Source organism: Neltuma alba, unplaced genomic scaffold, assembly GCF_004799145.2.
Source record: "Neltuma alba isolate B1F8T4 unplaced genomic scaffold, ASM479914v2 tig00010268_pilon, whole genome shotgun sequence".
NCBI classification, from domain to species: Eukaryota; Viridiplantae; Streptophyta; class Magnoliopsida; order Fabales; family Fabaceae; genus Neltuma; species Neltuma alba.
The window spans coordinates 116,138-188,009 of record NW_021635193.1 but is presented as its reverse complement, the minus strand read 5'-3'; the positions used below and the strand labels follow the sequence as shown (position 1 = coordinate 188,009).

At 33.8% G+C, this 71,872-nt stretch overlaps 5 protein-coding genes across 7 annotated transcripts; 3 read left to right on the top strand and 2 right to left on the bottom strand.

Annotated features, from left to right (window-relative positions):
- Positions 1-4,991: 4,991 nt before the first annotated feature.
- On the bottom strand, positions 4,992-10,156 carry LOC114755407 (cytochrome P450 CYP736A12-like). The gene is made up of 2 exons (XM_028944281.1): positions 9,470-10,156; positions 4,992-5,845 (listed from the first exon to the last, which is right to left on the bottom strand). The coding sequence occupies exons 1-2, from the start codon at positions 10,154-10,156 to the stop codon at positions 5,006-5,008; spliced, it is 1,527 nt and encodes a 508-aa protein (XP_028800114.1). The 3' UTR covers positions 4,992-5,005.
- Positions 10,157-21,763: 11,607 nt separating this feature from the next.
- On the top strand, positions 21,764-23,848 carry LOC114755401 (probable 3-beta-hydroxysteroid-Delta(8),Delta(7)-isomerase). Its single transcript, XM_028944273.1, has 3 exons — positions 21,764-22,053; positions 22,981-23,296; positions 23,405-23,848. Exons 1-3 carry the CDS (start codon positions 21,798-21,800, stop codon positions 23,670-23,672), a joined length of 840 nt encoding a protein of 279 aa, XP_028800106.1. The 5' UTR covers positions 21,764-21,797; the 3' UTR covers positions 23,673-23,848.
- Positions 23,849-26,976: 3,128 nt separating this feature from the next.
- Positions 26,977-45,778, top strand: LOC114755399 (DENN domain and WD repeat-containing protein SCD1). Its single transcript, XM_028944271.1, has 31 exons — positions 26,977-27,497; positions 27,705-27,798; positions 29,375-29,576; positions 29,788-29,929; positions 30,015-30,115; positions 31,216-31,279; positions 31,482-31,595; positions 32,671-32,891; positions 34,310-34,364; positions 34,458-34,541; positions 34,641-34,836; positions 34,929-35,058; positions 35,644-35,686; positions 35,785-35,829; positions 36,462-36,537; positions 36,643-36,716; positions 36,813-36,863; positions 37,584-37,741; positions 38,285-38,332; positions 39,092-39,149; positions 39,274-39,357; positions 41,507-41,753; positions 42,289-42,485; positions 42,581-42,645; positions 42,763-42,886; positions 43,019-43,200; positions 43,528-43,599; positions 43,701-43,861; positions 44,012-44,053; positions 44,998-45,205; positions 45,656-45,778. The coding sequence occupies exons 1-31, from the start codon at positions 27,324-27,326 to the stop codon at positions 45,657-45,659; spliced, it is 3,516 nt and encodes a 1,171-aa protein (XP_028800104.1). The 5' UTR covers positions 26,977-27,323; the 3' UTR covers positions 45,660-45,778.
- Positions 45,779-46,176: 398 nt separating this feature from the next.
- On the bottom strand, positions 46,177-47,466 carry LOC114755402 (uncharacterized). Of its 3 annotated transcripts, none has more exons than XM_028944275.1 (2): positions 47,393-47,466; positions 46,177-46,600 (listed from the first exon to the last, which is right to left on the bottom strand). In XM_028944275.1, exon 2 carries the CDS (start codon positions 46,588-46,590, stop codon positions 46,312-46,314), a length of 279 nt encoding a protein of 92 aa, XP_028800108.1. In that variant the 5' UTR covers positions 46,591-46,600; positions 47,393-47,466; the 3' UTR covers positions 46,177-46,311. The 3 variants fall into 3 exon arrangements, with proteins under 3 accessions (XP_028800108.1, XP_028800109.1, XP_028800110.1); XM_028944276.1 differs by lacking the exon at positions 47,393-47,466 and adding an exon at positions 47,219-47,265; XM_028944277.1 differs by lacking the exon at positions 47,393-47,466 and adding an exon at positions 47,224-47,242.
- Positions 47,467-48,384: 918 nt separating this feature from the next.
- Positions 48,385-63,582, top strand: LOC114755400 (protein CASP). Its single transcript, XM_028944272.1, has 19 exons — positions 48,385-48,646; positions 50,051-50,161; positions 50,400-50,578; positions 51,489-51,638; positions 52,480-52,568; positions 52,760-52,869; positions 53,047-53,141; positions 54,248-54,303; positions 54,942-55,107; positions 59,451-59,543; positions 59,670-59,798; positions 60,100-60,219; positions 60,348-60,428; positions 61,501-61,608; positions 61,719-61,862; positions 61,975-62,076; positions 62,486-62,565; positions 63,154-63,246; positions 63,326-63,582. The coding sequence occupies exons 1-19, from the start codon at positions 48,559-48,561 to the stop codon at positions 63,384-63,386; spliced, it is 2,055 nt and encodes a 684-aa protein (XP_028800105.1). The 5' UTR covers positions 48,385-48,558; the 3' UTR covers positions 63,387-63,582.
- Positions 63,583-71,872: the final 8,290 nt, after the last annotated feature.

Genomic DNA, 71,872 nt, shown 5'->3' with positions numbered 1-71,872 from the left:
AAGGATTTGCGCTCTTCAACTGCTCCCATGATTAGCTTTTGAGATACCCTTTTATTTTTATTACTAACTTTAAATAACTAATTCACAGACAAGGAACAATTAAATTATGTTATTTGAGTAACATGAATACTAAGTGAAAGAGAATATATCAACGGGAGTTGGGTTTAGTCAAAAGAGTTAGTCTCTCATAAATCATAATATAACAAATTAAGATTAGAATATTAATTAAAAAAGATACCCATATTTAATACTGAATAGTAATAAAAGAGGATACATATACTTTGGAAAGAGAGAGAGAATATGCCTCCAGCATATGTCACGTGTCTCACGTTAAGAAGATTACGATAGAAAGTTGGGAAATTTTTTATTAAGGATAGTAATTGAGAATTTATTTCAAACAATCCTCAAAACATTCTTAAATATCACGATAAGATCAAAAAACCAAACTGAAATTAAAATTAAAAATAAATTACAATAATACCCCTTATTTTTATTTTTAAAATAAAGAAATATCAATGGCCGCAAGAATTCCAGCCATTAGCACTCAAGTGGCTGCAAACGGAGGTTAGAGTTCCGATGGCCGCTACTGTAGCTACAATGGCTAGAAGATTTTATTTTTTTAAAAAAAAAAAAAGGTAACTAAGGGAAGGTTTAAACTCATAACCCTTTTACTCACAAAAAATGATGTGACTACCAAGCCAACTAAACCATTTAGTTATATGATACAAATAATATATATATATATATATAACAAAACAAATACAAATGTTCAAGTGTAAATGAACAAGTAAAATTTGACAATTTACAAGTAAAATTCATCAATTTATAACAAAAATTTGGTGATTTACAAATAACATAATGAAATTTACAACCCTAAATGCAAGTGTTTAAGTGTAAATGAGCTAGTAAAATTTGAAATTTATAATAAAATTTCATGAATTTATAATCCAAATTTGGCGATTCACAAAAACCAAAAGAGAATTCACAACCCAAAATGTAAATGTTTGAGTGCGAATGAACAAGTGAAATTTAGCGATTTACAACAATAATTAAGATATTGACAACCCAAATTCAACGATTCATAAGAAACATGAATACTTATATTTGAAGTTGTGAATTCTCTTATTATTTTTGTAATGTTTATATTTCTTAAGAATTACTAAATTTATGTTGTAAATAGCTGAATTTTACTTATTCATTTACACTTAAACACTTATATTTTGGGTTGTGAATTTTCTTGTATTTCTTGTGAATAAACGAATTTGGGTTGTAAATCCATAAACTTTTGTTGTAAACCTTCAAATTTCATTTGCTCATTTACACTTAAACACTTGTATTTGGGATTATGAATTCCATTATGTTATTTGTAAATTACCAAAATTTAGTTGTAAATTACTGAATTTCACTTGTTTACTTACACTTGGACACTTGTGTTTATTTTGTTATATATATTTTTATTTGTATCATATGACTAAATGGTTTGATTCGTTTGGTGGTCACATCACTTTTGGTATGCCAAGAGGTCATAAGTTCAAACCTTCTCTTAGTCATATTATTTTTTTAAAAAAAAAATCTTCCAACCACCTAAGCTACAGTAGTGGCCACTGGAGCTCCAACCTTCTGCGGCGGCTAGAGCCGGTAATATGGGTTGAACCCGCGGGTCCAACCCGCCAACCCGTCAAAAATGGCGGGTTAGGGTTGGCCAAAAGCCAACCCGCCACTACCTTGAAAAACATAACCCGCACCGCCATAACCCTAACCCGCGGTGGGTTGGCCCGTCAACCCGCGGGCCAACCCGCGGGTTAACCCACCTATTTTTTTATATAAAAAAAATAGATAACAAAGGCAAAAGTAAAGCAAATTTTTACTTCAAACTTTATTGTCATTAGAAATAATTAGATAAAGAAGATTATTCAGTATTGCTCATTGGTTTCATTGAAAAAAAATGTGTGAACTTGTATATTATCATGTTGGAAAATTGGACAATCATATACTATTTGTATTTTATTGTGTTGTAATTTTTATTTGGATGCTTATAATATTTTATATCATTTCTAGTATTTTTATTTTGTATTATATATAACTGCTAACATTTAAAAAAATAAGAAAAATTAAAAAAAAAAAAGACAAGAAAAAAAATAAAAATTCTGGCGGGTTGGTGGGTTGGCCCGCCAACCCACCTTGGCGGGTTAGGGTTGGCAAAATGCCAACCCGCCAGAAAACGGGCCTTTTGAGCCCGCACCGCATAACCCACAACCCGCCGTGGGTTGGCCCGTTTTACCAGCTCTAGCGGCGGCCACCTGATCGCCGGTGGGCGGAACTCTGATGACCATTAATATTTTTTTAAAAAATAAAATAAGAGTATTATTGTAATTTTACTCTTAATTTTAATTTCAATTTGGTCTTTTGGTCCTATAGTGACATTTCAGAATATTTTGAAAGCTATTTGAAATAAATTCTTAACTGCTTCCTTAATGGAAATTTTTCCTAAAAATTTTATAAGGCTTTGTGCTCTTGAGCAACTCCAATGATTAGCTTTTGAGATATTGTTTTCCACTTTTCCTAAAGGTTTAGTACTCGTTATAATAGTGTTTTTACCGAGAGCTTGCCCAACTGTAGAATTCTGATTGGAAGGGCCACCCCACAGGAAGCCAAGTGGAGAGATAGCGTGAGCCGCCAAAGATGCAAAGCATTAGCTGTGTCCTTCTTCCAAAGACTTGTACATATCATAGAATATTTAAAAGTAAAAAAGAATGAAATGTTTGATGGGGAAAAACAGAAAAAAATTTAGGCAACAAAATCTCATCAACAATTAAATACAAAAAAATTCCTTAAAATATCAAATTAATATAGAGTTTCAAGAAATCTCATTACAAGAGATTCTATTTGTTTAATTACTGACATGCCTTTATTTATTTATTTTTAAGTATAGATTGACAATTAAAAGAGTTCTTGTCAACAATTTAAGGCGTAACGATTAACAATTATCACTATTACTTGTTGCGATAGTTGTTAATCATTACGCTTTAAATTGTTAACGACTGCTCTTTTAATTATCAATGCATATTTTTTTTTTAAAAAAGGGACAGTTTAGTAGTTAAATAAATGAATTTTTGAGACTTCAGATTAATTTGATGATTTTAAGGGATTTTTTGTGTTTAATTTTTTTAAGTGTGATCTTATTACAATTTTTTCAAAAATTTATAAGAACGTTACACTTCCACGACCGCAATAAAATGACAGGAAAATGAATTTTAGTTATTGAGTAGCGTTTAGATTAAGGAGAAGAGATACAACCCTCCTACTGTGCCTGTTTGGTTGGGCTTTTCAGGGGGTTAAAAGTATCTTAAATTGGACAAAAGTCCAATTAGAAATTTAAATGTTGTTTGGTTGGACGAATGAAAAATTACAATAAGCTATAAGTTAAAATTAACAGCTTATGAACTCATTTGAAACAGTTCATAAGTAGTTTTTTAATAGTAATTTACAGAATACGAAACAAGTATGTGAAAAGAATTTTATCTCGACTTATGTGAAATGTGTTTATAGGAGATTTCCACTGCTTTACCAAACAGAGTCATTATCATCGTATAAATCATGTTGTCTATTACTTTCATATCCACCTCTACAATGTCCACGGCTTCATGCGCCATTGTGTTCTCTCCGGTGACTTCATCGTGTCTCCCACTTCTTCCTCTTTCCCCGAACTAGGGTGTTTGGATTATAACAAAAACATCTTCAAAAAAAATATTTTATGTAAATTGAGGTAAAATCTTTTTATATATTTATTTTGTATATTTTAAAATTATTTTTAAAACCTTAATTTCGTTTTCACCCATTAAACATATCCACCTTGGATGCGATCCGAAGATGGAGCCCACACACTATTCTAGGAAAATGGATCCGACGCTTGTCTGTTGTATTTTTAGGTTTTTGGGGCCTGGTTGTCTCTTGTGCCATTCACATGTGAAGGCTAATTTCCGGTGATAGGGAGGGATGGTGGGGCCGGAGGGGGTATTTAAAAGCTAAATAATTAATTTACAAAAATTTAAAAAAAAATCTAAATTTGTTGCCTATTAAAAATATTTGTACTTTTAAGTATGGATCCCTTCACTTTTAAATCTTGACTTGCTCCCTGATTAATGTTAAACGAACATGATTAATCGATTGTTTGCTTTGGAATGAAATACACTTGGTCCAAAGCGTATAGATATTGATAAATTGATATCAATATATTCACATCGGAGTAGTCATCAAATCAAATTGGAAAGCAGCAAAACGATCTGATCCATATTTCCAGAGAAATAAAATATTCTCTCTCGCTCGACCGAGCAGGGTGATTGGAATTAATTAAAACAGGGACAGCTATCATCACCATGAGGGGAACCAGCGGAAGCTTGAAAGTAAAATCTCAGCCTCCAATCGTTTTGAGAAGATAAACGGGAAAGAAGAGAGCAAATAAATAATGTGTAAGAGATCGATGGAAAAAAAAATTAATATGGAAAGCAATGTTAATTCAGTAAATTCTTTTGTATAAATTTGAAAATATTAAGAATTATTCGGAGGGAGCAGTAAAAGTACATAGAATTATATAATGTCATCTAGCGTAATCCCTGAGTTTTATAATGTCATCATTCGTGGTTTTCACACTCTTCAGAAACTTTTATTTTTAGTATGTAAACAGTACACATGCATATTGGCGTTTTACTGAAGTTTTCTTTTCGTCGATGTTTCAACAGGGGAAGAAAAGAGAGAGATATTAAATGTATATATAATTATATATATGCTATATTGAAATATTGGAATAGGCGAGACGTCTCATAATACATCCACACTCAAGCGTCTAACTAATAATCAAGATTGATCCAGTAGAAAGAGCTAATCTCTCAAACTAATATTTGAATTCTCACTAGGAGAAGTACTAATATTTAGTGCTCCATAGTATTTCACATAAAATTATCTCTAATACTTAAACATATAAATTATGCGTATTTTCCAGATTGGTTTATTCTTCAAATGCTTCACTAGACAGGCGACAACTTGGAATTGCTAGTAGGTGGTTGGCTCTTGTTATTGAGAGTCCAAACTCCTCACTCATGTCCACATTTGTAGGACTCATACCAGAAGGAAGCTCCCAATTAAAACAATGCGCCAATTGAGCTATAACCAGTTTCACTGTCCTGAGACCCAACTGAATCCCTGGACAACCTCTTCGACCAGAACCAAATGGTATCAACTCATAATCTTGCCCTTGAAGCTCTATGCCACTGTTCATAAACCTTTCTGGGTAAAATGTTTCAGCATTATTTGACCACACGTTGGAATCTCTTCCTATGGCCCATGCATTTATAAGAACCCTTGATTTTTTCTCAATGTGATATCCACCAATTATGATATCATCCCTTGATTCTCGAGGAAGTAATAGCGGTCCTGCAGGGTACAGCCTGAAAGTCTCCTTCACCACCAAATCCAAGTAATTAAATTTCAGTAAGTCTATTTCCTCAACCTTTCTGCTCATTCCAACTATACTTTTTATCTCATCTTGAAGATTTTTCATCACTCTTGGATGTTTGAAGAGTTCTGAGAAGACCCATTCAATTGCAGTCGCAGATGTTTCAAGTGCTGCAACAATCATTTCAACCACAACTGCCTTGATGTTTGTTCGATTAATGATTTTTTGGTCGCTTTGGGAATCCGATATGGGCTGGTTCAATTGGGAGAGCAAGATGTCTATGAAGTCTTGGTTTTCATGCACATTAGCAGTTTCTTCCTCGTGCTCCTTTATTATCTTCTCCAGCAAATCATCAAGTGCTTTGCTTGTTTTCTTTGACCTTCGTTTTAATCCCTAGCCAAATCAGGAGTCAAATAATTAGACAAGGAAAAAGGAAAAAGACAGAAAAATGACATATTAACTTCTTAATACCCAAAACATCTACTCAATTTAAGAAATCCAATTTTGGTCTCAAGAGACCAAATTGGAATTATCATGTTAAATGAAAAGACCAAATTGTCCTTCATTTTATTTATTGTTTTTAAAATACCAAAGCCCCTACTGACCGGCCGGTCGTCGAAGCTCTGACGGTGGTAGTCACCGAAGCTCCAGTGATGACAGTCACCAAAGCTCCAGTGGCCAACTGACAATTGGTCACTGGAACTTTGTCGGTCAGAAATAATTTTTTTGAAAATTTTTGCAACTTCAGTATAACAATTAACAACTTTTGTAACACTATTAACAATTTCAGTACAGCAGTTAATAAGAAGTTTTCTAGGAAATTTAACAAGCTCCGGCGGTTGGAAACAATTTTTTTGAAAATTTTTACAATTTCAGTATAACAGTTAACAACTTTTGTAACACTAGTAACGGCTTTAGTATATCAGTTAACAACAGGTTTTTTAGAAAATTCAACAATTGGTGGCCAGAGCTCCGACAACGAAAAACAATTTTTTTTGAAAATTTTTACAACTTCAATATAATGGTTAACAACTTTTGTAACATTATTAACAACTTCAGTATAGCGGTTAAAAACAAGTTTTTGAGTTTGTTAATGGTATTACTAAAGTTGTAAAAATGTTACTTTTTGAATTTGCTGAAAAACCTGTTGTTAACTGCTATATCGAAGTTGTTAATAGAGTTACAAAAGTTGTTAACCGTTATACTGAAGTTGTAAAAATTTTTTAAAAAAATAGTTGTTAAAGTTATAAAAATGCCTCTCTTTTTTTGAATTTTTAAGAAAACCTGTTGTTAAATGCTATACTGAAATTGTTAATAGAATTACGGAACTTGTTAACAACATTACTGAAGTTGTAAAAATGCTACTTTTTGAATTTTTTCGGCAAACTTGTTGTTAACTGTTATACTGAAGTTGTTAATAACATTACAAAAGTTGTTAACCGTTATACTGAAGTTGTAAAAATTTTCAAAAAAAAAAAGAGTTGTTAAAGTTGTAAAAATGTCATTTTTTTAATTTTTAAAAAAACATATTGTTAAATGATATACAGAAATTATTAATAGAGTTACGCAATTTGTTAACTGTGTTATTGAAGTTGTAAAAATGCTACTTTTTAAATTTCTTGAAAAACCTGTTGTTAATGGTGTTACAAAAGTTGTTAACTGTTATACTAATATTGCAAAAATTTTCAAAAAAATTGTTTCCGGTTGCAGAGCTCCGGCAACCAATTGTTGAATTTTCCGAAAAACCTATTGTTAACTGCTATACTAAAGTTGTTAATAGTTTCACAAAAGTTGTTAACTATTATACTGAAGTTGTAAAAATTTTCAAAAAAAAATTATTTCCGGTCGTCGAAGCTTGTTGAATTTCCTAGAAAACCTGTTGTTAACTGCTATATTGAAGTTGTTAACTGTTATACTGAAATTGTAAAAATTTTCAAAAAAAATTGTTTTCTGCCGCCGGAGCTCCGGCGACCAATTGTTGAATTTTCCAAAAACCTGTTGTTAACTGATATACTGAAGTTGTTAATAGAGTTACAAAAGTTGTTAACCGTTATACTGAAGTTGTAAAAATTTTCAAGAAAATTGTTTCCGGCTACCAGAGCTTGTTGAGTTTCTCAGAAAACCTATTGTTAACTGCTATACTGAAGTTGTTAATAGCGTTACAAAAGTTATTAATCGTTATACTGAAATGGTAAAAAATTTTAAAAAAATTATTTCCTATCGACAGAGCTCCAATGACCAATTGTCGGCCGGTCACCGGAGCTCTAGTGACCAACCAGCCAGTGAGGACTTTGGTATTTTAAAAACAATAAATAAAATGAAGGGCAATTTGGTCTTTTCATTTAACATGATAATCTTAATTTGGTCTCTTGAGACCAAAATAGGATTTTTTTTTAAATTGAGCTGATATTTTGAGCATTATGAAATTAATATGTCATTTTTCTATCTTTTTTTCAAGAAAAACCCACCATGAATTCTATTGTTAATTAACAATGGTAATGGCTCTCTAATGTCTCTTGTAATGCTCAACTGTTCAAATGTTCTTTTTCTTGTTTCTATTTATCATTACATCCTACATAAAAGTAGTGATATTTTGATATCTTACGGATATAAAAAGGTGTAGTTTTAAATTTTTTACTATTTTTCACATAAAAATACTTTAAAATATCAATAATTTTAAATGGTGTACTTTAAAATTGCTTTTCTATGAACAAACGTAGAAAAATTTAAAACTACATCATTTTATATCAAAATATCACTAATCATCAACAACAAAAAATTGGAAAAATTGCAATGACGTCCCACCCAATAGAATTAAGTACAAAAAAATCTATTGAAATCATCAAATTATTTTGAAATCTCAAGAGACTTCATTGCAAAAGATTTTATTTGTTTAATTACTAACTTCCCCTTATTTTTTTAAGTATGTATTGACAACTGAAAGGGTAGTCGTTAATAACTTAAGATGTAACAATTAAAAACTAGCACAACAGATAATAACAACACATTTTCTCAGCGCATCACAAAAATATAATACATGAGTGTTGTTCATAGCTACTGCAATAATTGTTAATTGTTACACCTTAAATTATTAATAATTGCACTTTAATGAATACTTTAAAAAATAATAATAAGGATAATTTGGTAATTAAACAAACAGATCAGAATTTCTTACAATGAGATCCTTTGATATTTCAGAATAATTTGATGATTTTACGGGATTTTTTATATTTAATTCTCTTATGTTAGACTTTATTACAATTTTTCCAAAAAAATTTAGGGCCCGTTTGGAATCATGATAATCAACACGACCAAGTACGTTTTACGTATGCTAACATAAAATTTCTCCAATTGTAAATCGTGAGTGTAAAACTGTTTTAAATCATTTCAAACGAGTTTTCGATTAGACATTAAGAGTGTGTTTGGATGAAACCAAACCGTGGTTTGGAAAAGTGATTCTGGAAAATAGATTCTGGGAAGAATAGATTCTGGAAAGAATAAATTTTATGAAAAAGTGATTTTGAGAAGTGAGAGTGTTTGGATAGTTGTTATCAAAAGCACTTTTTATATATACAAATTACTAAAAAAAAGAAATAAGTTAATATGATAATTACAGAAAAAATAGGTTTTATGATATATTTTAATTTAAAGGAATAAAATTATTAATAATATATTTTTATTAACATAATTATTAATACATACGATAATATAATTAATAAATAATTAATATGTATATATATTTATAAAATATAAAATTAAATATGTTTATAAAAAAATATGTTTATAAAAAAAATAACAAGATACATATCCTATAAACTCTAACACTCTCCCTTTTTTCTCCAAAAACAAAAATTTTTTTCTTTTTTCAAAACCATGGTTTTGGTTTTTGAAGGAGGTGTTTGGATAGCATTTTGTGCAAATCATGGTTTGCAAGTGTATCCAAACGGTGCCTAAAAAAAACGTTAGACACCACGGCATTAGAACCCTAAATAATATGTATTTAGTTTTGTTTAATACCTGGATATCAAAAGCTCCTAGCCAAGGGACAAAATCTGCAAGATTAAATGTCCCGCCCAGGCACATGATCTCTTGAGCAAGTGCTTTCAAATCATACTGGTCATCTGTGTTGCGCCCCAGAACCATCATGTACGTTACATCTTCTATAAGTTTCTTCACCGCCTCGCTCAGGTTAACAACTTCACGCGCCGCCGCGGCCTTCCTTAACGACGTAACTACTAATCCCAACTCCTTCCTCCGTAAAGGACTGAACGACTGAACCTTTGACGAGCTAAGAAGTTGCAGAATACACAGCTTCCTCATGTGGCGCCAGTACGGGCCATACTCACTCGTCACCATACCGGCGGTGCCGTAGAAGATGAACTCGGAAAACTGACTCTTAGGTCGGCTCGCGAATGTTAAGTCGTGGGTCTTTAGGAACAGCTCGGCTGCTTCAGGTGAGGAGACTACAACCACCGGGACTTGCCCCAGCCGCAACGACATGATCGGACCATATCGCTTGGCTAATGATTGAAGGGTCCGGTGAGGAAGTGAACCCAACATGTGGAGGTTTCCGATGACCGGCAGAGCCAGCGGACCTGGTGGTCGTTTCTGATCGTTCTTTTTTTGTTTCAGATCGGAGAAGACTTTGTGCAGAAGGAACATAAAACTGATAAAAGATAATATGAGCAATAACATGGTGGGCATTTCTATGGCCGCATAGAACATGTTGTTGATGATATTTTTCTCTTCGATCACGAGGTATATAATAATGAGCTAACAGTGGAATTTGACGAGGACCTACTCTCTGAGCTAATAGTGGAAACCACCCAGATTGATTTTAAATTTTCCAAATTTAATTTAATTTTTAAAAAGATTTTAAATAATTTTTTATTTTAATTGGTACTGAATTTAATATAAAAATAATATTATAATTAAAAAATTTTAAAAATAAACTTACCATAGAAAATTTTAAATTAAAAATTTTAAATATAAACTACTCATGCTGAATGATTTCGGTTGCATGGCACGGCTACAAGCACACTATAATCATGCAACGAAGCCCAGGCACATTTTGATTCGCTTGGCATTTAAAAAATAATTAATTAATGCTGGTGATGAGCAGTGCTGAGTGCTCTGAACCGGTACTTCTCATGTACTTTTCAAGGGGGGGACCGTCTTTTCCCCATTTACAAGGCATGTTGTTGAACTTTCTAGGTAAAAACTATTTCATCCTAATTATAAAATTTTATTTTTAAACTATAAATAAGATTTTAGAATTTGAATCAGAAGTAATATGTAACTTCACTTTTTATTTATTATTATATAAATTGATATTTTTAAAATATATATTAAGTAAGAGTAAAATTCATAAGTTACTTACATTAAATACCTTATATTTATTATATTAAGTTATCTAATCACATTTAATAAAAAATTTAACATATGTAAAGAACCTGACCCTCGTATTTTAATAGAAATGGAAAATTTAATTTTTTTTTAAAAAAAGGGGAAACTCAGTTTTGGATTGTAGTGATGAGAAAATGACAAAAAAATGATATTTAAATTTAAAAGTTTCCATATAGTCACCTGAGTAATAAAATTTTTTAATCATATATGAGTAATTAAGAATTTTTAAATTTATTAAAATAACCATATTAACCTGAGTAATTTTTCAAAGAAAGAAGGAGAAGGAGGTGTATAGGTTAACAACTTATTTAGCGTAGTTAATAAGTTCTTTAATGTTATTAACAAGTTTATTATCACCTTTAATAATATGTTGCTGAAGTCGTAAAAGTACCATTTTTTTTAATTTCATGAAAAACATGTCATTAAAGGTGATAACAAACTTGTTAATAACGTTAAACAATTTGTTAATTGTATTACAAGTGTTGTAAAATTTTTCATTTATGATGTCATGATCAATCTTTTCACGGGTAAGAAACTCTTAGATGACATGGTTAATGACATCACGTGAATTGTTAACATTATTATACGACTTGTTAACAACGTTACTGAGGTTGTAAAAATAAAACTTTTTTAATTTCTTGCAAAGTCTGTTGTTAAAAGCGATAATAAACTTGCTAATAGAGTTAAAAAACTTGTTAACGGCTCAACAGAAATTTTAAAATTGTTCATTTCTGATGCTATGACTAATCTCTCAAAGTGTAAAAAGCTCTAAAATCATGTGGTTAATAGCATTACATGAATTAATATCGTTACATGACTTGTTAATAATGTTACTGGAGCTGTAAAAGGAACACTTTTTTAATTCCCTAAAAAAACCTATTGTCAAAAGCAATAACAGAATTGTTAGTAGTATCAAAGAATTTGTCAATCCTGTTACATGAATTGTAAAAATTTTTCATTTATGATGTCATAACTAATCTCTTTAAGCAGAAAAAACTCTTAAATCACATGATTAATGACATTATACAAATTATTAATATCATTATATAACTTGTTAACAGTGTTAGTAAAATTATAAAGTGTTATTTTTTTTAATTTCCTGAAAAACTTGGTGTTAAAAGTGATAAGAAAATTATTAATAATGTTATAAAAACTTATTAACCACGTTAAAGGAGGTGGTATAACCTATGCATGCTTCTCTTTTTTTCTTTTAAAATTATTCAGGGCAATATGGTAATTGTAATAAATTTAAAAATCTCTAATTAGTCATATACAACTAAAATAAAAGTTATTTAGATATTTTCAAACTGAAGTACTCTTTCAGTCCTTAATATAAGATCTATTTAACTAATTTGATTAGATTAAGGAAGTAAGGTAAGTTAATTCTTTATAAAAAATGTGACACATTTTTCTTAAAATACCATAATCATCTTTCTTAATACCTCATCTTTTTTTTTTTTACTTGATTATAGTTGAGGGAGTATCTATAAAGATAATTTAGAGAAAATTGATAAATATGATAAATAGATCTTATATTTAAGATCAAAATCAATTTAACAATTAGATTCTATATTAAACAGTATTATTTCTCTATTATTTTTACTACAGTGATCCGGTCAAAAAAGGAGGCTGCCCGAGTTCGGCTGGCCAGCTTCACGCGATTCACGATTCATGACATCCATTGATTACTACTCTTTTTAGGTAAAAAATTAAAAATAAAAATATTCAGCGATATAAGAGTGGACGGCGATATAAAGAAGACTGCATATTGTATTATTTTTTTTGGATATATTGAAAAAATGATGTTAGGATATTGTTGAATAAAAAATGAAATTGAGTTGAATGTATCAAATTCATGATTTTCACACACACACATAAACAAATTTTTGTTTATTAGATATGGTTTGCTTCAATATGTTAGAATTTCAACAATTACTGAGATGTTTGATCTCATTCTTTATATTAACATTTTCAAGTGAAGGATCTAATAGAAATCAAGGAAAGGAACTAACAGAGTGAGCCGTAAAGGTTTTTGTGCTCCTCAAACACAAGCTATATTATATTTTTATTTGCCATGACTAAGACTTTAATAGTTTATTTTGTTAAGTTATGCTAGCAATATTTTGAAATTATGACCAGATGAAGTATTAGAAATACATATGGGTTTGTAAATGAAGTATTTTATCGCATACGTGGATATAATTATGTGAAGTGTTACAAAAAACATAGGGTGTTGAGCAGACTTGAAAAATAAAATCAAGAATAAAATCGCTCCTTTATCCAAAAAAAAAAATACAAGTGAGTAAATTAATAGGAGAATCTAAAAAAAATCTTTGAATTTCAAAATTCTAAATCAGTCTTACTACACTTTAATAACAATTGACAATATTTAAAAAACAAATAACAACACATTATTATAGTCATTCCTAATTTAAAATTTTGAAATTTCAAAGGCATTTTTTTTATACTTTTCCTAAGTTAATAGTGTGTGCACCATATAAAATTTTAATTAACATCATTATATGTTTGACGATAGAATTGTGTTCACTGTTCAACGACATGTTAGAATTTTTTAACTGGGAGACTTTATCAAGCCATTGATAAAATTATAAAAAAGAAAAATCATATATCAGATTCATTTTCTCTCTGTTTTTTTTTTTTTTAAAGAAGGGAGATTGAAATTGAATTAATGTGTATAAGACTCTTACTCGTTTGGCATCTTAAAACTAGTGGTATGAAAATGAAAATGGAAGGGAAACTTCAATGTTTTTTTTTATAATTTTTTTGCTTGGAAGTGAATAATTTAGGAAAACCATTTTCATCAAGATGGTGGTCGAAATTCCATGGAAGCGTATACTTTTCAGCATTTAATAATCACGCAATGTATTGACAATCTTGCCCCTTACATTTTCTAACCCTATATGCAGCCTGATCTTCTCCCATATTTGTAAGTAGTCTTTTGCAAGTTGAACAACAACAAACAAAAATGACCGGCATGTAATAAGAATAATAAGATATTTAGTTCAAGGAATGATGAGGCATCATTTGGATCGTTTGATTTAAGTGTTTATACGCATGTTTTATGCATGTTGAGTTTTCTCACGTAATTATCTTATATTTTATAAATCATAATTATAAACAAGCCCTCTTTGTTCCTCTCCTGCTTACTCACTATGTATGGCCGTCACTTCCAGTCGCCTCTCTCAAATTGGCGTGTCAAACTTGTTATGGTGCTCTTTTGTCAATTTGTTGGTATACTGTGCTTCCGCGGCGATTATGCCGTTTTTCTCATGGCGGATTCTTCAAACGCAGTGATTTTGACTTTTCCTCTTGAGCATCGAACTTTAAATACTACTTCCGATCTTTAATATAAGATTTTGTTTAATTTTTATTTTGATTATAAATATAAGATCTGAATTTATTTTGTTTCTCATATTTATACATTTTTTTAAGATAGTCTTTTTAAAAATAGTAGTTGCAGGACTTGCAGCCAATACACTTGATTAGTAATGATATTTTAGGAAAAATAACATCTATTTATTACACATAATTAATTTAACTTATTTTCCTAAACTATTCAAATTAGTCAATTAGCTCTTATATTTAAGATCGAAGGTAGCATTTTTCATGGATTGTATTAGAATGTTATCTCTTATTCTTAATATAAAAGCTTGTTTGCTTTTTATTTTGTTTCTAAATATAAGCTAGCAATTAAATTTTTCTCTTATGTTTATTTTTTTTTCTTAAGATAGTTTTTGTCATAATAATTGTTCTAATCAATACATTTGTTTTAGAAGAGACAGTACGTATTTATTTCAAATAATTAACTTAACTAGTTTTTTTTTTATTCTACTCAAATTATTGGTATTTGGTTCAGTTTGAAATTTCTTGGGCCCTCCCAATTTGTCTTCCTGGGGGAGCTGATATTCCATGAAATTCTGTAACCGAGTTGCTGCTGCTGCTACGCCATTGAAACGACTGCCAATCTAACCCGATAAAAATCCTCTTCATTGCCTCTTACTCTACATTCTTGGATGAAGATTCTCGTTCTGGTCCGGCAATGAATTTTCGGACTGGAGATCCCAGTTACAGAGACGACGTTAAGTTCTTTTAACGTCATGTTTGAATGGAGAGAAAGGTGGGAGAAAAATACAGAGAGAAGATATATTAGGAAGAAAAACTTTAAAAAATGAGGGTTTTTCCTTCTGGTATTTTTTTCCTCTTTAATTTTCGCTTCATCCAAATATGGGTTTGGATGGGATGGGAATTGCTCTATTTTTAATGGATAAAACATAAAATCGCACCGCTATATTTTAGTATGAGGGATGCTGGATATGGTTTGAAAAAGATATCGGTGCATGTCGAATTATTTAGGAAGAACTTTATTAAAAAAAAAAGTTGAAATTATTAAATCTTAAATTAGGTTTTGTAACAGCATTATAATAGGTCTTGACAATACTGAAATTACAAAATTGTTACAATTTTTTATTTGAGATTTAGTAATCTTTTTATGTTATTCTTTTCAATTATTTATCATAATTGCACAATTTTTTTTAAAAAAATTGGGGATATATCTCTTATTAAAAATTTAATTGGTAAATGAGATTTAAGGATTTTGTGTAACTTAATTTTTATTGTATGCAATTTAACTTTTTTTTTTGTGTAATTCATCTTCTTTTATGTGCAATAATGTTCTTTTATGGGATGTGCAACTCAATTTATCTTTGTGTAAATAAAATTTTTTTATGTGCAAGTCATCTTCTTTATATGCAAACTAATCTCTTATATTCAAATAATATTTTGTGCAAACCATCTTTCTTTTCTTTATGCAACTTACTTTTCTTTGTATACAATAATACAACTAATATTTTTTTGTATAATCAATTATTTTAAGAATTATTTCACATTTTTTTTAAAAATTAATCTCATACATCTTCCGCGGTAGGGACCGTCCCTCTAGCCTCCATGTGAGCTGTCTATTATTGGACCTTGCCCAACTGTGACTGTCATTGTTACTGCTGCGCCGGCGGCGGCACGCGGCTAATACCAAAAAATAACTTTGAATCTTAAAATTTCAAATCACTTTTCATTATCACATTTTAATAATAATTGATAATATTTTTAAAATAAATAATAATAAATTTTTTAGTTATTTTTAATCTGAGATTTTAATTATTTTAGAAGTATTTTTTTAAAAAATTTCTTATAAAAATTGACATCAAAGAGAAATGAATAAGAAACTCGTGTGACAAAGAAAAAAGGCATGAAACACAAGAAAAAAGATTGGTGTGGGTAGGACGAAGACAGAGGAGAGACAACGACTATATAATACAATTAAGACCATAGGCTGCACACTATTACTGTTCCTGGAAAAAGAGTCTGGAGTCGACACTATTTATGGCTTGGCCTTATCCTCCTTTTAATGATGATAACAACAACACTCATCCAAAAAAGTACTTAGGTGGGCTGTGTTTCTTGTATAGAACTTAGGGTTAAATGCACCCTGAATTATTTTTGAGCGTGTATCCAACAATCTAAAATATTTAATTGTGTAGTTTTGCTTCTAATATATTAAAAATGATGTAATTCACACCCCAGATGAGCAGAACTGTTATCTCTCTCACGGTGATTGCTATTATTCATCATTTTCACGCTAGGGTTGCGACTTGAGCCGCTATTTTCCTCCTTCACTGAGAAGTATGATGAGCTTTTTCGTGGGAGGACCAAAGGCGCCACTGGGAATTGAATCAGCAGAGGAGCCTGGACGATGATAAAAGGGAAGGAAAGGAATTAAGTAGGGAGATAAAGGAAGAAAGTTAGAAAAGAGCTTGAAATTTTTTTATTTTTTTTGGTTTGCTTATGTAAAAATTATCACTGTACAAAAATTAAGTAATTAAACGAGAATCGGCTTTAACTCGTTCATGGACTTGATGACTTATGCTGCTAAGGAACAAGCAGATATCTATAGGAAGGCCACGGCTCTATTGATGTTTGAACTGGGTTAGAAATTACTTCTATTATTTATAAGTTATTTTTAATGTATTTTATATAAATCAAGAAAAATCTTAAATTTTATTAATTTTTATTAAAAACTAAATTTTTTTAACTCTATCTCTATTTATATATATATATTATATAAATAATATAAATACAATAATAAATGAATGATAAATTTGTACTCCGTCCATCTCTTTTTATAAATAACAACTACCATTCTCCTATTGTCTCTAAATGTAAACAACATTTGCAAGTTGTCTTAAATTTTTGTAGAAAATTTTCTATTTTGCTCTCATTAATTACTTATTCTAATACTCAATATATTTATTATTTTATTTTTCAAACCACAGTCTCTCTCCATCTGTATTCTCTCTCTTTCATAATTTTTTTATTATAATAATTTTTTTATTCTCGTTCTTATATTTTTTCTCTCCCAGTAAATAAAAGTATTTTAGAGAAAGAACTTCTAATTTAAAGTTGCTTATAAAAAGAAACGGAGGAAGTAAATTTATATAAAAAATTTCTGTCAATGTTTATAAATATGAGCAAAAATATATTTTCTGTTATAAATGGGATTAGAGGAGTAAAGCTTATGGGAAGGTTAGGTATGGACGTTCTATAGAGTTTCTTAAAGGAGTACTTTCGATTATTCACGGACCTCCATTGTACGGTGATGAGGTTGATTGATTGTTGCATATGATGCTCTGTCTGATGAACAAAACAAAGTGAGTTGTGCTTTTCAAATTTTTTTTTGGTGGGATTGCTATGCTCTATGACGCCAATACCGACATACAGATTGAATAGATCTGTGCCAGCAATTAGAGGAGAAATTCATTCATCGTTGGTGATCAGAATGGTGGGTTGCTCACCGTCTTCTGTCGAAAGAGGAGAACAGTGGCTAAGGTCGCGTCTCGGTCTAATGAAGATGATGAACAGGGGCACTGAGATAGCGGAGGTTAATATCCTGCTGACTTGGGTGGAAATTGCTCCATTTCTAGTGCTACATTTGCTCTTAATATAACAATTTGTTGATTAATTTGAATAGATTAAAAAATTAGTTAAATTAGTTATTTGTAATAAATAAATATTATTTTTTTAAATATTCTTACTAATCAAACATATTAGTTAGAACTACTGTTATTACAGTGACTATTTAAAAAAAAATATGAGAGATAAAATAGATTAAAGTCTTATATTTAAAACTACAATAAAAGTCAAACGAACTCTAATATTAAAAAGCAGAGGTAACATTTTAATAGTAAAATTGCATTACAAAATACTATAGAACGCTAGAATTACTTTCAAAGATAGTTTCAGATATTAAATGCATCTTAACTCTAAAACTTATTAATACGGTAATGTTTATTTTGGCCAAATGTTAATACGGTAATGTTTAAAACTTACTCCTTTACTGGCCCAAAAAAAACTTGCTCCTTTAGCCTTTGTTTTTTCATGCCGAAAGGGTTCATCTTATTGATCACAAAAAAAAAAAAAAGTTACACAGACTAGTAATCTAAACTGAAAAATATACTCTCCAAAAGGCCAATCATTACAACCTAACACCCGCCGTGCCAAAGTAAAGAAACAAAGAACCAATTTAACCAGTTTAGAACAAAACCAACTACAGAACTTAAGAAGCGGGAATGAAACAAACAGAACTAAACAAACGGTAGCAAGCATTAACCACGTCTGACAGAATATTAACCAACGCCTTCCCTAATCCAATTATTCTGCTGAACAGCCACTGAATGTGCATTTGCTAAATCTTTTGGTGATATTTACAACTCACTTTTGGGGGAAAAAAAACTCAAATCCCATTAAGTTTACATTAAAATTTAATAATTTTTTAATAAAATTACATAATATATATAAATTTTTCAAAAAATAATAATCAATATAACAAATAAAAGATAAAATTAAGGGAGAATTCCAATTAAACCCTGTTGAAATATCAAAATTCAAATTAAGACTCACACTTTAACAAATCTCTAATTAAGTCAAGGAGCCTTATTAGGAATTTTTTAATGTTGTTAAAAGATTAAAATGTCCTTTTAAGTTAACAAATTGGTAATTACTCTAATCAATTTATGACCTAGCTTCTTTTTTTATTTTTTCGAGATGTTGCTAAATGATCTATCGTCTTTATGCGTTCTATGATTTTTTTTCTTTTGTACAAGTTTATATTAAGTAGTTCATATTATTCCATTTGTCCCATCCAAATATTGGAAAAATAATTTAGATTTCCAATACAATTTCATATTGATTATTAGTATAAATTTTAGTATTTTCAAATTTTCTTATGTAAAATATTTTTTAAAAATAAATACTATTCAAGTTTTCTTGGTTTAATTTTTTTGTCTTCAAAATAATATTATTTAAATAATAAAAAGGCATTTTAGTCTTTTAACTATATTCAAAAATTTCTAATAGGGCTTAATTAGGAATTTGTTAAAAGTGCAAGCCTTAGTTTGAATTTTGATAATTCAAGTAGATTTAATTAGGATTTTTCCTAAAATTAATTAAATTACAAACTAAATCTTATATTTAGAATTACAAGAAATATTTCTATGTTAAAAAAATTTAATAAAATGACTTATAAATTATAAATATCTATTTAACTAATTTATGTTGATTAAGAGAGGTAGTTAAATGAGTCATTCATTAAAAATATGCAGTATTAGTTTTTCTAAATTACTCCTATATTAAAATAGTATATACAAACTTCTTTAACATATGCAATGCTAATTAGAATAATTAAGAGGGACACAATTAATTTGAATGTCATATTTAAGATATACTGGTGACGTAATAAAAAGAAAGTTGGCGCTTGGGATTAGAATATACCAAGGAACAAAAAACCGGACCGGAGATTAAACCGGTCAAGACAGTGGGTTAAGGGTTACTGGTCAGACCGTGGTCAGACCGGGGTCGGACCGGTCATATTAAAATAATATAATTTAATTCATAATATTAAAATATCATATTGATTATTAATCAATATTTTTCTTGACCAGAAGAGTACTAATCAATATTTGAAAGTTGAAACAGACAAATTTGTATATTCTTCGGTTTCAAGCTAAGAGTATTTATACTTTACATATCCAGAATCAATTTCATCTAATCTCCAAAGGAAACAAAATCTATATTATTTCAGCAAAAAAAAAATTCATCAACTACTTTCTTCTCCTACTTCAAATGTTCAGAAATCAAATGGAAAATTTTTATCTTCTCCCTTCCCAAACCTTTCGACAACCAGAGAGAAAGAACAAACAAAGGCAGCTCTTTAATCCTAACAACACAACCTAGCTGAAAGGGAAAATTTTCGAGCTTACCCACAACTCAATGCACCGAAGGGACAACGCTGATCGGGATTTGAGGGAGACCTGCGACTTTGGAGTTTCGATTCTGCCTTCTGCGAATGCTAATAGTGAAGGCCAAGCAGGAGGTGGTGAGCGAGGGAGACTTGCGAGCTTAGAGCCTCAGACATGGGATGCGACTGCGAGGTGGAGGCCTGCGACTTGACTTTCGGTTCTGCGATTCTGCCTTCTGCGAATGCGAGTGGTGAAGCTGAAGCAAGACGAGGCGAAGGCGACCGCGATGTTGGGGAACGGCCGAACAAGGACCTCTGCAGCCAACGACGCCAGGGAACAGGGATCTCGGAGGAGGCGATTTTGGCTTGGGAGGGAAGAGCCGGCGCTGCGCAAAGGAGAGGAAGGGAAATGAGGGAATTCGAGTTAGTGAGTTACTCGACCGGAGGAAAAGAGAAGAAGAGCTTTTTTTTTAAAAAATAAAACGGTGCCGTTTTGGGATTCTGAAAGGCAAAAAAAACAAACCGGGTAACCCACTGAACCGGGTTACCCGGTTTAATACCGGTTTTTCCCGGTTAAAACCGGTTTTTTACCGGTTCATTAAACCTCCGGTTCACCATCCAAACCAGACCGGACTGCAGACCGGTTCACCGGTTTTCCGGTTGAACCGGCCGGTCCGGTCCGGTTTTTTTTTCCTTGGAATATACAAACTTCTTTAACATATGCAATGGTAATTAGAATAATTAAGAGGGACACAATTAAAAAGAGACGCGGGTTTCCTCTCTCTCCCAAAGACGCGCTTGACGCTTGGGATTTTTGCTTGACACTGCCTTACGCCGCCGAACGTAATTGAATCAAGCAGAACCCAGCAACCTTCCGGTGGAGTCAGTGAATGCTGACCACAGGTGACTTATTTCAGTAGTGGAACTAGCGTTTCTGCGTAAGTCTTGTTTTGCTTTTATTTTCTTCCGCTGAATCAATTTGGATCAGAAATTGTTTATTCTTCAACCTGTGAAGCATTCCTACCCTTATGATCATCTTGTTATTGATTGATTGAAATGTTTATTCTATGCCTTTGTGAATATCGCAAATTATAGTCTACAAGCACACGGGGTGGGGCCTCTGTAAAATTCTTGGCATGAATCACATTATAATTTAAGCTGATATAGTTTAGTGAAATAGCTTCTTATTGGTTGAGCTTCCTTTTCTGTATTATGCGTGGGAGTCTGAGAAATGAGCACGTCTTCCTCTACATTTTACGCATCTAGTAATGATTTTTGCCTTTCGTGATGGCAGCAAGAATGTACGCTAATATGGGATCGCAAACTGTGGTACCTCAACCTCCAACAGGATCATAGTCTAATCTTTTGGGAATACAATTCATGTAACTGGTTCAGGTCTCATTAAAGGTGGATTGGTTGCTTACGGTGAAAGAATACTGGGATCAAGCTCTGAGTATGTCTAGAGCAATGGATTGATGGAAGTAGCATTCTATTTCTATTTCCATGATTTTGCCGCCAAAAGGAGAGAGAGGAAACCCGCGTCTGTTGGCAAAACGCATAGCTGTGTTAAGTGTGTGTTTTTGACTGTAGATAAAATGAAAGGTGAGGATTAGAGAAGAGGATGATAAGAGGATGGAAGGGAAAAGGAGACGCTCCGCTCCGCAACAAGCTCTACCGCTCGCTCCTAGCCCCATCCTCCGCGAGGCCGTTGTTGGCTCGTCGCAGCAGAGAACGGCGCGGATGGGTGAATTTCTACATAGTCATCCTTATGTACCAACGGACCTGATTCTTCCTGGTTTTGTTCCGTGCTTCCTCTCTCAGTCTACCATTCTTGCAGTCTATGGCATCGCTTCACTGGCCGTCGTCTCCTCCGTCTGGATATTCTCAGGTAGGAATGTCTATCTCGCTTTCGGATTGCTTCATTTCTTTTCCATTGACTTCTCCAAGCTTTATTTGTTGAGCCTCCTTGTTTAACTACTCGCAGTTGGTAAGTGAAATTGAAATTCTACGCTCCTAGCAGTTACTCTCACTCACATCTTTCTATTTTTTGGATATTTGAATTGCATCGTTATCTCGTGAATGTACTTCAGTAATCAATTAAATGCTTCAATTGTGCTCTCTGTTGAACTATCAAGATTGTATATGTAGTCTATTACCGAGCATGTTATATTAGGCTGGCAGAATGCTGTACCTGAATGATGAGTATGTCTAATCAGTGAAAAGTGTTCTTGAATTTAGTTGATGGCGAGGACAAAGACCCGTGAACTTTAAAATGTAGAATACGATAAAAACCGATGCAGATGTTTTGTGATTAACTTCTCTTTCTAGTTAGATCTTGGACTTCACGCAGTGCTGAAGTGCACAATTCACCATTTATGATCAGTGCCACTTCCTGCAATTTGTATATGCATTGATTGATGATTGATATTTTAAACTTGATATTATTTTAATAGTGAGTAGTTTTTTGTCTGTAAGTCTATTATTAGAATATCCTCTTCTCATGCAATCCAAATGGAATTACCAGATGCTGTTTGGATTAACATTTTGAAGTAACGCAATCGTGTTGTTTAAGGCACAATGTGTTATTTTGTTATTTCATAATTATCCTACAAGAACTATGAATATTTGATCAGGAATATTCGTTCCGGCTGTCCCATGCAATGGATACACCGCAGAGAGTCTATGTTGCTAGTAAAGCTTAAAATGGATCAACATGACTCCACATTTTTATTTCAATGCAAGTTTCTCTCTTCTCCGATTAGTGGATCTGTTGGATGGTATCTCATCTTTTTTTGACACGTTTGTGTTTTCCCAGGATACCTTCCCAAGATAATAAAAAGTGATCGATTTTTAATGTGCTGGTGGGCCTTTACAGGCCTCACACACTTGACACTTGAGGGTTATTTTGTTTTCTCACCAAAATTTTACCAGGATAAGACTGGTTGCTACCTGGCTGAAGTTTGTAAGTCTCACATATACAACATTATTAACATTTGGAATTTGGAGTACCTTTCAAGGATCAGTGTTTCTTTAGCTAAAGGGGATTCAAGGTATGCTGCGAGGGATGCAGGTATTGTTGCTGTTGAAGGCATAACAGCAGTTTTAGAGGGTCCAGCTAGCCTTCTTGTGGTGTAAGTTGAACTATGTTATGACGCTTTAATGGGAATTCTCACACTTGGTCTGTATTAATTCTATTTTTCACTTCTCTTAATGAAATGCTACTGTCAATATGGATGCAGATATGCAATAGCTTGTGGAAAGTCATATAGCTATATACTTCAGTTTGCCATCTCTTTGGGACAGCTATATGGAGCTGTTGTTTATTTTACCACAGCAATATTGGAAGGTGATAATTTCTCTGCAAACCAGTTTTACTACTTCACATATTATATTGGCGCAAATGCTTCTTGGCTTGTTATACCCTTGCTTATTGCCACTCGCTCTTGGAGGAAGACTAGTGCTGCATTTCAGGTCCAAGGACAGACAAAAAAGGCAAAAGTTCGCTGATGCAGACTGCAAATGATCTGTTTTAAATTTTTAATGATCCTGTAGTTTTAATGATTTATAGTGAGAAGTTTTGGACGGGAAAGAATGTTTGGATATTCAAGATAGATCTTTGGATATTAAATATTATTCCAGACATCTGTAAGAACTGCATCGGTTCATTCTTAAATTGCTCATCTACCAGGTCCCCCAAAAAAAATAAAAAATCTTAAATTGCTTATCTTGAAAAATAATTTTTTTTTTCGTGGAATGAAAAATACACATTTTAGTGTTTTGCAGATGATGGCTGTTGAGTTTTGAACATGGTTGCTCCAAAGTATGGATATGGTGCATCCTAACTTTTGTTTGGTTGAGTTAAGAGGGTGTTTGGATGAAACCAAACTATGATTTGAGAATAGCTTCTAGAAAATAGATTCTGGAAAGAATAGATTTTGTGAAAAAGTGATTCTGATAAAGTGAGAGTGTTTGGATAGTTGTTATTAGAAGCATTTTTTATATGTACAAATTACTAAAAAGTGTATAAATTAATATAATAATTACATAAAAAATAGATTTTATAATATATTTTAATTTGAAGAAATAAAATTGTTAATAATATTTTTTTACCAGCATAATTAATAATATATAAAATAATGTAATTAATAAATAGTTAATATGTGTATATATATTTATAAAATATAAGATTAAATATGTTTAGAGAAAAATGACTTTTTTTCGCTAACAGAAAAATATTAATTTTCTTTAAAGATTTTAAACATAAAATCCTATAACATATTTTCACAACTAGTTTTTGTACAGCATACTACCTTCGATCTTTAATATAATTAATTAATTAATTGTTACTACATGCATATATATATAAAATATAAGAGTAAAAATATTTTTGGAGAAGATGAATTATTTTGTTGTGAACAGAAAATTCTTAATTTTCTGTGAATTATTAATTTGGGTGTTTTTGGTCAAAATATATTGTTGCTCCCATCTGACTCCTAGTTATCACTCCAGTGATTCAGCTTTCACTTCTCAGAATCAACAATTTTTCACTTCTCACCAAACCATGGTTTCAGCCTTCACAACTATGATTTCAGCTATAACCAAGTTTTCAAAAAAATTGAGGCTGTTTGGATGTCATTTTATCCAAACCATGATTTTGCCTTCCATACCATGGTTTTGGATGTTATCCAAACATTAGAGCTGGTAAAACGGGCCAACCCACGGGTTGCGGGTTGGCCCGTCACGGGTTGTGGGTTATTTGGGTCGGGCTCAAAAGGCCCGTTTTTTGGCGGGTTGGTATTTTGCCAACCCTAACCCACCAAGGTGGGTTGGCAGGTCAACCCATCAACTTGCTAGATTTTTTTTTAAAATTTGTTTCTTATAAATAATAAAAAATTTTAAAAAATCAGAAATAATTTAAAGTATTCCAAGCATTCACACAAAATTACAACATATTAAAACACAAAATATACAATTATCCAAAGTTTAAACTCCAAACATGATAAAATACAAGTTCAAACATAAATTTTTTCTACATTTTCAGCCTACCTCCTAATATTTTAATATATATGAAAATTTTAAAAAAAATTAGGTGGGTTGACGGGTTGAGGACTGACCCATGGCGGGCTCGGGTTGTGGCGGTGCGGGTTGACCAAAGGCCAACCCTAACCCCCTCTTTTGGTGGGTTGGCGGGTTCAACTCGCAGGTCCAACCCATATTAACGGCTCTACCAAACATGCTCTTAAAACTAGACATGTTAATTGTGATTAAATATGATTATGTTTTTCCATTTCTAGTTATTTTTATTGAATCGAGATCTTTTTGTGGTTGCAAATTAGTTATATATAACATTATCAACAAATGACAAGGAGAAAAAAAGATAAATATAAAAATAGAAGTCCTTTAATTTGTCTTATTTTTATCATTCATCCTAAATACTTTATAACGTAATATTTCGTGGATTTGCTAATTTTTAATTTCGCGGATATTGTGTCAAAAAAAAAAGGAGGATATTTTTGTTTCTCATATTGGAAAATATTCCTAGCCTTTTCTTTTGTGTTCTCGATTCCTAGTCTTTTCTTTGTTATGAAAGGTAACGTCCTTTTACTGCGATTGATAACACATTTGTTTTTGTTTTTTTGATTGAACATCCACTGCAAAATGTAACACATTTGTTGGAGTCTTTTAGTTGCTTTGGTCATAACATGGTTTTTGACTCTGACACACAATTTCTTTTCCCTCAATGCGAGGTGGTAACTAAAATTCAAAATATAGTTACAAATTGTCCAGTTAGAACTTACAAACATATTTTCAAATCCCCATTAAGAGTGAATGCTTCTGAACTCAAGGCACTTTACTCTGTATTGAAGGACTGAAGTTCAAGTATTTGTTGCTGCAATCATCACAAGAGACCTTCGCAGACTAATTAATGAATGCCATTTCACATGTTTTGTTACTCCCTCCGTTCCTTATTATAAGAGACATTTGATGCTTATGGCATGTTCCTATATATAAGAGACACTTACAAGTTGTCTCTACTTTTTTGTGTTGATTTACTATTTTACCCATATTTATTATCTCCAACTCACACTCTCTCTCCCTCCCACTTCTCTTTCTTTTAATAATTTAATTGTTCTCTCTCATGCTCTCTCTCCTTATTAATGAGGGCATTTTTGGAAAAAAATATATACTTTTTACATATTAATTGTTCTTAACTAATTTTAACTATTTTTTAATGAACGTGTTTCGGTTATTTGTCTCTTATAATAAGAAACGGAGGGAGTACTTGTTACTATAATCATAATCATAATTAAAACTCATCGCGACTGCTTTGCTTATATGTTACCCTTTCATTTTAGTTAATCAAAATCTTTACGACATTAATGTCCCCAAAAAATGGAGAATCGTCTCTGACAATTTTTCTCATTATTCGAGTTGAGTTCAAGTCCTGATCCCTGTGAACTTCCTCACAGCATGAGAATGGCTCTTACCATTGAATCAATTTTAAGAGAATATCAACATTACGTAACATTGAAATAAAATAAAATAAACATTACATTACATTAATATTTATGCAAAAATGAATACTCCCATATTGTGAAGATCTTTTGGCAGTACCAATCGTTCTTAGAATAATTTGTATTTATTTATTGTGTTATTGTGTAATGTGTACAAAATAAAAATAACAAAATAATAAAATTTTAACTGAGATTAAATCCCAATGACATGCAAGGCAGAGCACCGGCTTCCCGTCCGGTGGAAGCGTGGCAAAGTTTTGATGAAGCCAAACGAGAAACAGCGAAAAGTATAACTGGAGATTTCCGCATGGTCGAGTCGAGTCTGAACAATGGCTAATTGATCTCTTTCGCTTCTTCCTTATTCCATAACAGAGGCGATTGCTTTTATAGTATTCTTGTATGACAAGCTTAACTGATTGAACTCCCTTGCTACTTCCAAAAAAAGAAAAAAGAAAAAATGATACAAATCGAAGTTGAAATCTGAAAACTCGGGAGACGCATTCATCTTCACATTCGTCAACTGGAGAAACCAAGGGAACCAGATCTGGGAGTCTTCTAAGTTCGCCCCCTTCTCTCCCTGTTTTAGAGAGGGAAAGGGGGAGTGGAGATTGCATTATTCAATCGCCATTGATAACTCTTTGAAATGGCCCCAGTCTTCGAGTATTTTGTGGTGTGCGGGATCGGCCCCGAAATTCGAACTCTTGAGGGAAGCAAAGGGTTCCATGGTACCGGATATATGTATCTCCCTTCTCTTCTCGATCAGTACCCTCCGCCTAATCACTCTCTCTGCCCTCCTCCACCTCCTCAGCTTCCCACTGTAAGCTCTTGAACAACAGAAAGCTCGGACACTGCACCCTCATCTGCTTTCTTTTTTCTTTTTTTCCCTTTTCCAACTGAAAAGTGTTTTTTTTTCATTACAATTTCGGAAGCGTGTATGTTCGTTACATTCAGGAAATTTAAGAGTTCATTTCTGAATTATCTTCCAGTTTCAAGTTGATCTGATTTGAGTAATACTTTCTTGCAGTGTGTTTTGCCAGCTGGTGTAGAGTTTTATTCTTCGGGGTTTGATTCCGATGATCCCTCGACATTTCCGAGGAGCTATCCGATTGTTTTGACCGGTACATTTATTTACAAGCATTTTCTCTTCGTTTTTCGAAATTAAGCCATTGGTTTCTCGACGGTGTGTTAGAACTTCCTGTTTTGATGGTTAGCCTTCTTATATCGTGTGCTGTGAACCTCACAGTTCTAGTAATTATGAATCACTACTAAGTGATTGGAAATTTCACATATATCTCACCATTCTTACACTAAGAAATGTGGAATTAGTTGAGAGGCTCCTTAGCAGTAGTAAAACTAAGTGCATTTCTGTATGGGAGATGTTGCATTGCTTCCATACGGCAACAAACAGCCGGAGAGTTTCTTGTTTTGTGATGATCGTTGCATCATGCCTCCAAAGGAGTAATGTTTGAATAATTAAACTTTATATGAAAGATGCCCGTGGATAAACTACTCAGGCTAGGACTATATAGAGAAGCATCCCTTGGGTGTGAGGAATCCAAGAGAAAAGAAGTTTCGATCTCTTGCTATCATATATTCAAATACAAGTAATTTCTTTCATAAAAGATGTGTGAGGGGCACTGTTGAAGCTGTGTAATCAAAGAACAGGACTTGAACAAGTCATATAATCCCAATTCTGGAGCATTCCTCCTATTCCTGTCTAATTCCATTTCAGTTCTAATGGCAATTGAAGTTTAAGGAGATCTGGTCGGCCATTTTATTGCTTCATTTGGAAATCCATTAACCTGCTTGCGGTTCCTTTAGTTGCTGACTTCAACATACGTTTATGATCTGCTGTCCAAACATGAGACCGTATCTTTAATCTGAGCTATAGAATTCGGATCTATTTTTTTCTATGAATATGCCTATTTCTTCAGACTTATATGTTATTGTAACAATTCATAATAGCTAGTGATAATTGTCAACGAATATTAATCCCAAATTCAACCTTGTTTATCAAGTTAAGCAAATAGAATAGCATTTTTTATTTAATTTTGATTATCTTGGGTAGATGCGGTAAAATGAAAATTTTAGTGGCTGCCCTCTCCAGCATCATGACCACCTTATTGAAGCAGGTTCTGCATGCCATGTGTACCGATTTTAGAAAGATAGCTTATCCCCCTTTTTTTTAATATCTTGAATCTCGTCCTCTGTTTTTTTCCCATCTTCTTCAGTTGTTTAATTCAAAAACCGGATTACTGATTAGGTTGAGAGGTATCAAGATTTTTTGATTTGCTATCACATTCTTCTTACCTAGTTGAACTGCTTCATTGCATCTGCCGTAGAATGTAATCATGAACTCTACTCTTGTTTGACATATTTGCAAAATATTAGTTAGTACGATATTTGGCACATTCTACTTTGTATGCTGTCAGTAAACTAAGTTACTCTGTTTTTTAGTTGTACATTGTTATCTTAAAGTAGATCATCTATTCATATCAACATATTACATTTATTTCTTAAGACAGATCAAGCATGCATATTGCATTTATACTTCCATTTACATTTTGTCATGATGACTTCTCCAGTTTTCTGCAGATTTTTGAGTTGATTTCACTTTGATGTTGCAAGTTTTGTTTGCTTGCATAATTGTTACCTTGGGATGTGGGCTATATTAATATATAAAGTTTGATGCAGAGGGTGATGGTTCAAAAATATATGTTAGTTGCATCTCCTTTCGGGATCCAGTCTGTGAGGATATAGCAGATGCTTACCGGATACCAGCAAATTCTTTTGCTGATAAGTGCATTTGCTTAGTCTCACGCTCACCAAGTTTCCATGTACTTAGGAGTACGCTAGAGGAGGTATTTGCGCTGTGCTTTTCTCCAAATGGAAGTAGGTAAGTATTCTCCAGTGGCAAAAACAAGCTAGTTTCTCATACCAAAAAAAAAAAAAAAGTGCTAGTCTCGCTATGTATCCAGATGTTGAGATCATAACTCATCATATTTTTGTGTATTCTTTACTAAAGTGTTTTATCCTTGTTTTCATCCTTGTTTGCATGTCTATAGTATTTGTTTCTAGAGCATCTAATGTTCCCTGCTCTATATCAGCAAGCCGTTATGGGATGTTATAGCACATGTGGTGTCAAATGTGCCTTTGCCAACTCCTGGAAAAGAGCGAGTCCTGTTTGCTATTGAGAACTGTCTGCTTTCTGTGGAGGCTCCACCAAATGATGGGCTCCCCCATGCTGATGTATGGCATGCATTTTTCTTTTTAAAAAATTATTAACTGCTTGCTTCTGTCTATTATTTGACGATTCTCCATTTTTGGATAGCAGATATCATTTCAGCCTCTGCTGCAGTGCTTGGATGTTGACAACTTAATGAGACTATTTACTGCAGTATTGCTTGAGAGGAGGATTTTGCTCCGAGCAAACAAGTACATTTCTGAAGACCATTGAAATGCTTTCTGGTCAATATATTTTATCAAAATAAAGATATGTTTCTATTTGGCAAGATGGATATCACATTCGGGGTCAATAACTCAATGTTGACTTCTTCAATTACAGTGCTCTGTTTCCTACACTGCCATCTCTGTTACCATGGATTTTATCCAAAAGTCTAAGTACTATGGAGTTTCAAGCAGATCTGAACTGACTATTTGAAGCCAACCATATTTAATGTTATTTATTTTATATATTTCAATGGCGCTTACTCCATGCGTGATAGAATATGATGTGTTGATGACACATTAATTTTAAGAAATGAAAGTAGAAACCTCGTGAAAGATAGAGAATAGTTCTGTTTCTTTACCTTTCTGCATTAATAGTAGTATTTTTAGTGTTCATCTAGACCATCCTGATTTGTATCCCATGGTTGTTGATGTTGTGATATTTTGACTAAAGTCCCGTGATTTGATTGCTTCATCCGCTGCCTTAATACTTCTTTGCTAATTTCATTGTAAGCTGTTGTGGTATGACCAACATGGTTGGTCAATGTCAAAATCACTTCTATTCATAAATAGTATTCACTGTTATTGGGGACACTTGTAAATGGCATGGAGTCCTTCAGGATCATCTTAATGGTGGTCCGTCTCTGAGCTTTGGTTTGGTGTACAGCCTGGTTCAGGTTTACATCAACATGGCGTCAAAATTTGCATTGCATAACAAATTTGTTTCCCAATGGCCATTTAATTTAGGGTAATCCCTCATTCTTTCTATAGTGTGTTTAGCTATTGCTTCCCTCATTCAAACTTAGGAATGTTGGTTCACATGTAAAGAAAGTCACTGAGAAATGCTTACTATTCTTTTGCACATTATAAATTTCGTAATTTTTAATCAACTGCTTATCTCTCACTTGCTTTTTGTGAATTTAACTACAGACTTAATTTTATACACGTGAGATTTGAGTTATTTTATTCTGTTAATTTTTTCCCATATTATTAATCTCATCTTAATTGTTTGTTAGCTTGTCACCCAAACTTTGTGTTTCATTTATTCTGTAAATTATATGACATTTATCTATATGATATATTGGCAGGTATTCATTACTGACTCTTGTATCAGAGGCCATTTGTCACTTACTTTATCCTTTTCGATGGCAGGTGGGGTTTCTTTACCGTATTTAACTTATAATGAGTTTCTCCCTTTATTCTGTGCTACTGGCATTTATTGGCCGGCATTACTTCATATGTTACCTCTAAATTGTAATGACGAATTTGTTTGTGTATGATAGTTGATGAGAAATTGCCTTGCTGATTTCTTTTGCTGACCTTCATCTAATTCTGTTTCTTTGTTTTGCTCTAGCATGTATACATTCCATTGCTATTTTTCAGTGGAGTAGACTATATTGATGCTCCGACTCCATATATGATGGGCCTCCACTCAGGTGTGGATACCTCTGCACTGGCAATGGATGGTGTAAGTCGTTCCTTTACATCTTGCAGCTATGCTTTTCATAATAGATGTTATCACTTGTTGACCGTAATTCTTAATACGTTGTAAAAGTAACACCTCAAATGAATCGCAGCCTTTACATCTTTTGATGCGCTCAATTATACTTGGTATACAACTAGTCTGCTAATTGGAACCAACAGCCTAAAAGCAGTAGTTTGGGAATTCTTCTTGGTGGTATGGTCAACATATGCAGGTTTTATGTAGCTAGTTCGTGGTCTTCAGTTTGGTGCACCTTTGAGTCGATTTCTATTTGGTTGTGTTGAGGAGAATTAGTATAGAGGAGTTTCTTCTTGTGCTACCAAAGCAAAGCTATGTATATCATTAGTAGTCATGGGCCTGGTATGATTTTAGGTTTAGGGCTCTGTACAGAATGTACTTACCATTGCAAGAGCTTTTGTGGTAAATAGGTCGTGTGTTCTCTTATTTTTCTCTCAAGTTTTCCACTCATCAATAAAATATTTGAATGAGACATTGCCATATTGGAAGTTATAGTTTATCATAACCTTTTTTCAAACTTAATGCCCTTCCCTTGGCCACTATATTCTATTGACTGGTCATTTCATACATTGATGATACTGGGAATTGGCTATACTCCGTGAGTACGAAAAAGGGAATAAAACATTAATCTAAAGTCTAAAGGAGGTTAGTGAAATACAGAACATTTTTTTTTATCTTATTTCAAATGATAAGATCAGGGGAGCATCATTACTTTTAAGCTACTGCATTTGTGGCTTTAGTTGCTCAGCACTTGAGTTGGTGCCTAAGTTTTGGACAAAGTAATAGCTACAAATGAACACTGAGGCTTCCTAAAAACAAAATCAAGTAAAGAAAATAGTTGCATTTGTCTGTCGTGCATCGATCATTTAGCTTACACAGTCTTTATTTGGTTGATAAACTGTGTTTTATGTTCATATTAGCTGATCATGAATAAGGTGTTGGTTGGCAGCATTACTAGTTCATTGTTCGATTTTGTTGTCTGATGTTGGTATGCATGTGAAGAACCTCTGTTGAATTCAGATCATATTGTGACCTCCTGTAGGTGGTAGTTGTGGACCTTGAGTATAATCGTATCACTACAACAGAGGAAATTCCGCCTATTCCTGAGCCAGAGTTTACATTTTTACGTGGTGAGATTTCAAAGTTATTATATCCCAATGTAGTTGGAATTGATGAGATGAAGGCTGGAATATTTGGTGCATCTGAGCATTACCCTAAGTTTGGAAGCAAGCAATGGGGAGAGGATCATGACCTTCAGCTAAGGTAATGCTTGAATACCAGCTACATGACTTGCATAATGTTCTTGCTGCTTTCTTGGTGTAACTTGAAATCTTTAAAAACAACTCTCCCTTCAGACGCTTCACATAAAATTTAAGATGAAGAGAAATATACTGTTCCAGAGGTTAATTTGGCTCTCTTCCCCCCTTTTGGTTAAGAACCATGATATGATTTATTGTTTTCATTTGGGAAATTTTCTTCTGTGTAATTCTATTGCAACAGGTAATTATGCTGCATATCTGATTCTGCTCCTATTATCTAGACTGTGGAGTTAGCACTTGGTAGTGCTTTTGTCTTTGTAGATTGAGATAGTGCCTTATTATTTACCGATATAAGTGTGGGGATTTTCTTTTTTGAGTGATATAAAAATTAATTGTTGGAGTGATACTTATAGAGCCCTGGGTAATCCTTGCCTTACTGATAAATTGAAAAATAAGAGAGGATTTGAGAGAACCGGGCTATCTTATTTGTAATCATATGTACAAGACAAGGAATTGATAACGCATAAATGCAATCCTATCTACCTACTTATAGTCTAGTCAGCCCTAATCATATGCAAACTCACACAATAAATACAATATCAAAACCTGTTCTCAACAATGACGACCAAGAGTATCATGTGAATCTAAGTTTCACGAAGATCAGAAATCCTTATTGGGTCCCAAATTAAATAGAGTCTTGTAGCAGATCCCTAAATAAGTAAAACTTGCTTCTAATCATAAATTCCTAAATTTAAAATGGAAGTCTCGTACAGCTGGACTGGAAATCCAAGTGCTATTCAGAACAATTAGATTTCTGCTCATTTTAAGTCCCATTTATATCATTTCTGTGCTTGTGTTCTTTCCTCTTAAGTTTGTTTTCCTCAGGTTAATTTTTTCTCCCCTTTAAAATGCCTTACTCTAATGCAAATTTCATTCCTTAACTGTTTTGAGCGTTATAGGACTGCAGTATAGACTTGAGTAATTGCGTGGGCTCAATGTCAATATCCTCTTTTTAAGATAAAAACGATGGTAATACGAGACTCAAACAAAGAATGGGATATCTAAAGAAGAATTTGAGGCTTTACTAACAAGTATTCTCCTGGCTTTTGTAAAAAGTGATAAAGCTTTTGCAATATTAGTTGTTTATCTGATGACTGGCTTGTGCTATCTGTAAGATTTCCTGTTGCCAATCCTTAGATTAAGCTCATCCTCGAAGCAGCATGTTTTTCACTTTTATGATTTTTTTTATTAAAAGGAAAATAACAAATATGAGGGGGATCAGTTACTTTGCCACTGAGCATCATACTCATATGAAGCAAAGTAGCAAACCAGACATTGGTTTAATCCAGTTATATTATATAAATGTATATGGCTATACAAGCTATAATGTGATGTGTTATCATTAGTGTGTCTCATGTGCAGGTTAATATTCCTGAAGTTCTTTGCAACGCTTCTAAGTGGTTATCGCAATTTCATAGTATGAATTTTCTATTCCTGATTCTGTAAACTTGGCTTTTAACCTTTTATATATATCAACTTGTCATGATCTCTGGATATATCTTGGTATCAGGAAAACAGTGCAACCCATATTTTTAATACTCAAGCTTTTTTGAAAAAGCGTTCTCGATCTACTAATCATCCCCCAGAGCCCATGGTAATTTTATGTCTTCATATGCATTATATTCACCGATAAAAAGGGATGCTGAATAACAATGGAAAATACTCATTATTTTTGCTCTCTTGGTTTTCACAGATTGCTGAATTCTTAGATTCTCATGGTTTCTTGGACTATTTGGAGAGAGGTGTAGGTTCTGATGAAAACAACAATAATCTGCTTGATAAGCTACAAGATGCAATTGGAAGGGGCCAAAATCCTATGTCAATTCTTCCATCATCTTCTGTAGAGCCTGAGATTATTACTATATCAGATTCTGACGTTGGATTATCAGGTGAATGAAAGTTTTCTAGCCAAATTTTCCGGCGACTGCAATGCATTCTGGATGAGTTAATATTTAATTATAACTTTTCCTCGGTTCTTCAGGATCTGGTGCCAAATATACTTATGATAGGTTTCCCTCAAACATCAGAACTGATGAGCAAGAAGAAAAGAGGAAGCAGATTCTTGCAGCAGCTAGTAACGCCTTTGAGTATTCTGGAAGACAAACCCCAAGGTAATGCAAGTATTGCCGGAAAAGTTTAACATGCATTTTTTGTTGGTGTCAACCTGGAAAATTGTCCTGAATGTGTCCTCTGAATCAGTCACTCTAAAACAATTCTTTTTGTCTTGGAAGCCATTCCTTCTGGGCAAGATGTTTGCATACAAATGAGAATAATTATAATTGTAAAGCTTTTAATCAGAAGTCAACCTATCAAACTTCTATTAATGAATGGTGGGAGAGTACTCATCTTACCATCGATTAGTTTTCTTTCCCCTAAATGAAGGCACTTTACCTTTCATCGTATTTTGTAGGTGTCCGCCTATCCTGAAGCCATTTTGCCCTAGGTGAATGAGTTAACAAGATTTGCTGTTGAAAATGTCCTAAATTTAATATGTTTTATGTAATTACTATCTAATTACATTGTTGATAGAGAAAGACTGGACATATGGAGAATAAATTTCTTTGAATAATAAAAGCTCAATTATATCCTGTGGGGATCTGTTTGATTCAATTTGGTCTGTTCGGATCATAAAGGTTATGAGCTATCACTTTTTCTTCTCTCTCTCTCTCTCATGGTTTCCCTTCTGTATTTTGCAGTAAGGACTCTATAGCAGATGGCCTTACTCCTCTAGAGAGAGCTGTAAGTAACATTTTCTGGATTGTTATACTAATGTTTCTATCGTGTTAATGTAAGGCAGGTTGAAGTGGTCCCTAACATAAACATGTTAATGGTTTCAGGCAGAAAGAGAGCGCATGGTGTTGGATATTAAGGTTAAGTTGCAGGTAACTTCTTGTTCTTTTTACATACACTCCTCAATGCGTGTGTATCAGTGACAATCACATCTTCAACTGTATGCTTTTATCCATACTTGCTTAGCTTATTTCTGGCCTTGCAGTCACATAACTAACATGCTCAGTGGAATTTCAGAAATTTTTAGGTGCTTTTATTTGTATTTATTCGAGGAAGGACGTATATGAAAAATGAAATCTTGAATGTTGGGCTTGTAATCTCTTGATCCTAGGGTCAGCTCTTACTCTATGGCATCTCCATCCATGTCCTACACGAATACACAATGATGATTACTTGCACTTGGTAAATGATGTCAAAGATGAAAACCTTCCCCTCATCAACTAATTCCTCAATCTTTCATTGTTCTTGTTGAGGTTGCAATGTATGCAAAGTGATCCCAGATCCTAGTGCTTCTCTCCCCAACATCTAACAACAGTGAAGTTTCTGTTAAACTAGCAGTAGTGTCGTTCTTTGACTGTTTTTCAGTGGATGATGTAATATGAGTCGGTTAATTGCTTTTCGTCCATTTTGAGCAATTAATGTTGACTTATTGTTGAAATTGTTGTAACATTATTTTTTCATATTTTCTATTCTTTTTTGCAATATTTATTTTTCTGCAAAACAGGGCTTGTGGCTACGTCTTCTTAAACTGGGACCAACTGATGATCCTCTTTCATCCTTTGAATATGGAACAATACTAGGTACGACTTTATGCTAGATTTCAACTTTCTTGCTATTATTCAAGGTCATTATATCTTGTACCCTTCACGTACATAAATGAGTAATTGTTCATTGATTTTCTGCAGCCTTGATTGAATCTGATGCTGAGGGCATTGGTGGTAGTGGCTTTGTTGAATGTATAAGGGAGCATATACATTCAGTTAGTAGCCTTTATAATATACTTATGCTAATCGCCAATTAATTGATTTGTTTCTCTCTCTCTCAACAATCAAACTCACGCTGGCTATCCTTTCAGGGTTGGCACTGTCAGCTAACTGAAGAACAATTTGTTGCTGTAAAAGAATTGGTAAAGAGATCCCACGCCTCTTGTTTGTTTTGTGTTCTTCATATATGCAATGCTGAAAAGAAATATTTAGGAATTATTATACATTTGAATTGTGGTTTTGCCTTTTAGCTATCTTATATGCATCCAAGTTGTCCTGAGTTTCCTACGTCAACTCTGGTGACATTTCTCCCATCATTAAGATATCCAATCCCTGCCTTACTCCCCCCTCTGCAAAGAAATTCACCATTTTGCTATTGTAGTATTATAATATATTAAGTATATTTAGTGATCTCATTTTGCTTTTCCTTGGCCATAATACAATTTGCTACTTGCATGAATCATAAGACTCCGTTTTCATCTTTGGCTTTTTTCTTTTTTTGGAGCTAGGTTTTCATGTTTGACTTTTGAAAACTACTGTGCAAACAATAAACCCTAAATGGCTGACCTTGTGATTTTGTTGAAGTCAACAGCAGAACTTCACCTACAAATGGAGCCAGATTTCTAAGTGTCGCAATGACACTTAAATGCACATTTGGTCCTTTGGTGATTAAAAAATATTTTGCATTTCTGAAGATATTGTAATTGTGATTTTGCCAATAGATTAATCATTGCAAAATGACAAAAAATGCTAATTAAGAAAAAAAAAACTTTAAAGATAGCATGGCGCATTTTTTAACTTCTAATGGGGAAGCTTTGTCATAATTCACTTGTTTTATTTCTTAAATTTATTTGTATTTCCAGCTTAAAACTGCTATCAATCGTGCAACCTCCCGAAATGACTTGTTGACTATTAGAGATGCTCTTGAAGTTTCTTCTGATATGTACAAGAAAGACATAAATAATGTGGCAGATTATGTCCAGCGCCATCTTATTTCTCTGTCTATTTGGGAGGAGTTACGGTATGTATTACGTGTTACTATTTATTCATGGTTTAATCATCAGGAGTTAATGCAAAATGAGATAAGTTTCAGATACTGTATCAAACCTGTGTTTTGCAGAAGCTGTGCTTCTGATAATACAAGTAATTTTGGAATTTATTCATATTAACTCATAGAAGATAAAGCATCACCATATGGTGAATTGAGGAGATTTTAGAATACGTTTTGGCAGATTGTCATCAACATGAAGTTCTTTCTGCAACTTATGTCTTGACAAGGGTTCTCAAATCTATCTGGAATATGAAGAGCATATCCAAGTCTTGGTTCCCATTAACTGTTGTGCTCTGTGAATTGTCATTCTGTCTTATATGGAAGCTGAAAACGCAGAATTTTTTTTCTTGGCCAACAAAAACCCTGGATTGAGTTACTTATAAATTTTAATATTGTAGAAGTCCGCACTATTTCATTTTTGATGTACTTATCTTTGAAAGTCTATTATGTATATGAGGATTCCGATCATAGGAAGTTAGTGTTGTTAACATAATTCATGTAATTGCCATGCAGGTTTTGGGAAGGGTATTTTGACTATTTAATGGAGCAATCTTCAAACAAGTAAGGGTTTCATAAATCTTCTAAATTCTTGTATTTGATTTTTCATTTGACTTTTCTATTGCTGTCTTTTGTTTCCCCTTATCTAAGGATGTTCTTCCTCTGCCTTATTTCTTTCTCTTGTAAATGCCTAATGAAATTTTCTTCCTTTTTAAGTATCAACAGTTTTTATGTATCCCCTCTTATGAGTACATGTATTGGCTTATGAGAATGCTTATAGCTTAATGATGTATATTTATTTGCTGGAAAAACTCTCAAAGATACATATCTAAGGTTCTTGTTTATCCTTTCTGCCTAAAAAATGGTATTAGTTTACCCTGAGCAACAGAGAAGCTATGATATTGGTTGTACTTGTTCATATCTAGGTAATAAAGAAATGGAATAGATTTTGTGCATTCTGTTGATTCAAAGATAATATCTTCTCGTGACATGATTTAAGAATGAGAAATATACTAATCAAATAAAAAAATGCCAGCAGTTTTTATATATTACCTACACCTTTTATTCATCTTTGTCTTCCATTTTCCTGATCCAGTACCCTTCAATAAGGTAAAGACTATTGACTTTTCCCATTACATAGATTCCTTGTCAATCATTGATTAAAAGTTCACTGGTACTTAAATTGGAGATGAGTACGTGTTTATTTTTTCTTCTCAAATACTTACCCAAACATTTGAGTTTCCTGGTTTAAGGTATATGGAATCAGATGTGGTGTGTTATCTGTGAAAAGACCATTGTTTATGAGTTCGCCATCTTTGCCAGGTCAGCCAACTATTCGTCTCTTGTGACAGCTCAGCTTATTGTAGTGGCATCGCATATGGTATTGTTTTTCTTTTAATTTGCCTAGATTTTCTTGTTATCGTTCAAAAATTCACCAAAGGTAAGCTGGTTTCACTTTTTAGTTGAGAAATACTTAAAACTCTGATTTTCTAACAATGATACAGGTTGGACTAGGACTTCCTGACAATGATGCTTGGTACATGATTGAAACAATAGCTGAGAGAAACAATGTTGGGTCTAAGCAGTTTGTAAGTTAGATTCTGTGTTTCAAAGCATGGTTCTATTTTAAGTTTATAGTTTATCATACATAAAATCAAGATAGAAATTAAAAATCTGACTTTTTTTCAGAAGTCTGCCACTTTTTTTCAGAAGTAAGCCACATACTTCACATAAAAGTCTTAATTGGACCATCAAGAATCAAATTTGGATTTCAAGTCATGAATGAGATCGGAGTTTAATCTCAACACTCTTCTGAAGCTGGGAAGTGGGAACAACTTTGAGCTTAACATTGCCCAACCTTGTTTTTAATTGGTCATTATCTTAATGGCTTTTGACTTTATCTTCTTATTTACTCCTTGCTATGGAGTCTCCATGACTTCTTTTTCCCTCCTTGATTCCTCCGCAGAATTTTTTTTCTTGGCCAACAAAAACCCTGGATTGAGTTACTTATAAATTTTAATATTGTAGAAGTCCGCACTATTTCATTTTTGATGTACTTAATCTTTGAAAGTCTATTACGTATATGAGGATCCGATCATAGGAAGTTAGGTTGTTAACATAATTCATGTGATTGCCATGCAGGTTTTGGGAAGGGTATTTTGACTATTTAATGGAGCAATCTTCAAACAAGTAAGGGTTTCATAAATCTTCTAAATTCTTGTATTTGATTTTTCATTTGACTTTTCTATTGCTGTCTTTTGTTTCCCCTTATCTAAGGATGTTCTTCCTCTGCCTTATTTCTTTCTCTTGTAAATGCCTAATGAAATTTTCTTCTTTTTAAGTATCAACAGTTTTTATGTATCCCCTCTTATGAGTACATGTATTGGCTTATGAGAATGCTTATAGCTTAATGATGTATATTTATTTGCTGGAAAAACTCTCAAAGATACATACCTAAGGTTCTTGTTTATCCTTTCTGCCTAAAAAATGGTATTAGTTTACCCTGAGCAACAGAGAAGCTATGATATTGGTTGTACTTGTTCATATCTAGGTAATAAAGAAATGGAATAGATTTGTGCATTCTGTTGATTCAAAGATAATATCTTCTCGTGACATGATTTAAGAATGAGAAATATACTAATCAAATAAAAAAATGCCAGCAGTTTTTATATATTACCTACACCTTTTATTCATCTTTGTCTTCCATTTTCCTGATCCAGTACCCTTCAATAAGGTAAAGACTATTGACTTTTCCCATTACATAGATTCCTTGTCAATCATTGATTAAAGTTCACTGGTACTTAAATTGGATGAGTACGTGTTTATTTTTTTTCTCTCAAATACTTACCCAAACATTTGAGTTTCCTGGTTTAAGGTATATGGAATCAGATGTGGTGTGTTATTCTGTGAAAAGACCATTGTTTATGAGTTCGCCATCTTGTGCCAGGTCAGCCAACTATTCGTCTCTTGTGACAGCTCAGCTTATTGTAGTGGCATCGCATATGGTATTGTTTTTCTTTTAATTTGCCTAGATTTTCTTGTTATCGTTCAAAAATTCACCAAAGGTAAGCTGGTTTCACTTTTTAGTTGAGAAATACTTAAACTCTGATTTTCTAACAATGATACAGTTGGACTAGGACTCCCTGACAATGATGCTTGGTACATGATTGAAACAATAGCTGAGAGAAACAATGTTGGGTCTAAGCAGTTTGTAAGTTAGATTCTGTGTTTCAAAGCATGGTTCTATTTTAAGTTATAGTTTATCATACATAAAATCAAGATAGAAAAAGGAAATTACATGTCTGACTTTTTTTCAAAAGTAAGCTACATACTTCACATAAAACCTGTGCTTATTAGACCATAAAGAAAATCAAATTTGGATTTCAAGTCATGAATGAGATCGGAGTTGAATCTCAACACTCTTCTGAAGCTGGGAAGTGGGAACAACTTTGAGCTTAACATTGCCCAACCTTGTTTTAATTGGTCATTATCTTAATGGCTTTTGACTTTATCTTCTTATTTACTCCTTGCTATGGAGTCTCCATGACTTTTTTTTTCCCCCTTGATCTTCCTCCTTTCAGCTCTCTGTGTGTGTGTGTCTCTCTCTGTTCTGTTTCATTTTTTGAGATGATATTGTTTATTTGTATTAGCTAGTCCATTCGTTTTAATGTTTTTGTTGATGAAACTTTGGCTCAGTTTGTGAAATATGCTGAAATATTTCTTGTATGATTGTTTCAGATAAAACTTAGAGGGTTCTTGTCACACATCCAGCAACTACGTAGTGGTTATTGGGGAATCACCTCTATGAAAACACAGTCTTTGGCATCCCTTGCATTGCCATCCCCGCATACAAAAGATGCAAAAGATGAGCACCAGCAACCTGCTGAGGCAACTGGAAGAAGCTGGGTGCAAAGCATGTTCAGCCGTGATACAACATCGAGATCTAGCTCATTCAGCCGTGTTCGTAGATGGACTTCAGATGGGGGTACTTCCTTTTGATACCATTACGTTAGGGACAAAATTATTCACGGGCCTTTGAATAACAGCTTAAGATTTTTGGGCAAAATATGGTGTATGAGGGCTTGCACTGACACTCATGTCACTGTGGCAGCTCCTTGTGTATTTATATCACACTGAAGATGGAGATTAACTACAAGATAAACCGCTGTTGATAATGATAAGGGATAACTAACTCCTAGACAATTACATTCTTTAAGACTGTAGATAAACTCTTGAACCACTAGGAGTTCTATTTATTTAGGTTTCTCCACAGCTCCAAAATTGTACTAAAATGTTCAGCATAATTTATGTTATTAATGCTTTGGAATGAAAGGGCCCTTGTGCAAGAAGGCATTTTAGTGGTAGCAATGAAGCTATTGGTTGGGATTCAGCTATCATCTCAAGCTTGTGACTAAAGGGCTTTTGGCACTGGACGCATTATTTTCTAGTATGATTATTTTGTCTTGATCCTTAAGTAGCATTAGCAATGTGACTGAATAAGTATTTTACGTGTTTAGCAGCAAATGAGAATGAGACTTCTCGCAAACAAGATCTATCAACTACTGGGCAGAAGAAGCTTCAAACCAACGTTCGCATGCTTAGGGGTCATAATGGGGCCATTACTGCTCTTCATTGTGTTACCAAGCGAGAGGTATGGGATTTGGTGGGTGATCGTGAAGATGCTGGCTTCTTCATCAGTGGAAGCACTGACTGTTCAGTAAGTGCCAATTTCTGTTTTCTTTTAATAAGATGAATTAACCCTTCTAATAATCAAAATTCATTGGTGTTTGTTTTGCTTAAACACTAATGCAGGTCAAGATCTGGGATCCTAGTCTTCGAGGTTCTGAACTCAGGGCAACTTTAAAAGGACACACAAGGTCGCCCCTCCCCCTCTGCATATGCATGCATGTCCTCCTTGTTTGTGAACTTTTTTTTTCCTTTTTACACTTTACTCTATGAACCCTCATATGCGACAAGCTCAACATTAAATGCAGGACTATTCGGGCCATAAGTTCAGACAGGGGGAAAGTAGTTTCAGGATCTGATGATCACTCTGTTTTAGTGTGGGACAAGCAAACAACTCAGCTTCTAGAGGAGCTTAAAGGCCATGATGCGCAGGTATATTAACTACTTTTCAAAGATTTCTGGGCTGTGTTCTATAATAACAATGTAGAGTGACAATTTTGTAAATGAGTCATGAAACATATGGTTTGGACATTGAAACTAATTTTTGGACAGCCAACTTTGTAGGTCAGCTGTGTACGCATGCTCTCAGGAGAGCGTGTTCTAAGTGCATCACATGATGGCACTGTGAAGATGTGGGATGTTAGAACTGATACTTGTGTTGCAACAGTTGGTCGTTGCTCTAGTGCCGTCCTATGCATGGAATATGATGACAATGCAGGAGTCCTGGTTGCTGCTGGAAGAGATGCGTATGTTTATAAAATTCAATATTAGATGCTGGTTTTTATGTATGATTCTGAGTAGGGAGGTCCAAAAATCTTGTTTTATTATTGATCCATGTTGTTTACAATATATAATCTATTTACACTGAATCAGAGTACTTATCTCGGTGAGAAACTCGGAAGAAACAATATAAGTCTATCTTGAATATTTACACATTAATAAGGAGAAATAGAAAAAGGAAATAAATAAATAAATACATTAATGCTAATTTATTTTGGGAATTTCCACAATGATTCCGGTATTTTTGTCATTGATTTGTTGTGCTATGATCTAATTTCTCGCTTGCATCACAGGATTGCTAACATATGGGATATCCGTGCGGGTAGGCAGATGCATAAGCTCTTAGGACATACACAATGGATACGGTAAACAAAGGAACATAGATTTTATACTTATAACTCATTTCCCACTGTAAATTTTTATAAATTTATAAAGGTGAAGGTCTGATCCTATATTAAAAATGCAGGTCCATAAGGATGTCCAGTGATACTTTAATTACTGGTAGTGATGATTGGACAGCAAGAATATGGTCTGTTTCCCGAGGAACATGTGATGCTGTTCTAGCATGCCATGCGGGGCCAATATTGTGTGTTGAGTATTCTCCTCTGGACAAAGGAATTATAACAGGTCTGCGATCTCAGACTCTTGCCCATGCTATTGTTTGATCTTTTTCTGGGGGACGGGGATGGTTTTGGGGAGAATTTTAGGTGAGAGAAGTTTCTTGTTCTGTGCTTATATCTCAGGTGCTAATTAAACGGTTAAAATGTTCGTTTACAGGGTCAACCGATGGCCTTGTAAGATTCTGGGAAAATGATGAGGGTAAGAGCTTTGGCCATCTCATGTTGTTTCTTGTTCAGCTATTTTGCGTTCTTGATATTTACTTTCTGTTTAATTTGCATGCCGTGTACGGTTGTATTTCATTTAAGATTTCATTTTTGCAAGATTTTTTATGTAAGCATCATCATTATTCAGGAGAATAATTTGCTCCCCGCAATGCTAGGGATATTTAAAAAGAAAAATATTTAGAATTACTCTCTCTGGTTCTTATTATAGACCTATTAACAATTTTACGTAGATTAAGGAATTCAAATAAAATTAGTTAATGCTTTTAGCATTTAAAAATTACCCTTAATGAAATTCATTAATTGAAAGATGTTGTTTAGTTAGGGAATATCATAGAAAAGGACATTGGGGGGGGGGTGATTTCCCATAATTTGTCTAAAATCCGCGAGCATGTCTCAGTCTCCAGTTGCAATGATATTTTATTAAGCATGACGCTTCAAAAACTCGTAGCCATACGTGAAATGTGATGGCACTTTTGTTGGACACATGCAAAACTTAAATGTTCGAATGTTGCACAATTAGCATATTAGCAATCCCAGTAATCAACAGAAGGACCCTTTTTGTAATGAGTAGGTGGACTTGTTATTTCATTGGTTTCTTAGGTACTATCTGTTCGGTAGCATACTGAACTGCAAAGTATTTAGTGTTTGTGCTCAATCACCTGCTCAAAGATTCATTTGGTGACTAATGCTACCCTGCAGTTATTTATGAAACTAAATATTCATATATCATTGTCATGGCATTTTAATCCGCCTTTATGGCCTGATCTTACCACCATATCGTATAAAGATATTGAGCTAGCTAACTTATATTTATTAATAGTAATGATTAATTCAATTGAAAATAGTGTGTAATGTACATGCAATTTTTTAAGAAAGGCAACCGGTACCCCTTGGTGATGTTGCACTTTGCATGTGCAGGAGGTATTAAGTGTGTCAAAAATGTAACAATTCACAATGCTGCCATAATGTCTATCAATGCTGGGGAACACTGGCTAGGAATTGGAGCTGCAGATAATTCTATGTCTCTCTTCCATCGTCCTCAGGAAAGACTTGGTGGCTTTTCTGGTGCTGGTTCCAAGATGGGTGGTTGGCAGCTTTACAGAACACCACAAAAACAGTTGCTATGGTAGGCATTGTCTCTTGCTTCTTTCTTTCTGAACTTATTTGTTTATTTATTTATTTCCTTATTTATTATATTACCTCCAGTCTTAATTATAAGACCTCGTTTGTAGTCGTTTGTAAACTACAAACGAGGCCTTAGTATATTTCATGCGCAAATTCTTTGAATATCTCAGATGTACTTGCAACTGTTATTGTTGCCATTAATTGTCAATTTACTTGCTTTCGTAAACCTGTGATATTTTAATTGGGCAAGTCGCCTAAAGAGAATGCTTATCGTTGCCTCTGAAAGGTGCTACATATGTCAGCAAAATATTTGTAATTCTGATTTACGGTCCTCAGTTCCTTTATCATTGGCGTAAACTTTACAATAACGAAATTCAATGTCTCTAGAGATGAATAAATTGATCGATGGTTGTTTTCCTGGATTGACAACGGCCCCTACTGTGATATACAGGTAAGATGCATGAGTTCTGACCTGGAGAGGAAAGGATATGCAGCGGCGGTCGTAATGGAATTTTAAGGCTTTGGGATGCCACCATCAACATCTGATCCTGACTGATATCCCCGTGAATTTTCATGGTGACACTTGAAAGAGAAGCTAATTCGTGACGGCGATAGCCTACAGGCTACAATATTCTTGTTTATTCCCTATACGTATATAATATGTATGACGAGTTAAAACCGAGAATGCAATTTTGGTTAATGTAATCCCTCTGCCAACAGTTAAATTGTTTGTTGTGTGTAGAGTGATACATCCTAAATGTACATACAAGGAACGAAACAATACTGTTATTACAGTAGGTAAATTTTTGCCAGAGTTGATTGCAAGTTACTTTGCGCTATGCGACATTGCGTCATTGAAATCAAAACTGATAGGTGGTTATCTCTGTTAAACAAATAATAATGGTTATATTGTACATCAAAATGCCAGGACACTCCAAACAGTCAATAAGTAAAACAATGAAAGTCCTGAAACTTTTGGCCAAAAGTGTAATCAACAACTACACATTTTCCCTTGAAAACTTGCATTTGAGATATTTAAGAAACATTTTCTGGCGGATTCTAGCAGAATATGCACCAAGTTACGGGTAGAAGATAGGAAAACGAGAGCTATGTCAATTTAGTCTTCTTAGACTTCGCGCCCGTCTTCTCAGGACCATCTTCTTCTGAAGATGAGGTTTCAGCTAAATCATCAGGCACATCTTGAGGAGCATTATGCTTTGTTATAAAATCCTTCAATATGACCATGCTTTTCTCTTTCAATGAAACTATTTGCTCCGACAGAGAACCATTGTCTGCCTGAACAGAATAAGATTCTGCACCAAGACGAAGTGTAGCTTTAGCCAGAGGCTTCAACGGCATGGCATCACAGGATTCAGCTTCCATCATAACCCTCACCCTGCATAGCGAACAATTGACGATTTAGGACAGCCTAGGAGATGAAAGCCAGAGGAAGATACAAATTCGAGACCATTTCAGGAAATAACCAATCCTTTTTTTCTTTTTGACAAAAGGAAATAATCAATCTAAGCACAACATCCAGCATTTGAGGCCCCTTAATATTTTCAAAAATTACAAATTTCAAATTTCAGGCACGTCTGAAGCTATAATGTCAAATCGTTAGTTATCTTAAATTCTTGTCTTCAATTCTACCGAAAGCACGGCATCTTCAAAGATTGGCGCGTTCAAGAGTTAAAACGTACACAGCCATTTTAATTGAACAAATACTCCTTAACGATCACAAACCTTTCAGTCTCTATAGACATACTACTGTGATGCCAAATAATCAGAGATAAAACTGAAAAATCATTACTAAATGAGAATAAAATGGTCGAGATTACGCATTCAATTAATAAGTAATTTCAGCTAAACTGTTCTTTTTTAGGAATAGAAACCGTATTCAAAAATCAAAGAACAGTACAACAAAACAAGCTAGGTTAACCCCCTTCATCAAACTCCTCCTCCTGCTCAAGAGGTGGAGGTTAGCTACTGTTCTACGCTGAGTGGGTAGAGTTACCTAACTTTAATTCCCAATAATCCGGAAATCAAAATAGTAAAAAGAAAGAAAAAGACAACATAACAGCCGAGGCTGTGATAACAATCCTATGTACGATTCTCATTGTGTCTCGCCATCGATTGTGAAAGGAAACCTCAACAATATGAGAAAGCCAGAGTGAGTGGGGATCATTACCTGAAGTAGACTGACGAAAGATCGTTCAGCTCAGCCGCTAGTAGGAGATAGTCGAGGGAGAGAGGAAGAAAAGGGATCCACAGAAGGGCCTTCTTTAGAGGCCTGTGATTTAACAATTTGGGTAATAGCCCAGTAAGTCTGAGCCCAAGTTGAGAGTTACCATGAAATTATAAGTCTTAGTCCATTAATTTCTTTTCATTCAAAGCATTAGTCCATTTAATTCAATAAAAATCTAAATCATTTTATTCTTCAATGGCTAAAACCTATAATTTGAAACTAAAAAATCAAAACTGAAATGAAAACAAATTAAGGGACTAAAATTACATTTATTTTAATTTAAAACTTAAAAATCATTTTTCTTGGTATAAAAATTTTAGAAAAAGGGTCAGGCTCATCCACAATCCAAAGGCAAGCACCTAACACTAACCCACTGGGGTCTGTCCCTATAAGTACAAGAGCAAGACAAGCAAGTCTCTTTTTTTATGGCCTAATAGATAGAAATCTTCCAACTTCACTATAATGTGGTGATGCCTCCCCTAATACTATGACTGGAGTCACAAGAAAGTGGCACCTTCTAGGATCAAACCCCTCCACTACGCAATCATTTTTTCTTTCATAAGGTTCTAATCAGTTTTTTTTTTTGGTTGCCCACCTAGTTCACCGGAGCTTTATTCTGACTACATCTGGATCCGACTCGCGTCGCACATACTGGCTGTGGTGGGTGAGTCTCCCAACGGGAATTTCTGCATATGCTGAGGCTCAAATCGAGACCTCGCTTAAGTGGTACCAACCGCTTACCACTTAGACCAACCCGGTTGGTAGGTCTAATCAGTTTTTATTTGTACGCTTGTTTCATCAGGCCTAGGCCCATTCAGGAGGACAAGGCCTAGTATAGTTTGGGCTACCCAACTCACCCAACAAAACGACTCCATTTTATTACCTCACAAAAAAAAACCCCGCCCCTGTATGACTAATGAAGGAAGAAGCTTGTTCCGTGACGAGCCCAAACCTGAGGAGAGCACTCTCTGATCCCATATATCTACCGGAAAACTGAATGAACAGCGGTTGAACAAGATCCCGTTTAAGTTAACATCGTTTTGCTGATCCCGCATTACCGTCAGGAAGTCTGTTTGGTAAAAGCTGAAGAGAAGAGATCAAATTCAGAAATGGAGTCTCCGCAAGCTGGATCCGAGAGAGATAAATCCAAATCTTCGTCGTCATCTCCGATCCCTGTTGTCTCCAGCTTCTGGAAAGGTATCCAAATTTCACTTGGCTATTACTATTATCATGTTGCAACTTTCTGCACGACTTACAACTTCAATTACACGCGTTTTAGTTCATTTCAGTGGATGGATGGATCGTTGAACTCACTGCCGCTGAGTAATAGTTCTTGCTTAGCCTTAACCTTTGTGGCTGTTTACGAGTATGATTGTTTAATGAGATCCCTTTTTTTTTTAAGTAAAATGTTTAATGAGATTCTTTTTCTAAATTGGTTTTGCCCTCCACTTCGGGATATATTTCCCGTATAGTTCCTGACATTCTGCTGAACTTTGAATAAAATAAAATAAAATTCCAAATTGATGGCTTACTCAGGAATGGAATCTTCAGTCATCTTAATCAGACCCAATTGAACTCATTCTTCACTTTTGAATGCCAAACGAAGTTAGCAGAGTTCCTTTCTACTTTGTAAAATCGGCATAGCGCGCATCTAAAAGATCGTGTACACATGAAGGGTAAATGGTGAAATAAGTATGGTATTTAACTTCCTTTCTTGAACATTTTAGCAATGTTATCTTCTTTCTCACCTGTGTTCAGAGATATTATCAGAAGGACAGATGCTCGTTTATGCCCCTTTCAATTTTGAAAATGAACGAGATACCAAATATTTATTTATTTATTTTTTTCAATGTTCCCTTACTGTTTTAAATGAATACTATGCTGAGTTATCCTTAGAGCAGTTAACCGCAGCAGGCAGAGGAGAAGTTATACAGGCAACGCGCGTGCACACACACACACACAAAGAATAGAAAGACAGACAGAAAGAAAGCGCCATAGAACATAGCATCAGAAGTTTAGTCATGCATATGAAGTGTGAAATACTCATTTTGATTACTGCAGAAAGCTGTAATCTTTAGTTGATTTCATACGTTAGTGTATGCTAAGAAAGTCTCAACTGATGTGAGTTGACACTTCGTCAATAAAAAATTTTAATCATAGAATGTACTCTCTCTCTCTCCCTCTCTCCCCCTGCATGTGTATGTGTGTCTATGTATATACTGTGATGAACATTGTTACATAAGTGGCTTGTTTCTGCAATCATATTGTTTCTTATCTAATTGAAAGGAATGATTAACTTATTAACATTTTTATTGCACATGCCCGTGTATTTTTCCCATCATCTTTTTCCTTTTTGATTGCTAGTTCAAGCCTTTACGAATTTGGAGTTGGAATATCAAGTGCAGCATCTGTGTTATCCAAAGCTCTCAAACTGTTTTACTTCCATTCTATTTTGATGTTCCTCTTTTTTTCTCGTTTTCTTGTTTTGATGCAAGCATTTGACCTGACGTAGTTATTTATATCCACCTTTTTGACATATTGCTGCACTAGCGCCAACAAAATCCCATTTTGAACCAAAGGCATAATATCTCTCCTTTACAGATTTTGACTTAGAGAAGGAGAAATCTATATTGGATGAACAAGGGCTCCGGATTGCAGAAAACCAGGAAAACAGTCAGAAAAATAGGCGGAAGCTTGCAGAGAGCACTAGAGGTATGCTTCAGCTACTGTATCCAAATTATGGTGGAAAGATAGACATAATGGAATAGACCTAATATGAGCAGGTTACATTCTTAATCCACCCTCAATCCTATAATGCGGAAATTTGAGATTCTTTTTTCCCTCTTCTTTGAGGGGACAAGGATTAACTTCACTTTATATATCTGGATTGTTTCTTTTTCTTTTGTTATATGGTGTTGAGTAAACTGAATGCAAATTCTGTTGCTTCCAGATTTTAAGAAAGCTTCGCCTGAGGAAAAGTTAGGTCTGTTTAATACCTTGCTTAAGGGCTATCAAGAAGAGGTGGATAATCTTACTAAGAGGGCCAAATTTGGAGAAAATGCTTTTCTTAACATCTATCAAAAGCTTTATGAGGCTCCTGATCCTTATCCGGCTCTTGCATCAATTGCTGTGAGTTCTAGCATTTCACTAAGTAGCCCATGTGAACGAATTTAAATTGTCAATTTCAATGCAGTTTCTATTTTTAGTATCATATATGCATGATAAAAATTTTGTAATGTTGTGAAATGTAGTACATATGGTTGCGTGGGAGAGACCAACGAGGTTTACACTCGCTTACTTCTTGCATAGATGTACAATTTAACTATATTCTTGCACACAAGGAAAATAGGAATACTGGCATTCTCTGAAGTGGTACAGTTGTATGAATCATGAAGGCTAAGAAAGTCATTGGCAGGTCCATGCCTACAAGTTGTAAATCAGAATTTCTTATATGTATTCTATTGATATCTTGAATCAAATGTCCAAATGGATCAACTCCACCCTGATGCCACAATAATTGATGCCCATGCCAGGTTCCCTTTGCTGTTTATCAGCACCATTTATCATGGCAACTTTCACACTATCTTTATAACCATCCTGAAAATAACTGCCTTATACAGTAGCATCTATCCTTGCAGTAATTGCTATGCCATTTCTATGCTTTTCTGACAACCATATCATCTACTTTGATGTAGCTCCATCCAAACTATCAATAATACGTTTTTCAAATTTGTGAACATTTAAACACTGAAATATGCAAATTTATATTTTCCAATGTGAGCTGTCTTTGCTTTTACTCTTTGCATATCTTTTATCGAATGCCTACATGTACATGGGTTTGCTTGGGATAGAGGCCAAACGTAGGTCTCTGATAATATGCTGCTAAGAATTCACTATGTTGCCTGATTGTGCAATTGTCATTTGTCCTGCCGTGTATGTATGAAGCTTATGTGCATCACCAACTTTCAATGTCTATCTGGGGAGTAATGTGCATATCTGCATGTGGTTATTCATATTCTGGTATAATTTCTTTGTACAGGAGCAAGATCTCAAATTGTCTGAGCTGGAATCTGAAAATCGGAAAATGCAAGTTGAGCTTGAAGAATTCAGGACAGAGGCAACTCACTTGAAGAATCAACAGGCTACAATACGAAGACTTGAAGAAAGAAATCGTCAATTAGAACAGCAGGTGTTAATGTTTTGGATATTGCAAATACTATTGCATAATTACTTCATCTGATTTTCATTTTTTGAACCCACCTAACAGTTAACTTTTTCCCCTGTTCCGTATTGTATGCATGCATATGCCTGTACTATCACGGGGTGTTGTGACCTGCGTGCTTATGTTCTTATTTTCCTACGGAATTGTGTCCCATCCAATTTTGATATTGTGGCCCTTATGAGAGTAAATAAGCCTTGGGTGCGGTTACAAATGCAGCCAAGCCCAGAGAGATTTACATTTTGAACATACTATTAAGAGAAAACCCCTATTGCGATCCTTGACATACAGGTTTTGTTTGGTCTTCCACAAATTATCTATTTCATTTTAGTCCCCGTCAATTCACCAGTGCTTATATTGAAGTGCAGTACTAAAATTTTCTCACTGATAACACCAATTGTTTGAATGAGATCTACACCAGTTATATGACATTTAAATGATATGAGCATGGAGATGAAGGAAAATGTACTGCTTGTGTTGTGAAAAAGAACTCTGCCATGTATGCCAGTGCCACAAAATGTCTTCTGCTAATTATGAATATTGTCTAACTCAATGATTGCTGGGTTTCTGGAGTTTTAATTGCAGTTCAAAATATATCTAACAACTTTTTTATCATGCCACTGAAGTAATAATAAATTACCTTCGAATTATATTTAACATCTTTGTTGTGATCGTTGTATTGAGAATTTATTCTCTGATGATATGCAGTCCGACTAGATCACATCTAGATGCTCTCTATGCCAATTGAATTTGATCCTATACTATACCTGCCTGGCATCAGTTAGTTTACAATTGAACTTGTATGTGTCAGATGGAAGAGAAAATAAAAGAAGTTGTTGAAATTAAGCAACGGAGTCTGGCAGAAGAGAACCAGAAAACGTTGGAAGCTATAAAAGAGAGGTATCTTAAACTGTAACAAGTGGTTTGAGATTACTGTCATTTATTTGCAGTTTGCGTATATGCCTTTCTAGCACTTCTTTTTATCATTTATCTCCTGTTGGAACCATCCTCTTTCTATCTTGGCATTACATAGATTCCCCCCCCCTTTGGTGACAGCATTACATAGATTTATGATCCCTTTTGACATGCAGAGAACAATCATTACAAGAACAGTTGCGGCAAGCTCAAGAAAGTGTTTCCAATATGCAGAAATTACATGAACTTGCACAAAACCAGTTGTTTGAAGTCCGTGCTCAATCAGGTAAGCAGCTAGTTTTGGTTTTGATTCTGGATACATACTTTATACTCGAATCTCTAACATCTGTCATTACGATTCAGTATAATCTAATTTCAGCACTTTTTTGTTTCTGCGTATTCAAATGATAATTTATCAAGTTATATTTAAAAGAAATTGTGTCTTGGGTTCCTGCTTTTCCAGATGAAGAGAGGGCTGCTAAGCAATCGGAGGTCAACCTTTTAATGGATGAAGTTGAGCGGGCACAAATGAGACTTCTTAGTTTGGAGAGAGAGAAGGTGCCATACACAGACCTTCTTTTGATTTTGAAATGCACGAATTCTTGTACTCACATCAAATTTTAACCTCCATGGCCAAATTCTTATAAGTTTTGCTTCTTTCTTTCCTACTTTTTCAGTTTTTATGAAATATTCTAGTACTGTGTTCTTGTTCTATATTAAGATCCGGTTAAGTTAAATTAGTTTCCTCCTCAACAGAGATGATTAAACCACACAACCTTCTGTGTGTTCTAAAAATATGGGCCAGCACCCTTGAAGCTAAAATATGACTTAAAAGACTTTGAAGGATAATGACAGTTTTGGTTTTGGTAGTTTAATAACTTCTTTTTTAATTAAACATTTGACTGGTTAAAAATTAATTATAATGAATACTGTAAAGTTAATTTAATCTAAATTTAAAAAAATTGACTTTTTATATATTGGTGAAAATACAAATTGGGTACTTGTTATATTATTAAAAAAATAGGTGGAAGTTGTCATTGGAGCTCATCTTTTCCTACAAGGGAGCATAATATAGCATCTTTTTGAATAGAGGAGGGGATCATGTAATTTGAATGGGTGAGTCAGAAGAGGGAGATGTAATCCACTCTTGAAAATCATGCCACTGCTGTTGTGAATAGATATACATGCCAATTTAGAATGTTAGTTTTCTAGTCTAGCACGGTGGAAGATATGCCATGTATGTATGAAGTTAACACATAGGAATCTTCCTGTGTTGAAGGAAAATGAGAAACGCATGACAATTTTTATGCAAGAATATTCTGAATTTAGCAAGAAAATTACTGTCAAAACCAATGAATTATATTTGTATTTCCTTACTTCTGATAAAATTTCTTTTTCTATACGAAAATGATTTTTTGGAAAAAGTGATGACCTCTCTCCAAATTATTTCATAAATTATTACTTATCATTTCAGGTGAGATGTGTGTGTAAAAGGAAGAGCAGTATAAGATTACATTTTCCATATAGTGTGTAATCAATTACTGATCTATGCACTTTTAGAAGTGTGCATTGGATGAATTTTTCTTTATTGCATTACCATTTACCAACTCCTATCATAACGCTTGTTCTCTTTGTTGTACCTGTCTTTCTCTGTGTTCATGTAGGGAGTTCTCCGGTCTCAGCTACAATCAGCAAATGAGGAGACTGAAACTAAGAAAAGGTATGCGGTGGTGCCTCTGTTTTTTCCCCTTGTACTTTTTCTTTTTTTGCCCCTGTATAAATGAAATCTGTTAAACCCAAAGGAACAAAGCAAGAACTGAAAGGACAGCTGGCTACATTTACACATATTTCCTATTCTGAGATGAATAACATTTACATTTTAACTACTGGCTGGATAAACTACTTTATTATTTCGTCAAGCAGCACTATTAATGTAATATGTGCCTTAAGTTTTCTGTTTTTCTTGGAATTAAGTGAAGTTTCAGTTTCAGCTGTTGCTTCCAAATAATCTGAGTAAAGCCGCATTGCATGAACAGATTCTCACATTTCTCCTTCTGCACTAAAAAAATCAAGGAGTATTTATTTGATCCCCAAACTTTCTGGTCTTCCGTTAATGGAAGCATTGCCAGCCAAACAATGAATTAGTTGCCAAAAGAAAGAAAATTGCAAGGTTTGGTTGAGCACATCATATTAAACCAATTCAGTGGGCTCACGTTTGACTTTTGTTGTCCATCTTTCTGTCTATTTAACTACATATGCATATTCACTTTTAGATGTCTCCAACTCTTCCTTTTTTTGCTCCTAACTAATCAGGCCTTCTGATTTCTGCCATTTTTTTTCCTTTTTTTTTTTCCGCAGTGACAATTTAGATTCAAATAGAATGCTTGAGAATTCTTTAAATGCCAAAGAGAAGCTGATCTCTGAGTTGAACATGGAACTGCACAATATCGAAACAACCTTATCAAATGAGAGGGAGGAACACAGGAATGATATCAAGAAATTGACTGCAATGCTCAATGAAAAGGTGATGTTTCTTCCTTTCTTATGATGATCTCTTGCGTTAACTCCAATTCCTTTGATGCCTAATGCTTATGTTCTAACATAACCGTTATATTCTATTCTTTCACTTTGTAACCGTTATATTCTATTCTTTCACTTTGTTTCTTCCATTTTATTCTTGGGTATGCACAAATCTCATGGTAAGACCAACAAACAACAAACAACAAACAACAAGCCTTATCCCACTAGGTGGGGTCGGCTACATGAATCACACGACGCCATCGTGCTCTGTCAACAACCCAATCCTTAGATATGTTGTTAATTAGGAGGTCTCGTTCAATGACCTCATTCAACGTTCTTCTCGGTCTTCCCCTGCCTTTCTTTATGGGACTCCATCTTGTTTGATCCACCCTCTTCACCGGGGCTTCCAAAGGCCTTCTCTGCATATGTCCAAACCATCTTAAGCGATTTTCAACCATTTTCTCTTGGATAGGTGCCACACCGACTCTTGTCCTGATTTTTTCATTTCGAATCCTATCTTTTCTTGTATGACCACACATCCATCTCAACATTCTCATTTCTGCTACTCCGACTTTGTGCTCTTGTTTTCCCTTTATTGCCCAACATTCACTACCATAAATCATAACTGGTCTTATAGCAGTCCGATAAAATTTTCCTTTAAGTTTCTCAGGTACCTTCTTATCGCAAATAACTCTGGTAGCTTTCCTCCACTTTAACCAGCCAGCTTGTATTCTATAAGAAATGTCTCCATCAATTTCCCCATCCTCCTGTATAATAGATCCTAGGTATTTAAACTTTGATACTTGAGGAATAATTTGCTCTCCCATCCTCACCTCCAAATCCCTATTACCTTGCCTCCCTCCAAAATCACAATGCATATATTCTGTTTTGTTCCTGCTCAAACGGAAACCTTTCGACTCCAAAGTCCTTCTCTATAACTCCAAACTAGTGTTAATCTTTTCTTTTGATTCTGCCATAAGAACTATGTCATCCGCGAAGAGCATGGACTTAGGGATTCTTTCTTGAACAGGTTTAGTTAGAACATCCAGAACAATGTTGAACAAGTACGGACTCAGAGAGGATCCTTGATGTAGGCCAATCTTAATAGGGAAGTCCTTTGTCTCCCCCCCAGGCGTCCTTACACTGGTAGTTACCGTCTCATACATATCTTGTATGACTTTGATATACGCAACCCGTACACCTTTCTTTTCCAAAGCCTTCCACAATACTTCTCTTGGCACACGATCATAAGCCTTTTTCAGGTCAATAAAAACCAATGTAAATCTCTTCTTTTACTTCTATATCTCTCCATTAACCCCCTTAGTAAATAGATTGCTTCCGATGTGGATCTCCCTGGCATAAATCCAAATTGGTTTTCCGAAATAGAAGTCTCCAACCTCAATCTATATTCTATCACTTTTTCCCACAACTTCATTGTATGACTCATAAGTTTTATCCCCCTGTAGCTTGCACAGTTTTGAAAGTCTCCAACCTCAATCCTATTCTTGTAAATAGGAACTAAAATGCTTTTCCTCCACTCATCGGGCATATTTTTAGAGCGTAGAATTTCATTAAAAAGCTTGGTTAGCCATACCTCCCCCTCATCGCCCAAACATTTCCAAACTTCAATAGGGATACCATCAGGCCCAACGGCTTTTCCATTGTCCATTTTCTTGAGAGCCGCCTTAACCTCTCCGATATGTATCCTGCGGTAGAAAGCCAAATTCTGATCATCTTCGTTAATTAGCAAGTCCTGCAAGTCCTGAGTTGCATAATTGCTTCCCTCATTAAACAACTTGTAAAAGTAAGCCTCCCATCTGTCCTTAATATCACCATCAGTAACTAATACTTTACCATCTTCATCCTTTATACACTTTACTTGGTCCAGATCTCTCTTTTTCCTCTCCCTTTGCTTCGCGATCTTGTAAATATTTCTTTCTCCCGTCTTTGTTCCTAACTCCTGATAAAACCCTTCATAAGCTTTAGTATGTGCTTCGCTCACTGCTCTCTTTGTCTCTTTTTTAGCCAACTGATACTTTTCCTGGTTCTCTACACTATTGCACAAGTGTATGGCCTTAAAACAAACTTTTTTCTGTTTGACTTTCTCTTGCACACTCTTATTCCACCACCAAGTCTCCTTATCTCTTTGACCAGGACCTTTGGATTCTCCCAAAATTGCTTTAGCTACCAAACGAACCCTTGTAGCTATCTCTTCCCACATCATGTTTGCATTTCCCTGCAACTCCCAAATCCCTTCCTTCAAAAGAGTCCTTTTGAATAACTCCCGCTTCTCTCCTTTTAACTGCCACCACTTAATCCTGGGTTTTGCCACTTGATGGTACTTTTGCCTGGTACTCTTAAAACATACATCAAGGATAAGTACTCTATGTTGGGTACTCACCCCGTCTCCTGGAATCACTTTGCAATTAGTACACAATCTTCTGTCCAGATTCTTAACCAAAAAGAAATCAATCTGTGATTTTGAGACACCACTTTTATACGTGATTAAATGCTCCTCTCGCTTCTTAAAACAAGTGTTGACAATCTTAAGATCGTATGCAAGAGAAAAATCGAGAATAGATTGTCCTCCACTATTAAGCTCCCCAAAACCAAAACCACCATGGGCCCCGCTGAATTGTCCTGCGTCTTTACCAACATGTCCATTAAGGTCCCCACCAATAAAAATAAAAATTATGCAACTCAGGACCATTGTAGGTTAAAGTTTCTCCTATGCTGGACAACCATAAAATTGAAGTGGGGAGCACACTGGGGTTAAGTTACAAGCTTTTAGGTTCCCTGGTTCTCTGATATAGTGTTTGAGCCTTTTGAGTCCAGCACCAAAGTTCAAACATTGGAACCCCTATGCTAGTACTTGTAAATCAGCATAAAGTGATAAAGAGTCTGCCTTAGTCCATGTTTTCTGGTCTAATAAACTTGCACATTATGATCTATCAAAAGGTTAAAGCCTACTGATGCGGAGCAGTGTATGGGAAGAGCAAAGGGGTGGGAAAAGAAGGGAGGCAGGATGTTGGGAGTATAAGCAAAGAAATAACATAAATAGAAGGTGGAAACCCAAAATAACCTACACTCCTCTTATGCCCAATCCTACAATTCAATTCCATCTCCTCTCCTTCTCTTTCCTCTCACTTGATTCCCCCACCCCTCTCTAGTAAATAAAGCTTTGAACTTTGAATCAACACGCTCCATTTTCTTGCTGTAGGAGCTAGCCTTCATTTACCTTATTATCTCTGTTTTAACCTTCCAAAACAAGCTCCTCAGCCTCCTCTTTTCACACACAACCGTGTGGCCTTCAAATAGCAGCAATAGCAACAGCAACTCGTCACATTCACACTCATCAATGCCATCTGCTGCTTCTTCTTCTTGTTCAGACCAAAACTTTAAAATAATTCCACCGTAAAACTCATTTTCCTTATATAAATTCATTTACAAGCTCCCTGCCCCACAATAGCAGCCACTTGCTGCCAAAACTTCTGATGCTTTCAATGAGTCTCTCCCTCCCTCCCTCCCTCCCCCTCTCTCTCTTCCCCTCTCCTTCCTCTTTTCTCATTGAGCTAGATGGAGCATCAGATTGCCTCTCCTTCTTCAATCCATTGTGGGGGACGGGTGGCAATATGTTGGCCATGAAGAAGGAGCAGGGTCTTTGGTAATGGGTTTTTGTGGTTTTTTCTTCTGGGGGGGGGGGGGGGAATTGGCTCTTGATTCATTCCCCCTTGCTGATGTTTGCTGTTTAGCAATCATCGTCTGGTATGATGCATTGCATCTGAGTTGAGACATTCGCATATCTGAGAATAACTCAGAATGCTTGGTGAATTGAGTGGGAGAGTGGTTGACACTCAGCACGTTTAAGTATTATTTTTTTCCTTGTAAACCACCAAAAGTTATGAATGCTTGAAAAGTTTGATCTCACATTTTTTAGGTGGTTGTGCCTAATCCCTGCTCACAGTTATTGCTTCGCAAGTATTGGCTATACTAGCAAATTGTGAGGAAGGCATATTAATCCATTTACACGTCTGCCACATTTTTGCTTTCCCTGCTCAACTCAGTCAATTCGTTATCAATATATATATGTACACACACACACACACACTGAAAGTTGTAGAAAGGTGTACTATTCATATCTATGGACAGTGTGGCTCACCTTGGGCTCTGTGCTAAGGCGCAGGGTCCGCTAACTATTTTGTGAGCTTATGACCTTGTTATGTATGCTCTTTTCTTGTTTTTTCTATAATGCTCATGAATGCTCGGCATTATACATCCAGGACAAATACCTTTCAAGAATTACAGTTGTGTTCTCTAACTTCTACTTTCCTATTCCTTTTGATATAGGAGGCTGCTCTCGAACAGATGAAGAAAGAGCTTCATGCGAGACCAACAGCAAAAATGGTTGATGATTTGCAGAAGAAAGTGAAAATTCTACAGGCAATTTTAGTTTCCTCCTTCTTTCCTAGTGCTTAAGTTAGCTACATATGTAAAAATGTCCACGAGTTTTCATTGTGGCACCTAATACTGCATTTGCCATCTAACTCTTCATGGTTCTACATACAGGCAGTAGGTTATAATTCGATTGAGGCTGAAGACTGGGATCTGGCTACAAGTGGGGAAGAGATGAGCAAGATGGAATCTCTTCTTCTTGACAAAAATCGGAAAATGGAGCATGAACTGACACAATTGAAGGTGTGAATTTGGGTTCTTTTGAGCAGGACAATTTAGCGATTCCATCCCCTCTCTTCACTTCTTCTCCCTTCCCCTATTTTTAATGATAAATTGGGGTTAAAAACTCTCTCAAAACTGAATTTCTAGTGTTGTTCCCAAAATTGGTAAGAACTATTGGGATGTCTCATAATTCTTTCAATTGAACATTGCCCAGGCTAAGTGATCCAGTAACCATTTTAATTTCCTTTCCGAGTCTTGCCTATCAGACTATTTTTGGGTGTCGTCGCTCTTGCTGATTTAGGGGTCATCCTGCCATTTTCAGGTCAAACTTTTTGAGAAAACATCTTTATTGGAGGAAGCAGAACATAAGATAGCAGAACTTACAGCAAAGGTTCACGAACAACAAAAATTGATACAGAAGTTGGAAGATGATATATTGAAGGTTTGCATCAATTACCTCTAGATTTTTGTTTACTATATCTGCTGCTTCTATTCTTCTTCATTTCCTTTACGAATTAGGATTACATTGTGCTTGTCTTTTACAAACCAAGCATACCCTTTCTGATACAGGGTTATAATTCTAAGGATCGTAAAGGACCTTTTCCTGATGATTGGGATCTTTCAGAGGCTGGTGGGGGTGAAGCAACTGAGGTAAATTTCTCTTTCATAGAAATCAAATATGATGCATTCAGTGATCAAGAACTGATTCTCTTACGCCATTTGTAATTTAATCCCATTTTGTTTGATCGGGATACCGAATCATTCTCCATATGATTTTTTCTAAGTTTATTTACTAGTATGTAATTTAAGCAAATCATACAGCCAGATTAGATGTCTTTTCTTTTGACTAGATATAAATTGTAGAGAAAATTCTAAACTTTTCGAAACAAACGTTCAGGAGAACATTGCTGGAGCTTAGGGAAATGTCTTTGGGATTCCTGCTGCATTTGAACAATTTTAAGCAAATATGTTAAACAATTAGGACTAACTCCTATACCTAAGAATTTATCATTCTGTATTACTGTAAAGAGAAATTTTAACTGGGAACATCAGTATAATATTTGGCTATTTCATGGTATTTACTATTGGAGAATGCCAGAATGGAGAATTCTGTTTTGGGGACAAAATCTTGTTGAGGTATAAATAAAAACTATTCTTATGCCTTCCGCGTTCCCCTATTAATTTGAGCTTTTGGGCCAGTCATTTTCATGACGGAATGCTGTCTCTGTTTCTAAATGATTAGGAAGTTGAACCTTACAGCTCCACCCACATTCAAATTCAAATCAAGTTTAGCAAATCACATGAACTTCCCTTGAATTTTGCTGAAATTACATAAATTTTCTATTTTCAAAATATACACTTCTTATTTTAAATATCTTATTAAAATATCCTCAGTTAACCTAAACATATAAATATGTATTGTATTTAATTATGTGCATGTAAAAATAATAAATAATATTTTCTTCAAATATGCCCAAATAGAAAATTAAAAAGGAGTACATTTTGCTTTCATTAAAGTTAACAAAATATGCATTTAGGTTTATGGTGGTATTTTGGCGAAAAAATTAAAATAAATTAGATACCATTTAGCACAATTCTTTTTGCCGATATTTACTGGATACTCCCATACACAGTGATTAGTTCTGCAAGGAAAGTTTTCTTCTATCTTGCCTATCTGTTCATTTAAATTTTAAAAATTCTTACACGGCCTTATCTGCATCAGACTACAGATCCGAGGCATGTAACCTCGGAGCAGGACCAGAGCTCAATGCTTAAAGTAATTTGTAACCAAAGGGATCGATTTAGAACACGTTTGCGAGAGTCAGAAGAGGTAAACAATTTCAGTAATGACTGATTTATTCATCCTTGCATTATTGCAATCAAGAATCAAACTTTTATATTATAGATGTGACTATGTGACTTGGTTAATATTTTCAACAGGAAGTGAGGCAGTTGAAAGAGAAGATTGGAGTACTAACAGTGGAACTGGAAAAGACCAAAGCTGATAACGTAAAGCTGTACGGGAAGATTCGTTATGTCCAAGATTACAATACTGAGAAAGTGGTTTCTAGGGGTTCCAAAAAGGTTGTTTAAATGGTTCTGTTTATTTTAAACTTTAATGTAACATTTTTTCAAATTCTTTTTCCCCCATTTCTGATATTTTCAAAGAATTGATTGAATTTATCTTTACGTGCAGTATGCGGAAGATCTTGAAAGTGGTTTCACTTCAGATGTTGAATCTAAATACAAGAAGATATACGAAGATGACATAAATCCTTTTGCAGCATTCTCAAAAAAGGTGGACTGGTGCCATCCATCCTTAAGAAAAGCATCAAGTGTTTATATCTCGCAGTTTGAACTAATGATTCATCAATCCTGACTAATCCCCTACTGATGGATATGTTGAGATAGAAGACTTTGTTGAAGATAACAAAAAACCAGATAAGATCTTTAAAGGAAACTAAAGTGTTAAAATCGATTATATGAGACACCATATTCTTCGCATCATCTTTTTGTCTTGTGAAACAGTTTATAGGACTCCCAATGATGAAGTCTTTCGTTCAAATATCATATTCTAAGCCTGTAGGCAACCATGCAAACAAACTAGTTGTCTCGCACTATATTTTATTTACTAATGATCTTTGTTATTATTATTATTATTATTTTTTCCAAATACGATCTGATTTATCTCTTCCGCGTGCAAATAGGAAAGGGACCAAAGATACAAAGAACTAGGATTCAGGGACAGAATCACGCTCAGCAGTGGACGTTTTCTTCTTGGCAACAAGTATGATTGTGCTATATTTAATTCAGAGACTAATGATTTAATATTCCTGTCCCCATGTGACTATATAATCTGTCTCACATTTAAATCAATGGTAATTAATCACTTAGAGCTCATGTCCAACAGTTTACTGTTTCATCAGCCACCATTTATAACATAATTTTCTTTAACGGGTTCTCCAATTCATCGCACTGATACTGGTTGTTTCCTAAACCAATGTCTTTATCTTCTGCCTTAGCGTTTCAAATTTTACTTTCCAGCTGATTCTTGTTGATGTCTTCTTTAGTATTTGTTTTACCTTTGAGTATGTCATTATCTACCTCAGTAGAATTATTGTCTAGTACTTGCTCTGCCAATTGGTCATGTCCTTACCAGACTCTGCCAGCAGCAAGCGATTTGTGCCCAGAAAACCTGCGGCCATTGCCACCATATTCTGTGTGTATTGTAGATACTGCCTCAGGATTTTATTTTAACTTCTTATTCTCGCTCTAGGAGTTTGTTTATAGTATGTCAAATGCGTCTTTCTTTCATTCTTATTTCTGTGGATTGTATGATTTTGTGCATCGTTATTTGATGAACAATCTCTTGCAGGTATGCCCGAACTTTTGCTTTCTTTTATACCATCGGTTTGCATATTCTGGTCTTCACCTGCCTTTATCGAATGTCAGCTCTGAGCTATCTTAGGTAAATATTTGAAAAATGCATTTTGTTGACACAAATATTAGCTTGATTACGCTGACTAAGGTATTTTCTTTCCCTACAGTAATGGCTCAGAGGAAACCCTGGTTGGCGAAAATTTAACTAATCTTCCACATGCACTCTAATTGGTATGCGGCTCTCATTTTGTGGCCATTGCTGAAATGAAGGGGGCTTAATGTTAATATTCTAATAATAGTTATCAAATATACTGTACATATTGATCATTGTTACTACCGATAGTGGTGTTTGTCAATACAAACTCAGATGTGCAATGATAAGTAATGTTCAATTTTAAATTCTTTTCATTGTTCAAGTAAAAAATGGAGTCGCAGTTCTATTGGTCGATTCATTTGTATTTCTTATTCTTTGTTGAGTCAGTCTGAGTTCAGCTTATTGCGAGTTAGAAGATAAAACGGAGTAATCGATCGGTACCTAATTCATTAACGAACCTTGTCCTTGAACACTTATTTTCCTTGTTGATATGCATAAGTTTCTGATCTGACAAGTATTTTGAAATTTGGATATTGGATGGGTTTAGATATTGATTGAAATTCAATATCCAAATATATAATTGTAAGTAAATATAGAGTTAGCTTTTGAATGCGTGATTAGAGGGGTGTCTGAGTGAAACTAAATTATGATTTTAAAAATGATTTTATGATATACAAAGTAAATATGTGAGGTATATTTTGTTTCGATTTGGGTGAAAGTATTTTTGGTGTATACCAAAGACCCTTTGGTCGGATTTACTGAGGTTCTTGTTCATGAGGAATTTGAATGATCAAGAATATAACTTGAATTTTCAATGAATTGAAAATTAATGGCATTAAATTAAAAAAATCCACAAAATAACAGAAATTATATATCTCCAGTTGAATTCAGGGTTGAAAGCTGAAACCTGTCGCTGCAAACGAATCAGTTCAACAATTGATGGACGCCAAGAGATAAGAAAAAGTAGACATGGCGCGCGGTGGCTTAGCTGCTTGGGACGCCAAATCAGAAAGTTGGCCGTATATTCAGACGCTTCGCACCTTAGATTCATAATTCATCCCGCGTCCCCATGCACGTGTCCTCGTCCACATTCATAATTCATCCACGTAAGCCGCTTAATTATCAGCTTAATAGCGTAGACAAATGGGCCTTTATCCCATGGAGAAGACGTGATTAACTTGTATTTTTAAGGGTTAATATAATCTTTAGTTCCTTAAATTTGTCTTTATTTTAGTTTTGGCCCATCAAGTTTCAAACCGTAGGTTTTAGTCTTTTTAAGACCAAAATAGTTCAAGTTTTTATTATATTATAGGGACTAATATTTTAAATGAAAAGAAATTTGAAGAACCAAAACCTATGACTTAAAACTTGAAAAACCAAAATCAAAATAAGAGTAAATTTAAAAGATTAAAGTTTGTATTAACTCTACTTTTAAACCGTCGAATAATCAAATGCTCGTATACAACATTGACAAACAAAAGAAACAGAAAGTTACTATAAAAGAAATAAAACCTTTCCCTTTCTGCCAGGCTTTTAAACAAATATATATAATAAAAGTAGAGTTAATATAATTGTTGGTACTTGAAATTTGGGTTCATTTTGATTTTTATCCATCAAATTTCAAACTCATGATTTTAGTTTTAGTCTATCTCAAAGCTTTAGTCCATAGAAGTGTAATGATATTAAAATCTGCTAAAAAAATTGTAAACTACGTTAAAGAAATGATGTAGACTCATTAAGTGAATATTGTGTGAATAACAAAATGACATTTTAACTGAATTGTGTGAATAACAAAAAGAAAAAATAGTCCTCAAAATGCAGCACAAAAAATGATTGTATATAGGGTTTGAGTTCTCAAAACGCAAGGTATGAAGAGTAAGGAAAAAACAAGAAGCTAAACAACTGCATTTTGAGATCCGATCTTTTTTTTTAAAATCTTCTATACATTATTCACACGAAATCCAGTTAGGTGGCATCTAGCGAGTTTATATTACCATTTTAATGCCATTTATGATATTTAAGTAGATTCTAATATTGTTACACTTCTAAGGACTAATATTTTATCTAGAGACTAAAACCACAAGTTTGAAATTTGAGAGAGTAAAACCAAAATACGCTCAAATTTTAAAGACATATTAACCTTAAAAGTCTCACATTTTGACTTATTTGGGTCTTGGGTTCATTATACCACATATAATTTATTACATAATGTTTTTTCATTTACAGACAATTTTATTTCAACCTAATAAAAAGATGCATATTTAACGGCACAGACATGATCCTTAACAACCACAAAACCAAGAACCACAAAAGAAAATCAGGCCACACATAAAGTTCACAATCCTAACTAAGGAAATTACAAAGAAGAAGAGAGCACTTAAGTGGACATGCTTAAGTACCAGTTTGGTAACAGATAAAAAAAAAAAAACAGAGAGGGAGAATTAGACCAAAGAACCTGAAGAGAAAAATATTTAATAAGAAGGACCATAAAAATTAGAATTATTTAAAAGGACCAAGTGTTAAAATATAAATTTTAAAATACCAAATTACCCTTTTCACTTTATTTGTTGGCTCTGTAATTCTCTTGATTCTGTTTATATTTAATAATAAAGAAAGGAGTAAAATACATTAATATTATTTTTACTTAGATCACAGAGATCTCTTTTTTATTTTGAAAATATTTATAAATATTCTTAAAATTAAAATATATATTACACAAGCTTTTTCCCCCCTAAATATTCAACTTTTATCCATAACCATTAAATCACAGTGTTAACTTATTTTTGGACCAAAATGGCCCTCCTCAACACAAATATTATTTAATAATTATAATTTAATTACATATAACATATCTTTATTCAAAATTAAAAATACATATTCTGATATTTTTTGTTATGCTATTAAATCAATTACCATATTATAAATTTGATTAATTTTATAAATATAAAAATTTATTTTTTTAGTCATTTAAATGTTTAATTTCATTTATTTATTAAATCTTGCTTGTGAAAATCTTTTAAATATATGCGTTGGCTGAAAATATTTTACAATTGCATATATGTATTTTTAATTAAATTATAAAGTTACAAAAATTCATTGACTAAGTAGATTTGAACGTCCATAACATATAGTGTTTCTTTTAGAGAAGTAGTTCTATTTTAATGAGAAAATTTGAACACTTTCACTATCTTAATACATACCAAAAGAAAGACAATATAACCAAATCTCCTTACATTTTTAATAAGAAATTTCAACAATGTCACTGTTTTAATAAGTAAATTCGAACTAGAAATGTTATGATACCAATGAAGCTACCAATAACCTTTTCTTCCACGTTATGTCCATTGCCATAAAACCTGCACATACAATTGATAAAATGGAGTGATTAAAATTTAAATCCAAGTAAATGATAAAATGCTAAATCAAAAACTAAAATATATACCTATTACCTTTTTCATGGTTCAGTTGGATTAGGATTTGTACAACTTGCATGATTATGCCCAGATTGGTGACATTGAGAACATTTATATTGCAACTTATGCTGGAATTTTGATTCATGACATTTTTTCTGAGGTCTGACCCGGGGTTGGCTTGTAACAGGGGGTTGTAAAAAGGTATTTGTCCTATAATCATCAAAGCACAACCTATTCAGGTTTGGCATATCATGAGTTTCTACTGGGATCATAGTATTCATGTAAGTCTTTTCTTGTGAGGACAACAAATAACACTCTTCAAGATATGTGTACACATTGCCATGTATTTTCTTTATTGCAGCACAAGCATGAGAGCATGGGATTCCTGTCATTTGTCAGGCTTGGCAAGTACACTCTCTTAGCAGCACATTAACTTTCAAATCTTTATTACCTACGCGAACAAGCATTCGATGTGGACTATAAAGTTGTACCATCATATTTTCAGCTCGAGCAACATGATCCTTAAGTAAGGCCTTAATCTTGGGTCTAAACCCATTTTTCCACTTCCCCATTGCTTCTTTAATAGCATAAAGCTTTTTAGCTAGTTTTTCTCAATGTTCATTTATCAAAACATATACATTATCCCTCCTTTCTTTAACTAACCGTGCATTGAAAGATTCTACAAGATTAGTGGTAATATTGTCCCAACGTCTAAATGGAAAGCGTGAAATAGCCCACCTATCAACATCACTTTGTGTCTGAACCCATCTTGCCAACTTAGGAGAAAGGGACCTAAGATTCCCCATTGCCTTGTCAAAATCAGTATCTAATCGAGAATATGCAACGACATCAGGTAACTTTAGTGCTTCCTACTTACACCTTCTACGTTGTCCACTACATACTTTAGAGAACTCAGTACTAAAGTTTTCTTTTATGTGCCTATAACAAAAAGTGTGACAAGACTCACCAAATACTTCTCCCAATGCACAAACAATCGTATTATGACGATCAGAAATAATAGATATCTGTACAGACCCAATCGATTCTTTTATATTCCTCAAGAACCACAACCAGTCTTTATAGATCTTGCCATTTACAATTGCATAAGCAAATGGATACAAGTCATTATTTGCATTGCAGCCAGTAGTGTCCCTAAATATGGGTCACTTAGGTGACAACCATCAATATATAAAATTGGTCCACAACCAAGCAAAAATCCAGTTATATAGCACCCATATGCTATGAATAGCTTTTCAAAATGGTTGTTAGCAGATGAGGTCCACTTGGCAACTGTCTGTGGATTAGCTTCCATTAAACAATTACATATCCAAGGAATTAATATATATGATTGATGTATTGACCCACTAATGTTATTCAATGCTCTCTCCTTTGCCCTCCAAGCTTGATGATAATTCAATGGTACTCCATATTCTTGAAAGAAGTCATTACGAATATCATTAGGTGCTTTGTCTTGATTGTTCCTAACATTGTCAACAATTATAGATGCCACCAAATCAGACCTATTCTTGTGAGACACTTGTATGTTGTCTTGTACTGAATGATCATGTTTATTAATAAAAGTTGTCACGTAGTATTATTTGCCATTGCATACGCTGTAATCTTCCACTTGCATCCATCAATATTGCACTTCACAATCATTTTATTGGGGTTGTTCTTTGAAAATTTGTATTCAAATTTGTGCTCGATGCTATATTTATATAGTGCTTCCCTAAAATTAGCTGTATCATCAAAAATTTGCCCACTTCCCACAATTAATTCACTCCATTTTGTCGAATTTAACTCAGGTATTGGTGCAGGAACGCTATGAATTGCGTGAGGCAGAGAAATAATATTCTCGCTTGAGGGAGGCGGAATGTGGAAATGTCCTTATGATCGCTCCACACTACATTTATATTCAATTCAAAATTATTTACTCTATTCATTGATATGAAAGCATATCAAAGTTATACAACGTAAATACATAATATTATACAATAATTTCTTACCCTTGTATTGATTGGCTTGATATTCTACTTTGTTCTTTATTGATAATATACAAATGAGTACTTTCTTCATTGTATTTTATCAATTGTTTTACTCTATCATCATCAATAAGGTTTATGAGCTGAGAAGGATCAAACTTCAAACTATATTTGATTCTCTTCCCAGTTATAGCTTCCCCCAAGTAAGATGATACCATGGTTGTTAGTTCTGTCAATGATAGCCCATATTCAACCATTTTACCTATTGTTCTCCCTCCCTCATAGCGTAGCACTCCTCTTGCTTGATTAATAATTTGCCCACCTATATGAAAGTCACAAAAAATCTCCAAAGAATGCTAACAATCCATTATTTTCGAGCCTTTCTTATTGCTAAATCAATTTCCTGATTAAGAAATTTCAAATAAGTAATATTAAATTACTTCCAAAAACAAAAAAGCTAGTAACATGATATTTTTAATTCACCAAGAAGATAATTTGTGACAATTATCATATAATTATATTACTAGCTAAACCGATTTATTAATGAATAAATTCCAACTACAGTAATATTCAATAAGATCCACAAACGAAAAGCTAGTAACAAAACAATAATGAACTAGTTGCTGCTGCTGTATGATAATATACCTTCTATCTATGCATAAAAAATATGAAAAGATGAGGTACAAATACATATCACATAGTTATGATCTGAAAACATAACGATTCCAAAATCATGTTTTTCTTGCCTGTTCTTTAGGCTACTGGGCATTTATTCCAAAACAATAATGAAATTGCTTTTCTTTTTTAAAAAAAAAAAATTAGAAATCTAGAGCGTCCCTAAAATAGCCATACAATCATGATAGTGGATGAATAAAAAATCGCATATTAATCATTGTGCGTACGTGATGCTCGCTGCCATGTTTGAAGGCGCTGGTCAAGAATGCTTTAACCATCAAGCCACGAGTTCGATCGGCAAACTTATATATTAATGTCTATCAAATATGCCAAAATCCTAAGGTTAGGGCATGAAATTAATTACAAATATGTTGATGGCGGGCAACTGAAACATACCTGGGTTAAATATATTCTGCAGCAATCACTGATAGATGATAAGAGAGAAGCAAAAAAAGTTTACCCTCTGCAACAATCTCTAATAGATGATGAGAGAGATGCAAAAAGGATTCAAGAGCAAATGATCATGTTAGCACTTACTGCCAAAAAATCAGATTTCAAAAGCATATAAAAGCCTTTATCATCAACGAGTCTCAAAGATTTTCTGATTTTGTGTGGAGTGGGGTGTGAGCTAATGGAAAAGGGGAGAACTCACTAACCATCAATTGTTGAAATATCGTATGAGAGAATATAGGAGGATTAGTTGTGGGTAATTTTGTCTTTCTAAAATTATATTTTAATATGTAGTCCTTTAAAATAATTCTAACTTTTATGATCGCACTAAATATTTTTCTCTACAGGTTCTTTATTCTAATTTTCCCTTAAAAAATTACTTTTATGGTTTACAAGACAAAATTTCATTTACCTATTTATTTTTGCACAGCACAGAATTACTTGAAATAAGCTAAATCAAATACCTTGAAGAAAGCTTTTAAATAAAATAATTAAAAGAGTCTTATTTATAAGTAAGAGAAAATATTTTTTATCCTAGGATATGTAATTTTGCATGAATATATGCACTATTTTACTCTTTATTTATTATTGTATAAATTATTATTATTTTGAATAGTATATATATTAAATAAGAATAAAACTAAAATTTATTAAATTTTAAGATAAAATTAATAATATTTAATATATTTTTTAAAAACATGCTAAAAATAATTTATAAAAAATAAAGAACTCATCAGCCAAAACCTTGATATGCGAGCGAGAATTTCTGCAAACCCATTAATAGCTAATTAATTTGAATATCAGTCTACTCTTAAAAAATTCTAAAATTTTACTATTTTATCAACATTTTGTGTGTGAAAACAAAAATATCTTTATTTTATTTGAGTCGCAAATCATTAAATTTTTATCATAAATAGTTAAATTTGAGTTATAAATTATTGTAAATTTTATGAGTGAATGAATAATGCAAATTCGATGATTTGAATAAGAATTTATCAATTTCAAACAAGAATACAACGATTTATAACACAAATTTGATTATTTGTAATTCAAATAAAATAAGATATTTTTGTCTTTTCACACACAAAAATTTAGTCAAGGGGATACGGTGAGATTTCAAAATTTTTTAAAGGATAACTTACACTAATTGACTACTAGAAAGGTTTATTGAAATTGTTTTTTTGTTTTGTTTTTATCCTTGCCTTAATTGACTATTCTATCTTTTGCTTTACTCTCTCTCTCTTACTCTCTTTCATTTTTTTTTTCTTATTTTCTATAAATATATATTACATATTTATTTGCTTAATCACATTTAACCGACACCGGAGAGAGTAATTTTTAATAGTTTCAGATATTATACATGTAATTCTCAAAGGACACAAAATGAAGGACAAATGTGATAAATGTAGAGTAATAATCAAAGTACTGACAAAATGAACTACCTCATCGCTGGGGCACCTCTATACTTTTAACAAGGTTGCAGGCTAGCCCTGCTCCCTACTTTGTAGCCTCCTCATATTATCACTCCACAAATTTTTTACCCTCTCATTTATGTACTGGCGAGTAAATTTTGGCAGCCTAAACAGTTTTTTATCCATGTCACTCCTCTTTTTCCTGTTATTACTTCGGCTTCCAATTATAAAAATTAATTAGCTAATTTAAAAAGATTAAAAAAAAAGTTAATTAAGTTATTTGTTATATTATCTTTTCTAAAATATTCTTATTAATCAAATATATTAATTAGAATTATTATTATTAGAAGGACTATCTTAAAAGAATACATAAATATTATAGACAAAATAGATTAGGACTTTATATTTAAGATCAAAATAAAAATCAAACGAGGTCTTATATTAAGAACCGGAATAACTGGAAGTAGTATTTTTTAAAATATAAATTAAAATATATGAGGATAAGAATTTACCCATTGTGCATGCAAAGGAACTTTGCCGATAATTACGAAGATGGACCCCGCATTTCAGAGGGCGCTGTGTGCACGTGTTGTCTTATGCGTAGTTTTGGATTACTCCCATTCGAGGCCAAATGTCATACTCGAACACAAGACATCAATTATAGCAGATATATTGCGGAGAGTAGCAT

Bases quoted from the DNA above. Each gene is read 5' to 3' on its own strand.
- LOC114755407 (XM_028944281.1), bottom strand. From the start codon at position 10,156: ATGCCCACCATGTTATTGCTCATATTATCTTTTATCAGTTTTATGTTC. The intron at 5,846-9,469 runs GTATTAAACAAA...TGATTTGGCTAG, and splicing joins TAGGAGCTTTTGATATCCAG to GGATTAAAACGAAGGTCAAA.
- LOC114755401 (XM_028944273.1), top strand. From the start codon at position 21,798: ATGGAAGGGAAAAGGAGACGCTCCGCTCCGCAACAAGCTCTACCGCTC. The intron at 22,054-22,980 runs GTAGGAATGTCT...GTGTTTTCCCAG, and splicing joins CTCCGTCTGGATATTCTCAG to GATACCTTCCCAAGATAATA. The intron at 23,297-23,404 runs GTAAGTTGAACT...ATATGGATGCAG, and splicing joins CCAGCTAGCCTTCTTGTGGT to ATATGCAATAGCTTGTGGAA.
- LOC114755399 (XM_028944271.1), top strand. From the start codon at position 27,324: ATGGCCCCAGTCTTCGAGTATTTTGTGGTGTGCGGGATCGGCCCCGAA. The intron at 38,333-39,091 runs GTAAGGGTTTCA...CATCTTTGCCAG, and splicing joins ATGGAGCAATCTTCAAACAA to GTCAGCCAACTATTCGTCTC. The intron at 39,150-39,273 runs GTATTGTTTTTC...ACAATGATACAG, and splicing joins TTGTAGTGGCATCGCATATG to GTTGGACTAGGACTTCCTGA.
- LOC114755402 (XM_028944275.1), bottom strand. From the start codon at position 46,590: ATGATGGAAGCTGAATCCTGTGATGCCATGCCGTTGAAGCCTCTGGCT.
- LOC114755400 (XM_028944272.1), top strand. From the start codon at position 48,559: ATGGAGTCTCCGCAAGCTGGATCCGAGAGAGATAAATCCAAATCTTCG. The intron at 59,799-60,099 runs GTGTGAATTTGG...TGCCATTTTCAG, and splicing joins ATGAACTGACACAATTGAAG to GTCAAACTTTTTGAGAAAAC. The intron at 62,077-62,485 runs GTGGACTGGTGC...GCGTGCAAATAG, and splicing joins TTGCAGCATTCTCAAAAAAG to GAAAGGGACCAAAGATACAA.